The 72,089-nt window shown below is 36.2% G+C and overlaps 3 protein-coding genes and 1 non-coding gene across 4 annotated transcripts in view; 2 read left to right on the top strand and 2 right to left on the bottom strand.

Annotated features, from left to right (window-relative positions):
* Ctu2 (Cytosolic thiouridylase subunit 2) overlaps positions 1-3,854 on the bottom strand; it is a 14,601-nt gene extending 10,747 nt beyond the window's left edge. The window contains exons 1-2 of the mRNA XM_089251112.1: positions 3,657-3,854; positions 264-335 (exon numbers count right to left, since the gene is read on the bottom strand). Of these exons, the coding sequence (XP_089107238.1) occupies positions 264-335; positions 3,657-3,748 (164 nt within the window). The 5' untranslated portion in view covers positions 3,749-3,854. The remainder of the gene's footprint in view (positions 1-263; positions 336-3,656) is intronic.
* A 2,671-nt stretch (positions 3,855-6,525) lies between these two features.
* On the top strand, positions 6,526-12,428 carry Aprt (adenine phosphoribosyltransferase). Its single transcript, XM_089250902.1, has 4 exons — positions 6,526-6,712; positions 8,141-8,378; positions 9,472-9,550; positions 10,979-12,428. Exons 1-4 carry the CDS (start codon positions 6,621-6,623, stop codon positions 11,113-11,115), a joined length of 546 nt encoding a protein of 181 aa, XP_089107028.1. The 5' UTR covers positions 6,526-6,620; the 3' UTR covers positions 11,116-12,428.
* A 3,620-nt stretch (positions 12,429-16,048) lies between these two features.
* Mcr (macroglobulin complement-related) lies at positions 16,049-71,600 on the top strand. The gene is made up of 35 exons (XM_089251365.1): positions 16,049-16,406; positions 44,686-44,815; positions 44,938-45,118; positions 45,213-45,381; positions 45,590-45,712; positions 45,838-45,911; positions 46,958-46,997; positions 47,715-47,799; positions 47,987-48,104; positions 49,385-49,609; positions 49,900-50,130; positions 51,161-51,277; positions 51,935-51,997; positions 52,083-52,271; positions 52,430-52,579; positions 52,685-52,825; positions 54,533-54,581; positions 57,425-57,538; positions 59,226-59,331; positions 60,261-60,378; positions 61,010-61,123; positions 61,288-61,404; positions 61,712-61,840; positions 61,994-62,162; positions 62,379-62,567; positions 62,678-62,756; positions 63,779-63,959; positions 64,357-64,449; positions 64,612-64,798; positions 65,649-65,878; positions 66,799-66,960; positions 67,967-68,160; positions 68,559-68,733; positions 69,508-69,613; positions 70,621-71,600. Exons 2-35 carry the CDS (start codon positions 44,691-44,693, stop codon positions 70,806-70,808), a joined length of 4,731 nt encoding a protein of 1,576 aa, XP_089107491.1. The 5' UTR covers positions 16,049-16,406; positions 44,686-44,690; the 3' UTR covers positions 70,809-71,600.
* LOC149069016 (U6atac minor spliceosomal RNA) lies at positions 55,865-55,989 on the bottom strand. The gene has a single exon (XR_016195162.1). It is a non-coding gene; the product is annotated as a U6atac minor spliceosomal RNA (small nuclear RNA).
* Positions 71,601-72,089: the final 489 nt, after the last annotated feature.

Here is a 72,089-nt window from a genome sequence, read left to right as displayed (position 1 = left end):
CCACTCCCCCCCCCCAAAAAAAAACCATTTTATATATATAAAAATAACATAGTAAATACTAAATAATAGTTTAATTATTAATAGTTATAAATAATTTAACAGTTATTAATAGTTATTCTAAATAATAATTATACTAAATTATAGTTTTTTTACTAAAAACTACTTTTATACACCTCTAATATCGAAATTATACAGCTTCATGTTGAACATCAAATATACAATGTGTCACATAGAAAAAAGTAAATTTGAGTTTTTGAACTTACTTGCAGAATGGATCTTTCTTCTGGAGTAAAATGATGGACTGTTCACCACACTTCTTACATAAATTCAGTGACCTTTGAACGACACAATTTTATTTTTAAGCAGTTAGCAATAAAATAATGTAATATATTATCTATGCATGAAAAAAAAATTAATAAACAAGTAGGGTTACCAGATTTGAAAACTGAGAAAGGAGGACACCTGCATGTGCACCCTTAATAACGTCACTTTTCCCCAATTTTCACAACAGATGGCACCACTGTCCTGACAAGTAAAAACAGCCAGACGACAATAATTTTTTCCTAATTAAAACAGAACCGCTAAAAAATCAAAAAACAGAAAAGGTTCTGGGAATTTTTCGATGGCTACGGATGAGAAAAAACACAAAAACACTCATATCAATGAAGACATAAGCCTATATGTTTCAGAGGGGAAGAAAAATACTTCTCCTCAGAAAAAAAAGAAAGTATTTCCGAAATCAAGAAAAGAACAACAAGAGATGAATTTTCCAAAATGTAGGAGGATGCTCCAAATGACATAAAAAAGGAGGATGCCTGGTAACCATAATCTCAAGACAATGCTGGTTTATGATGCAGAACAAAAATTTAATCTGTAAATGCATCTTGTGCATCATAAGCAGAAAAATATGTAACTCTGATGTCTCGACAAAGTTTAAGGATTCCATAAAAAAAACACTTACTGTAACGGTACTTTGAAAAAATTCATAAAATATTTTCGGTCATCAAGATGTTTATTAAGTAGTCTTCTAAAAAAATTATTTTTCTCATTAATCTCCTACTCAGAAAAACGTAATTTCTATCACCTCCCGCTAAGCCATAAGATATTATGTTGCATCTGTACCGTCTACTACTTCATCGTCCCCCCCGCAGAAACCAAAATATTTCCCATTTTGGGAAACACTGGCCTAACCTTATAACTCATAGAGTTCTTGTTACCTGCTGCGACATTATGTAAACAAGTTTGTTGTGACTCTTTAACACTGTTTAATATACTTTAATTCTTGAAATGAAATTTGACTTCTCATTATAAGCAATATAAGGCTCTAATATAAGCAATATAAGCACATAAAAGACTTCTCGTTGTAAGCAATTCTATTTTTCCTGCTCTGTCAGGTCATAAATTGTTGAAAATTGTCACTTTATCTGTATTTAAACATTGTTTAGATCATCTAGTCCGTGAATGAATAGAACTCCAGCTGTGAAATTGATTTTTTTATATATTATCGTAGATGTTTTTTCATAGAATTTTTTAAATTTAGTCAATCAATTAAAATTTTCTTTGGATACATCACTCCTTACTTTTATGACTATGGTTTTGTTAACATTTTTCTGCTAATAGGAATAAGTTTTTTGGTATGATTTTATTCAGGAATTCGGAAATGACTTTACACTGCAAGTTCCAGGCAATAGCTGGGCCCATCGTTTACTATACATACCCTCGATGATTTTCTCCCTTCCTGTTCGAGGAGCCTGTGTTCACTTATGGCAATCACCATAATCACTTAGTGACCAAGAAAGACAAAAGGTGAATAAAATTGTCATATATATATCCCACACATACAGCCTAAAAAGGTGAAGCCTTTAGGGGAAGCATAAAAATAGGAAGAATAGGGGGAAATGTGACTATCCTGTGTCCAATCTTCGTTAGAATAACAAGAATAATGTTTACAAGAAGCGTGTACAATAATGAGTGTCATCCTTATTCAAAGTTTCGATAAAAGAGAAAGGAAACCTGGCTTTTCCATGAATTTTTCAATGTTGTAGCGGAAGTTTCCAAATTTTCAAAGGCATTGGAACCTGGAGGGCACATGAGCCCTCTTCTCTTTCCTAAGCAATTTTTCGGGTCGCAGAGTCCCTTAGTAGTTCATGAATATTCAATACAATTCCAACCTGCACATGCCTTTGTGGGCCATATATACGGTACGGATGTCTAACAATCATAGAAACCCCCTCTAAAATTATCTGATTTATTGTGGTTTTGGTGGTCCTGAAGTGAGGAGGTCAGCTTATACACAAGTTTATAAGATATATATAAAATAACATGTCTTAAATGACTGACGGATTCATCATTGCCGAGCTGAAAACACTGAAACTACAAACATGAAATTTGATCAGTAGTTTTATTTTATGATTTAGAGACTCACTAAGAAAGGACTTTTAAAAATTCAACCCCTAAAGCCCCGTTCACATGTGCAAATATTGCGATAGCATTGGGAGTGCTAGTACTCGCTTGACGACTTTTTTCTTTCGTAAGGAAAGAAATGTAGAGCAGTCATTGGTGAAAATTCTTGAAGCAGGTTTTAAACCTACTTTTTCCATTTCAAATGTGAACGGGGCTTAAGGGTGTCATAAGGGGGATTCAAAGGTTATATGGGGCAACATTGCCGAGCCCAAACTGCCGAAGCAATCAATATGAAATTTGGTCGGTAGTTTTATTTTATAATGTAGAGCCTCACTCTTTCTCCCTCAAGAGGGGATTTTTCAAAATTAAACCCCTAAAAGAGTCTTAAAAGGGGAAAATTTTTAGATTACCAAATCTACACGAGCAAAGCCGTGGGTAACAACTAGTTATGAAAAGTATAAATCCCCTTGAACACAAAATAATTATTAATGTATCGCTTATAGATCTACCATCGGTAGAACAACTGTTAGAGCAATTTCAGTACCAAATCACAGAAATTGACGCAAATTATGTCACTGTTTTGTGAGTGCTCCACACACCAAATTATATATTATATAATACAATATATATATATAATGCTATTATATAATACAATAAAGTTCATTATAAGAAGCTCATTTGGAAAAGAGATAATTCATTAACAAAAAAATATAGTTATTTTTACATGACTTACTGAACTTCATCATAAAATAAGAGGAATGAATTATTTAAGTACTGGTTAATTATCCGAACATTATCGCCAATTGGCGATGAAAAAACCAGCCAAGCCTTTGATTCGAACAACGCTTCTCAAACTTTCGGCACCCGCGGCTCCCTTGGTTTGTTCGTTCGCCATAGTAAATCTCCGCACATCCACGGCTCCCCAACAAAAGGCTTTCATGGCCTTCCGTTCAATGAAATACATTCAACTTCCGTGTTGTTAGGCCATGGTAGGGCGGAATATTTACGTCCTGTAATTTTCTCGTCTGCTACAGGGATCTACGCGTTATTGAACCTTGAACATTTCCATCAGAGATGTAGGAGAAAAGTTAGGACGTAAATATCCGGCCTATGGCCTAACATCGCAAAAATTGGACATATTTAATTAATCAATGAATTATTATTATTTTTTTAAAATCAATTATATTTGAATAATTATATTATATTTTTTTATTAAAAAGAAAGAGACTAAAGTTGAGATTTCCATCCGATACCTTTGTTGCGGAAGATCACTACTCATAAATTTATCAGACGATGAACAGTCTCCTAAACTGAGCTCCTCAATGTCGTCAGAAACGGAGCACATTGCGCTGTTTTTGCTAAATGACGATCTAAGGAAGTCGTGTGGTAGCAATACAAATTAACTTCCTTTCCTGACTAACTCTACGGAAGTCGTGCCATTGTTTGTAAACAGAGAAGCATATATATAGACGGCTTTGACTATGCATAAATATTTTGTCCAATCATATTATTTTTTTTTTTTTTTTTTTATTTATTTTTTTTTTTAAAAAAAAAAAAAAAAAAATCTCATTGCCTTAGACTTGAAAGCAGCGTATGATTCGGTTCGTCATGATCTTCTAATTAACAAATTAGCACGAATGGGATTCGATAAGAAATTTCTATCGTGGCTTTATGAATACCTCATCAACCGTCTCCATTTTATTCACTGGAGAGGCAGGAAGTCCAGTACGTTTTCTCCTACTACTGGTCTCCTTCAAGGCTCTTCTTTATCGCCTCTTCTGTTCGCTTTATTTACGATTGATTTACCTTCATACTTGCCTCCTAACATTCATCTCTTCTTGTATGCGGACGATATTTTCCTGGCCGCATGTAGTTCGGATGGATCCTCCGCTGAATCTTCTCTTACTCTCGCTGTATCTAAGACTATGCAATGGGCTGAAGACAGTGGTCTCACTATCTCCCTTCCCAAGTCAAAATTTTCAATTTTTACTAGGAAACGTTCCTTTCATGTTCCTACATTTACAATTGGTGGAGTGTCTGTTCCTTTTGATCCCTTCATAAAAATTCTGGGGGTCTTTTTTGATAGATCTCTGACTTGGGCGAAACAACTCAGTACAATTAAAACTAAAGGCACTTTTATTTTAAATATTTGTCGGTCCATCGCATTCCGTTCTCGAAATGTTCCTTGCAGGTATACGAAACCCATTATCTTAAATATGGTGTCTGGTCTTCTATGCTATGGTGCACATGCTTGGTTCAATTCCTCTCGCTCATCTCTTTCTAAAATTAATATTATTTATCACTCTGCTTTGCGTTCGATTTTAGGTCTACCTATATCTACTAGAATTGACAAAATGAGAATGATTTTGGCATTACCGACTCTTACTGAACTCCTTTCATCTCGATGTGGCTCTGCTTGCATTCGGTCAACGGCGTCACCCTCCCAGGGCCCTTCTAATCTGTGGGACTCAGGTTTCAGACGTTTAGCCCCCCCTCTGAGGATGAAAATGGAAAATTTTTCCGAGACTATTGATTTCAATCTTACAAGCACTCTTCAACCTATTTTTGATTTTTACCCTTGGCATCTTCAAAACGTTTCTTTCATCACTGATGACTTGGATTTTCAGAAAAGTTTCCCCCATGGTTCTTTGCAACTTTCGTTCCAGCACTATTTAGACTCCTTGGACCCATCTTCCATCATCATCGCCACGGATGCCTCTAAGAAAAATCAAGTTGTCTGCGGTGCTTTCTGTCCCTTAACTAACGTCGTCAAGACATGGTTTATCAATTCTAGCTCTTCTGTGTTTACCGGGGAAGCTCTTGCAATCATTCTTGGCCTCCGATTTTTTATTCCTGGTTCTCGGCAACCCATTGTCATAATCTCAGACTCCAAATCTGTTATTTCTGCAGCACGAGCGTTCTCATTCCATTCTCCTACAGTCATTTTTCTTCTTTATTACCAGCTTGTTTTCACAAGCTCTCTTTCTAATCACATTTCTATTATCTGGGTCCCTGGTCACTCCGGCATTACTTTTAATGAGATTATTGATAGTCACGTTCGCACTGCGGCTTCTTCTCAGCGTGTAACCCCTTCCAGCCTCTACCCAGAAGATCTGATCTCAATTTTTAAATCCCGATATAAAAAATATTTCACTCAATCACTTAAAAATACACTTCCTGATTTCCGTCCATTTTATGATTGTTGCAAATTGTATTCATCCTTTTTTTCGTCCGGTAAATTTGAAAATATGTTTTACAAGCTCCTCTGTAACAGGGCTCCTCTTTTTGAGTATTTACATCGCATTAATAGGGCGGATAGTCCATTGTGTAGCCATTGTAACAATTTGGAAACTGCTTCTCATTTTCTTTTTTATTGCAGTCATTATGATTCTGTGCGTAATGCTACTTTCCGCAATCTTCATTTTCCGGTCTCTTGTTGGCGAGATTTTGCGTCGACTCCTCCTAATATTATTATTCCTCTCTTTGAACGTTTCGTCACTCGTAGTTCCCGTTTCGTCTAGTTGTTGGTATTCAAGTTTCATCCTATCGATACTCACTATATATATATGTGTGTGTGTATATATATATGTATGTGTATAAATTTTTTAGTATTACTATTCTTTGCTTTGTTTCAATACTTTTATTGTTGTCATTATTTGTGGTATGATTCTTATGCTTTTGTTGTTGTCATCACCTGCGACAATGTATTATTCATGGTTTTTGTTATCATTCAATTTTGACAATTATTATTTTTTTTTATTATTATTGACTGTTAATGTATAATTGATAGGCATAATTTCTTTTTTCTAATTTCCTAGATGTTTTTGTTATGATCCTGGCATCTCTATTCTCAATAATTTTTTTTTTTTTAATTATATATAATGATCAGGGGATGGTCATAGTAGCCGAGAGCCCTGTATAATTATTATTGTATTGTATTGTATATGTTTTTTAAATCCTTAAAAAATTTTTTTTATCAAAAGTAAAAACATTTCATTTGAATTATGGTCAAATAACTCGTATTTATATAATTTATGTATAAATATCTTTATAAAATTGTTTTTTAAGACTTTATTTTGTTTATTTAGTCCAAAAAAAAATTGTTGAAAGTTCTTTCTCCTTGCTATCAATAAGGTGGATCTTGATCTTGATGTTTAGATTGTGACTCCACCAGTTTCAAAGTTACTTATTATCAAAGCATTTATTAATTTCAAATTATGTCTTCGATTACCAAAGACGAGCGATTATCCGCTATCGAGGATAAGATAGCGTCATATCCGGATTTTCCGAAGCCGGGAATAATTTTTAGGTGAGCCATCTATACTTGAATAGTTATACTCATCTTTATAGGTGTTGATAAGTGAAGAGTAGATAAGTTAGTTCCAAATCCAGTGCTGTCTCAACTCGTGGGGGCCCACCCGGGGCATGGTCGGGGGGGGGGGCGTCATGATTATAAGATCTGGTGGTAGGGACAGGTACTTGCAGCTATATGCCCCCCCCCCCACTATAACAACTTTACCCGGGGCCCCTGATCAACACCTCCTAACGATCTATCTCTAGGAGGTGCTGCCCTGATTCCGTGAAGACGGCCCTGTCCAATACTAAATAGGTCCAATTTTTTTTTTATACTCAATCAACCAAATTATGATATAACCTCGTTGAGAAATTTAATAACATAACAATCTATGTGGTTTATAACTGTATAATTTTTTTTTAAATTTTAGATAAAGGGTAGTTTTGCTTTTCTCATGAGTCCATAAAATCTATGCAGCCAAGTCAATGCCCAGAGCTCTGATTAAGCTGATTAGATATTAATGAGCCCCAGAGTTTCAGTAGCTCATGGTAACAGTTGTGGTGGTCGAGTGATCATAGTGACAGACTCGCTGCTTGAGAAGCCCAGTTTGAACCCCACTGTCGCTACAGTAGTGGTCAGGTGAAATTGGTTTTCTGTGCTTCCAAACTTTGAGGCGTGAATGTGAGCCGATCTGCCTGTTAAAAAAATCTTGACACAGAGAGCGACAGGCCTGCAACGATGCAAATCGTCAATCATTCCATTTCACTCATAGTTCAAAAAATAGATGGCAACACTGTAACTAGCAATACACAGAAACAAAACTTCACGTTAGGTTCACAACACAGACACACACATTCCAACATGTACCAATTCGTTAGAAGTTCCGCCGCAGAGGAACATGGACGAGGTGCATGTGTGGTTCAGTAGAAGTAGTGGTAGCTCATGTTATAGGTCTTAAGTTAGTGTGATCAATTCAATATGTTTAAAACCAGGATTCGAGCTGCCGATCGCCATTGCGCCAAACCATTACAAAATGTTTCATTTGGCAATGAAATAAAAGATTGGATTCGCCACATTGTGTGTTTCATTCAGTCTCTTGATGGTCGAATCTGCCATTTGACTCAGTCATTTTGGAACTTCACATTATATGACACATCAATTCGGCTAAGGTTCTCTCATTTGGCTGCACCTTTTTCCATCTGATTAGCCAAATTTCTAAAATTGATAAAAAGTCGGGGGAAATTTTTTTCTCTGGTCCCCTAGATTTTTTTTTTTTTTGCTTCTAGCCCTGATGTTGATAAAACATCAAATGTGGCCTATGCTGTCAACGGTTGAAGGCGCATGCTCCAAACGATATCTTCTACTACATATTATGTGAAACTATGTATGAGACACATGAGAGTAATATTTTTTTATGAATCAATCAATCTTTTTATTTTGCAGAGACTTTTTTCCGGTGCTTGCTGATCCGGAACTTTTCACCGACCTCCTTTGTTTATTTGTGGAGCATCTGCAAAGGAAAAACATCAAGGCTGATGCCATCATAGGACTTGAGTCTAGGGGTTTTTTACTTGGATCAGCACTTGCGATGAAGTTGAAACTTCCTTTTATACCAGTAAGAAAGCCTGGTAAACTCCCCGGAAAAGTGGTGAAAGAATGTTTCCAGTTAGAGTATGGAAGTGTAAGTTACCCCATAATTCTCTTTCAATATTTTTGAAGCAGTGGTGCCAAACTGTTTTGGTTCATGACACACTTCATGGATCAAAGGTGCCAAGAGCCAGAATATAAATCTACTCAAGAGCTGTGGTGTGGTTAGATTTGGTTAAGTAAAAACAATACAGTAATATATTTGCCAATTCTTCCGAATTTTTAGCCTTATTAAAATCTTCCGATCGGAAATCAGATTCTTCTGATTTTTCTTGTATCTTCATGGAAAATCCCCAAAAGCTCTCAAATTGTGCTTTGTTTTAATGGGAAAATCCCTAAAGAAAATACTCTTTCAGTCTTCTTTGCAGTTCCAGACTGACCATATTTTCTCAGGAAAAATATGGGAAATCAGGATTTTTCAGGTACGAAAAAATCGGTAATTTTTGCCAAATAAGCAAGCAAAGTTGGCAATTGTTTCTAAAAACATTGGGATAGCGAAAAATGCATCCTAGGAAAATGGGATTTATAGATGGTCACTCGATGCAATCCCAAAAAAATCTCTGATGTTTTCTTTTTCATTTTCAGCCGCTGTGGTGGTCGAGTGGTTATAGTGCCGGACTCGTGATGCGAGGATCCGGGTTCGAACCCCACAGTGGTGGTCGGCTGAAGTTGGTTTTCTGTGGTTCCCAACTTCAAGGCGCAAATGCGAGCCGATCTCCCCGTTAAAAAGTCTCGCCACAGAGAGCAACAGTCCTACAACGGTAAATCATTCAACCATAACACTTCACTCATAGTTAGTAAAACTGGGGGGCAGATGACAGCACTACACATAACAAGCATTACACAGCAACAAACTATACGTCCGGTTGCACTACACGTACACGCACATTCTCGCATGTACCGATTCGTTGGGTGTTCTGCGAGGGGGGGGGGTGCATGTGTGGTGTAGCAGTAGTAGGTAGGGGCTCGGGGATCCATGATGTTCTTAAGTCAGCCACCTCGTTGGGCAATTTGCCTGTTGTGGCGTTGTATTTGTATTTGTGTGACATGTTTTCTTTGATACGGAATATGCCATCACATGATAAATAAGATTTTCTTTCTATTCAAAGTTTTTCATTTTTTTTCAGGATGCATTGGAAGTACAGGTAGAAGCAATAAGACCTGGAATGAGGATAGTTATAATTGACGACATGGTAGCCACTGGCGGTAAGTATTAATTTAAGTTTTTTTTTCTTTCTAATACTGATATTTGTTTGTGTGCTGTGTTTATCGGTACAGCTGCATCATGATTTAATGAATTTATTTAATTTTTCATTTTGTTCATTGTGAATTATTAAATTATTAAATTGGGAATGAAAGAATGGCATATATGCACGCAGATTCACAGATGATCAAATAACGATCTCTTGTCGCTCTCTGTTATTCATGCAAGGCATAGATAACCGAATATGATGCGGAGATTAAATTTTTGCAAGGAAAATTTCACAGGCCTCTGTGGGGAATCGAGGCACTGCCATTTGGCTGTTTCTGTCAGTTATTATACATAATAACCAGATATATCACATTTACTGTAATATATAAGTAGTGGCTGTATAGAGTCTCTCTTATACATCATCATCTTTTTCTGTGCAATTCCATCTGTGGTATGCCCCCTCTCCTGTTTGGTGAATTTATTGTGTAGAAAAACAATAAGATTTGTGCTGTGCCCCAGAGATGGAGCTTTGCCCTTATCTGGGGGCTATTTAATCATGAGCTCTTAGCTGAGTTAGGAAGTTGTCCATTGCACAATCTTGTTCAGCATTCTCATGTGCTCTAAAGCAGTGTTTCTCAACTGCCGGGCCCTGTCATCAGTCAAACTGGGCAGTGAGTGATTCATCTTTTAATTTTTCCCCATCTATTTCCCATCAGTCATGCTTATAATCGGGCCTTCCACTCGAAAAAAAATACTCCACCAGGTCGCAAGCTTCCAAAGGTTGGGAACCACTGCTTTAAAGCAGTGTTCTTCAATATTTTTTACAGTTGCAGACAGGTTTAAAAAAAATAAAAGAAATAATTTGCAGACTGGCGAAAAATAAATGAGTGGGAGTCTTTTTGACAGCTAAGACAGGAATAAAAATCAATATAGTATTTAATTCAATTTAAAATTATGCAGCTGTTACATAATTTGGGTGAAATGCATCATGGAGTGAGACCAGTAGGAAATTTCCATGGATTTGAACTGGTCTGCAGACCAACAACTTTAGAGCAGTGTTGAAGAAACACAGAGGGCAAATTATTTGTTTTCTATAGCATATCAGTTAGCACACTTGCCCAAATCCCAAGATGGCAGTATGATTCCTTACATAAGACTGTGGAATTTTCCTTTCAAAAATTTCATTTTTGCGTCATATCCAGTTATCTGTGTCTTATACTTATCAGTTTTGTTTCTAATTTGTAATAGACTCATCCTACCAAGTTTCAGAACACATGGATGTTAAGGGGGGGGGGGCAGTTTCAGAAGGAAATTCAGAAAATTTCAAAGCTTCAAACCAAACAATTCAATCAGTCTTTCAAGGCTACTTTATTTAGCATTTCTGTATAATACAAGAAAAAATATACAAAATATTCAATAATTTTTTTCTTTTCTTTTCATAGGCTCATTACAAGCAGCTGTAAAGTTAGTGGAGAAATGTAAGGGTATTGTAGAACAATGTTTAGCTGTGATGGAGATAACATCCCTAGAAGGAACAAAGAAATTAAATGTACCCATTCATTGTTTGATTCAGTATTGATGATGTCTGATTCTGGTCAGATTTGTTTCCGCTTCAATTATTTTTGTGTTCAATATAAAATTTTATGTACGTCCTTTGATGTGAATAATTTATACATGTTGCTCATTCGATGAAAAGAAAAATTAATTCTATTTTTGATTACATCGCTTTACGGGGCATGTCTATTTAAATGTCTCATGAATATATTATTTTTACTTGGACTGAGGAGCAATTTCTATTAATGTGACCATTTCATTGTATCATGCTGTTTGATCTACAGTGTTTATTAATCAGCTCTGAGAAGCCATAAATCAGGGGTTCTTACTCTTTCACGTACCACAGATCCTTTGTGCTAATAAGATAAAGTCCATGGACCCCCCCTGTGCCAATAAAATGAAGGCCAAAGACCTCTTTGCAAAATAATTATTCACAATAGTGACATTAAAACAATGAGTTAATTATTTTTCATCAAAGTTCATGGAACCCCTGAAATCTTTCTTGGTACACTTGGTTGAGAACCTCCTGCTCAAATTATGAAAGCAAACTAAAACTTGATTTTCACATTCAGGCTTATGTAACTGAAAAATAATTTGTATTTTTTGAATGGAATTTTTTTTTATATGAAGAAATTATGAGTACATTTTCCACATTGCATCTTGCTTCAGTAATTTTGCTGAAATTTTATAGTGATGCCTTAATTTTTTATTCGTAACCACACAATGACTTTTCTGGGCTTTTAAGCTATGATTTAAAAGCCAGAACAACGGTTATTAACAAGAAGCATGTGCAGTTGTAGTATTAATCATGAATTAATACTTCTTCCACCTCCTTTGAGATGGCATCTTGATTTAAATGAGATCAGAGGGGACAAACAGTTATAAAACATCCATAGAAAAGTGGATGAAAATTTGTCATTTATCTATCCTCTATCAATAATGAATACTCTCCACTGATGATGGCTGCCCTAGTTTTTTTGTAGGCAAAATGTCTGATTCTACATTTTGACTTTTTCACCATAACTTTACAATCCCGAAGAGTCAGTGTGTATATAGTCACACCCACCCAAACCATAAAATGTGTCATTAATTTTTTTTGTTGTTGTTAACTGTTGAATGCTTAAAATTTTATTCATTTCATGAGACAAGTTTTAGAATTTTTTTGTTTCTCTGAAATCTTGATTAAGCAAAACAGTAACTTTCACTGTTCTATTTCAAATTATGTTTGCATCAAGGAAAGGGATTTTGTCAAGCTGAGGATTTCTGGACCAATCGTTTTCTTTGACTTTTCTGTACTTATTATAATTATGTTAATTAAAATTTTAGTTCCTATTTTCTCTTACAATGTTTGATTTTCTTGTGTGTCTAGCTTCAGGAAAAAATTTGTTAAAAAGTACCTTGAGTGTAGAAAATAAAATAATTGGTGTGGTCTGATTTTTATACTAATGCACCACAGTCGTGATGGCTTCCTTGTCGAAAAAATTTGTTTTCTGTTATTTCTATCTCATAAGAGTTACATTAGTTATGAGATTTTTTATTATGAAATTTTCTTTTTTTCATTCTAAATTTAGCCACACTGATTAAATTTATTCTATGTTTATTTCAGTTATAGCAACCTAAATTATTTGGATAATTTTTCTAATTGGAAGTATGCCTCTAGGGTCAACGGTTCGCCAGTAGTTTGCAGTGCGTGCTGTTAGCTACGCACCCTGTGCATGAAATCGGGCTTCCCAAAAGTGTCAAAAACTCCATATGTCCAAAAAACTCGAAAATCATTCAAACTTCTTAGAATGAGCCTCTGTGTATGAAATGTTTTTCGAAATATAGGGTTAATCGAATATTTTAATGCTTGAAATTAGAGCTTTTATACTCAAAGCATTTATGGAAACGTTGAAATAAAAAGTGATTGACGTTATTATAAAATAATTCAGAAAAATTATTGAGAAAATATTTTTTTGGGAAAAAATCGCGGTAAAACTTGTTGATTCTCATGTTTTTATTTTTTAATCTGAATTTTTGTTCACATTTTTCTATTTTTCACCATACGCAGTGCATCAATGTACTGGAGCTTCTTGAAAGAATTCGTATTTGGACCGAAAAAAAAAAAAAATTATTCGTTTTCTTAATGTAAGCCAGGGGTGGCCAACATAATGGTCAGCTATGTTGTCGCGGGCCGCATCAGTAGGTTTGTTAATCAAGAATTCTGTTGTTGAAACCGATAGCTCGAATAATGATCACATTTAATTATTTTTCACGGCACTTTTTTTTTACCTTGTCGCGGGCCACCTGTTGCGTTGAAAATGCATCGGATTAGAAAAAATATCAATGAAATTGTAATAATTAATTACGTGCGCTCATAATGTGCTGAATATTCCAATATCAAGGGTCAAAATCAAACACAATATGTATTTACAAAATGAGGTGGGGCAGAGCCAACACCCTTATAGATAAGATCTTATCCATAAGGGGGGTGTTGGCAGAGCTGTGTCCGGACGTTGTGTTGGATTGAATGGTCTTTGTAGATCGTTATATTGGATTGAAAATAACATGGGTCGTTATAACTAACATCGGCTGCAACTTCCTCGACGGCCATAGTAATACAAAAAATAATTTCGAGAGCGGTATAAAAGATGAGAGAGAGAATAACTTCTTTTTCAAACCGTGTCACAGTTAAATAATTTTTTCGATAGCTATACAAGAAAAGCTGAATAATTTCTCGACCTAATCAAAGCTCAATAATTTTTTTCTAGGACTATATAACAGCTGAACACCGACAAAATTAATTTCAATTGCTCTGCAAAATTGTTCTGCAGCCGGATAGAAAAACCGAATGTTATCTAAGTAGCCACTGAATAATTACAGATTTAATGAATAAAAAATTCTCTAAATTCATTTTTTCCCGGTTTTGCCTTTCAGCCGGTTTGCAAATTATTTTTCTTCTCAAATTATTCCCATTTTATTTATCTTATACAGGTTGGCAAATTATTATTCCTATTTATTAATATTTTGCCGGTCCGCAAAAATTATTCCCCCAATTTATTTAACTTTTGCTAGTGCGCAAATTATCCCTATTTATTTATTTTTCCCAAGTTCAAATAGTTCTTTTCTTTATTTATTTTTTCCGGACCTCAAATTATTTTTATTATTGATTTTTTTTTTTTACCAATCTGAATTATCTCTCCTATTTATTTATCTTTCGCCAGTCCGTAAATTATTCCGCCAATTTGTGTATCTTTTGCAAGTCCACAAGTTATTCTTCCTATTTATTTATTTTCTGCCGGTTTGAAAATTATTCCTCCTGTTTATTTTTTACTCGCCCGCAAATTATTCCTCTTATTTAATTGATCTTTTCCCAGTGCACAAATTATTCTTCCTATTTATTTATTTTTGCCGGACCGCAAATTATTTTTCTTACATTTATTCATTTTTGTTTTGCTAGTCCGAATACTATATTCCTCCTTTATCTTTTCGCACTCCACAAAATATTTTTCTTGTTCATTCATTTTTACCGGACCACAAACTATTTTTCCTATTTATTTATCCCCTTTGCCGGTCCGAATTATTCATCCTATTTATTGATCTTTTACTAATTATTATAATTATTCTTATATATTTATTTATCTTCTCCCACAGGCCATAAATTATTTTTTATATTCATTTATTTTTGCCAGGCTACATATTATTTTTCTTATTTATTTGTTCACTTTTTGCCGGTCCGATTTATTCTTATATATTTTATCTTCTGCCGGTCCGCGAAATTGTTTCAGTTTTCATCATCCGCAGGTGCGAAAAAGGCCGAAGATCAGTGCCTATCAGTGTTCGCTATATAATGCGCATCAAAATTCAATTTAACTCTTCCGAATTTCGTTCAGGAGTGAAAACCGGTGCCCCGGACCAGAGGAAGGTGCGAATGTCACGCTCTAACCCAGTGTTTCGTAACCTTTCTTGGCCCATGGGTCCCTTTGGACCAAATTCTTTTAGTGCCCCCCCCCCCCGTGTCTCATAGGTGGAGGTAGACATGAAAGGCTGATGCCTACCATAAGCTTAAGTTCAGTGAGCTTTCTTGGGGGGGGGGGGGATCCATGCAGGGCCGTTGCAACCATGGAGGTATTATCCCCATAATACCTCCATGGTTGCAACATGGTTCCCGGGAAAAGTTACTTCCAGCTATATATGGAGCCCCAGAACATCACAACTTGTATATTTGTATGCTTACTCTCGAAGATGACAATACCAGAATTCTCATTATGCAGTCATCTGACAGTGCCGCCTTAACGCATGGGCCCACCTGAGCAATGGCGAGGGGGAAGGGGCTCATAAAAATGAAATCTGGTTAAAATTTTCGAGAGTAAGCATGTAAATTGGCGGACAATCATTTCTGGCTCGGTTGGGGCCTTAGAAAATGTACTTTGCCCTGGAGCCTATATGCTCTTCAGAGGGCCTTGATTTTAGGTAATTTGCTTCAGATTCAGTGGTTATTTTTCTCACTGATAAAAAATTTTTTACAAAAATACCTCTTAAACTTTTGGAGAAGAGGGAAAAATTACTCTTCACAAAATTACAGTCAAATCTCGATAAGTTGAATGTGCAGCGGCCGACAAAAAACTTCTTAGTTCGACTTATCAAAAATTTCGAATTCAGCTGGGGCTGAGTGAACCAAATATAACCAAATTTTAAAGTTTAACGCCGAGTACGAGGTAAAAGCCTCTTTCCACAGCAACTGAAAAGGCAGAGTGAAAACTTCGACTTACATCAGATATTCGAGTTACCGGAGTTCGACTTATCGCGAATTGACTGTATTTTTGTACAACATTGCTGCTTACTCTAGCATTCAAATACTCGACTCGCCGCTTCTAGTTCCATACCTGTACACAAGAGGGCGGTAAAAGCGCAGTAAACATAGTCGGAGATGGGCGCGAAAAAAAAGGTAGAAGAAAAACTTGTTTTCGTCGTCGTCGTCAAACGCACGCTGAGGCTGACTGTGTGTGCGGATCGTTGACTCCGCCCGTATTTTCAACAGCGGAAAAAAAAGGTGTGTCGGCCATCGGAGAGAAGAGAAAAAAAAAGTTTTGATTTTTTTTCGCGTAATGTTTAGCACATGTCGTGATCAGATTTCAATGTGTTTCATGTGACATCTTTCCGTTCCACATTAACATTATCATACTTTTATGAAATAGAGGACACAATCAACACAACACTATTATTGACCTGAAAAAAAAAAGAAGAAAAGTTTGCGTACTCATGCGGTTTTACACAGAAAAGTTCGTTTATCCTGTGGATTAATTTTGCCGGGCCTAGTCGTGCCTCTTGAGAAAGGTGAGTTCATATCTTATAATTCAATATAAATTATCTATCTAGTCATTAAACATAGAACTAATGTTTCTCCAAACGCGAATAGAACACCATCAACATATTCTCAACCTGTTAGCACGCATTGTAAACAAGGGCGGTGGTCCGTTTTTCATTGAGTAATTCCGTTGGAAATGATCATTTGTATTGTGATGTTGTTGTTAATTGTGATCCAATAATATCAGTTATATTAACTTTTGGTTTAAGCTTTGACGTAAAGTATTGGAAATACTTTATTGGTGTATATTGTTTGCTAGGACCGCAACTAGATGCTTGGTCACTTGGGGCAAGTGAGCATTTTGGCGCCTCCTAGAAATGTTGAAGGAGAGGTTTGAGAATAAAATTTACGCCCCCTCTGGTCCAACGCCCGGGGCACGAGACCCGCCTGCTCCCCCCCGGCCCTGTTGGTGACACCAGGACCGTAACCAGATGTTTGGCCAACAGGGGGCCAAGCATGCATTTTAACGCCCCCCTTGTAATGTTGAAGGAGACGTGTAAGGGTGAAATTTGCACTCCCTTCTGTTCCGGCTCCCAGGCACCAGACCCGCCTGCCTCCCCCGATAATGACCCTGGGTGGCGCCAGTGACAAAGTATCAGAGCCTGTTTCTCAGAAGGTCGGGCCCAGGACAAATATGAGTTTTTGGGGACCCTTATATGGAACCTTATATTTGAGGCGAAGGCATACACAGGGAAAAAAGGGCAAGCGTGCTGTGCCTAAAATAAAAATGCAGCCAATTTCGGGGTTCTGATAATTTGTTGGCCCTAGGCACGTGCCTCGTTTGCCCATGCGAGAAACAGGCCGTGCCTACTGTACAAGTAGTAGAATGTTTGGCCGTTAGCGTTATGAAGGAGAATATAGATTTCCACAGTTAATGCTATACATATATTTTTCATAGAAAATCCCGTTTCTGGTATCGCATGCAGTTCAATCTGGAGCTACTGTGTGGTCGTCAGGGCCAAGGTTCAAAACCCACTGACGGCTGGAGTTGGTTCTCAAGGATGGAATGCGAGTCTGTCCCACATTTGGAAAAGTCTCTCCGCAGAGAGGAGACAGACTTTCAACATCATAATCACAAAACATGTAAATTCAGGCATTTAACTCTTTCATTCCATCAAGGAAGACAGATAGCAACACCTGTTAAACACGTAGCACGCATAAAACTCTGATATCGTAAATAAATACATTAGCGTCACATATTTACGCACACAACGCTTTTTTGCACGCACCAATTTGTTAGAAACTCCCCAGAGCAATGTTTAAGGGTCAATTTGGAGATTGTGATGATTTTTTTTAAAATGATCAAGCACGTTATGAGAAATCATTCAAGTATAAGCACATGTACACTCACCAGTTTTTAACTAGTAATTTAACTATTTCTTTTCTAAAAAAAATTACTTTTTTTTAGTGAAAACCCATTAATATCAGATTCCAAAAATACGGGACATGGAAGCAAATCTCAGTGGTGAAGGCAAATATGTAGCCCATGTCAAGCACAAACTTTTCCATTCCTCAAGATGAGGATATAAATCCAGGATTATGAGAATCTCGTAAATGTCATGGTATAACGCCCTTTAAGTAAAGCCTTTTGTTAAAACATGTAGATGACGTGCAATTGAACTAGCAGAGATGAATCTAAAAAACTAGCATGCATTGTTGTTCGCACATGGGAAATGAAGGATAAGAAGAGAGCAGGTTTCCGTTCATCACCCCTCTCACACCTACCCTTTCCCCGCATATAGCTATTATAATTTTTCTATCCTCAAACACAAGGGCGTAGTGGGGGGGGGGGACTTGGGGGTCTGCCCCCCCCCCGAAATGTGAGAAAATGACCAAAAAAAGGGAAAAAGATGGCCAAATCCATTGTTCTGTCACTTTGGTCCCCCCCCCCCCGAACGAAATTTCTGGCTACGCCCCTGCTCAAACAGTAGCGAGAAGAGAAAAAAAAGATGAAAGAAAAAATAATATTTTTTATTTCATAAGTCATAACCAAAGAGGAGTCCCGAAGGAGGGAGAGGGGAAGCTCAAATGTATTTCGAACATTTACACAGCGCCGAGATATCTCGTGGCTGATAGTTAAGTAGATAAATTTAATAAAAAAAAATTAATATCGGTAAATGGTCATTTCGAGACTGCGGGGGTTCAATCCGTGTCTGACAACACAGTAGTTCTATGTGTGTCTTTTATGAGACGAAGGCCCCCCCCCCCTGCCTTTTTTGCACTGATGAAAGAGCATGAAACTTTTCCATGACGAATTTGCTTCTCGTGCCTCATTTATACTTGACCTTCTTAACGCGTTGGGCTGACTCTTGCACGGTTAATATCTTCAGAGATGTGGTGGTGGGGGGGGGGGGGGGGGTTGCTATAATGATAAGATTTTCTGGAATATGTATGTAAATTGGTATGTTGATACTTTTCCAGCCATGTAGCGGGAGAGATTTTCGCCCATGACGCTGTTGAGTTGAATTCCCCATATAATCACTTTGCACGACAACAGGGCTTTATTACAGTACGTGCATATTGGCCACATCATCTAAAAAAAATCTCATTTTTTTTAACGCTGTTCTTTATTATTAGTGTGGACCATAAAATGTAATTTCTCTGAGCTAAATAGTGCTTAAAAGAGGAGCGTATCAAAGAGGCGTTGATTTCTGCATCTTACAACGCAGAGCATTGTGTAATTCGATATATAAACTGTTAGTAATGAGTTATATACAGTATTTTTTATTTTTTTTAGTGGAAGCTTTTCTGTTTTTGAGACACGCAACGTCCTTTTTTAATGAGAAAGGTGTGACGTTGTGTGAAAGGTTTCTGTTCCCGCCTAAACAAGGTGATTTTTCACCTTTTATTAGCAATTTGCAAAGAAGGACTGAGGAGAGAGAGAGCCGAGTATAGTAATTTTACTCACGACACATTAGGGATATTATCTTATAATCTCGCCGCCAAAGTAAAAAGTGTTGCTTTGACTGCTTGTTAGTTAATCGATAAGAATTCCGAAAGAAAAGTAATTATATGCAACATTATATTTACTGCATACGCTTACTTAAGACGCCTTCATATTAAGGAGTGTATTAAGGAGTTCTACGCTTACTAGCCTCGTACGGCCTGTTGAGGTTGGGTTGTAGGGTGAGGGGGTTATCCCAAAGCGATTTCTGCTCTCGTATTTGAGTATTTTACGATGTGGACGCCTACAGGCCCCTTGCAATCGTCCAAATGAACGTGAATCTTTCTGTGGTGTTGTGAACGATTAAATTAATTATTAATTATGTTTTTTACTATCACACAATGAGTGTTATTTTTCGTTAGTTTCGAAAAACTGCTTTTTGAACGCGGCATGTGTGGAATTTAGATGAATACGGTCATCCGTACGGTATCTACCGATTTGATTTAAGGGATTGGCAAACTGGCCAGATGTATTCAGGGCCGCAACAAGAAGATGCTTGGTCAGCCGAAGCAAGCTCGCATTTGACGCCCCCTGTAACGTTGAAGGACAGGTTAAAGGTGAACTTTGCACCTCCTCTGCTCCGGCGCCCGAGTTGCCTGACCCACCTGCTCTTCCCTAGTGTCGGCCCTGAATGCATGCCTATGCATGGTATACCTACATCCAGTGTGAGTCGGGAAATAGGCAGTTAGCACATGATGGATCTTTGGCAGCTGCAGATAAATCGCTCGAAAATCCTTCCGACACGGAAAGCCTCAGATGTCGTGAAAGATTGTGGTAGGGTGTCCGATCAAATCGCTCGGACACCCTACTACCTAACACCCTAGGACTACCTAAACATATGATGTTTAGGGGTCCCAGAACCGAGTGATGTTCTCGGGGACTCGTACCTAACTGAAAGTGCCAGCCAACCAATTATCATACGAAAATCATCACGCGGCCTTCTATGCACTCGGGGCCCCATGTGTTCAGACGGCCCTACGTAAAATTCACCAACCGTATTACTTGTTATTGCTCTGTGGGTGGCCCGGATATGCTTCAAGTGGCTAGTGGGGAAAGGAGGGTTAAAGGAACGTTTCGAAATTCGTTTTAAATGAAAAATACGCAACGAAATAACTCTTATTAAGTTGGTTCATCTGTGTTCACGGGTGTTATAGATAGGAATTGAGGATCTTTCGTGGTAACAGAAGAAACCGTAATTGCATCCAGATATCTTGGTAAATGAGCTCGAGGGAACTTAAAGGGAAGAAGTCACGATTATACCGCATTCAATGCAGTGATCACCTCCAAATGAATCGAAATCTTCATGACCTATGCCATAAAGAAAAAAGGGGACGTTCCTCTTGTTTAATGCCTTCTTTTCTTTCTTGTGTTAATGGACTATATTGATTGAATGTGGAGGAGGAACTTATTATTTGAAGAAGGTGAACTTTGCTTTTTAAAATTATTGTACATCTTTTTTATCACAGAGAATGTGAAAACAATGTTGAATTATTTACAAGTGATACAACTGTAATTTCAAGCAAGTTTAGAGTTGTACAGAAGCATATTTACGAGGGTGGGGGCATTTGTACAACTAAACCGTACATGCACCCATGGGGGGGGGGGGGGAACGTGGGAGCATTCCCCCCCCCAGCGTGAAAGGGGGAGTCGACTGATCTAATATGTACATATGAATTGACATCATCCTCATCGTGCTCCCCCCCCCCCCAGACTTCCAAGTCTATCTCCACCTATGCATGCACCTCGTACACATTCCTACAGAAAGCCTTTAAATCAAGGCGGCAAGTTCAGAGGGACAAAAAATTCGAGAATGAGTCGTCAAGAAAATTAGCGGAATGGAAGAAAAGTGTCAAAACTTGTGTAGCCCACAGGTTAAAACCACAAATCCGCTTCTGCCCAGAGAGCGAGGGACTAGGTCAGTGACTGACAAAACGAGTGACCTAGAGAGTTTGCAAGCATGTGAGTTAACAAAAGAGTTAACATAGTGAGTTAACATAGAGAGCAAGAGACCAGGTCATTGAACGACCTAAAGAGATGTTGCTCACCAAAAGACTGACCCAAAGAGTGTGCAACGATGTGAGTGACCCATGCCCTGAAGTTTGCAAGGATGTGAGTGACCTGTGACCTCAAGTTTGCAAGTATGTGAATGATTTAAAGGGTTTGCAAGTATGTGAATGATTTAAAGGGTTTGCAAACATGTGACTGGCCAAGAGAGCAAGGAATCAGGTCATTCAGTGAGCAAAATTGTGACTTGGAGCATTTAGGAGCATCTGAATTTATACAAAATTTACGCCGGTGTGCAGCATGGAAATAAAAATATATGGCATCACCATGAATTGTTCATTTTGATGCTGCGTACTGGTTTTAAACCAACAACAAATTTTAATTTCGGAATGATAACATAGTTTTGCTTTTATTTGATAGCTGATAGAACGAGCCCCAACTGAACTTTTGTTTTTCAAACGTAGGATAAGTTGGAAAAGATCCGGAAATTTTTCTCCTATCATCATTTCTTTTTCCTCGGGTTTGCAAATCATTTCTCCCATTAATGTCGTTCCGTGAAATTTTTCACTTAATTTCACCGGTCCGCAAGTATGAAAGGAATGAAGAACACTGACCTGGAGAGTGTGTGAGGTAAGCATGGGAGTGACCTTTGAGTGGCTTAGAGAGTGTATGAGCATGCCAGTAATAGAAAAAAAGTGACCTAGAGAGTGTGTGAGCATGGCAGTGACAAGAAGAGTGGCTTAGAAAAGGGATTGACAAATCTCAGGCACCAGGTCGCCGTGGCTAATATGAAATCCCTATTGACGCCTAAAATTTTCTACATTTGATTGCTAAATCAGTGTCTAAGAATGACACGAAATTCTCTGATTTCATAATGATGCGATTTTACATGAAAAGGGGTCATCAATTCTCAGAAAATTAGAAAAACAAATAATTGAGGACTGTTTTTTTCTCTCTTGGGAAAAACTATTGTTGGCTCTTGAGAAATTTATCTGGCGCCCATTTTTTTTTTTCGATTTGTCAAGTCTGACCTGGGGAGTGAGGGACGAACGAATGATCTTGAAACGGCCAATTGATTTTTCTGGCATGACATTCCTTACATGGCTAGAAATACTTGCCTATCAATTTACATACTCACTCTCAAAAATTGTAACCAGACCTCATCATCATGGGGCCCATGCATTATGACAGCACTACCAAGGAAGTGTGCAAGCATGTGAGTTATCAAGAGTTACTTGAGGACAAAAGCGCATTCACAGGGTCGGGGCTAAGCGGGCTATAGCCCCGGGCGACAAATTTGAGGACTGCGTGGTCAAGGAAATGAGACTAGAATGGGAGAAAGACGGCAAAATTTCTTTACAAAGGTTTTTTAACAGTTGGCTGATGCGAAGATATATTTTGGAAAGAAAGAGATACTAAGAGATACTAACCCCCGGCCCGGCAAACATAGTTCGCCATACGGGGTTCCCCGAAGGGAGCATTTATTTTCTCCAAAAAAAAAAAATAATAATAATAATAATCATCAACTTTACATCTTGGCCCAGGGAGCAACCATTAACAACTCGCGAGCATTAACTTCACTTTCCGGGTGAACGCCCTAGACCACTAGACTACAGAAGCAACGAATTCTGAGTTAGGTCCGACCGTCCATGTACGGTCCCGTTCAGTGCACACGACCTCCTGCGCACACGAAGGAAAGATTGAGAAAAATTCGTTGCCTCTGTAGTCTAGGGGTCTAGTCTCTCTGGTTTAGAGCGTTCACCCAGAAAGTGAAAGGACGTGGGTTCGATTCCCCGCAGGAGCAGTTGAATTTTCTCTCTTTCTAAAACATGTTTTTCCATCAGCCAGCTGTTAAAAAACTTTGTACGGATAGCGGAGAGTGACATCATCCTCGGGAAATTTCTTTAGCCCAGGGTTGGACAGATCCCCAGCATCAGGTTGCCATGGTGACTAAAAAAATTGGTATTTGCACCTAAGATTTTCTTTGTATAAGTTACTAAATTGCAGGCTGAGAGCAGCACAAAATGTTTGGAATTTATAGCAGCATATCTGCCAACGTGAAAGAGGGTCACTATGTCCTGAAAAAGTTAAAAGAAGCATTGTTTTGGATCTTTTTCTTCGGGTAAAAATGCTTTAGGCACCTAAAAGTTTTTTGTATCGCCTAGATTTTTTTGCGATTTGTGCAGCCCTGCTTTAGCCCACAGCCGGCATAACCATAAGTCCACCTCTGGAATTGTGACTGAATGTTAAGGATCATTAATTGTTTTTTTTTAAGTAATTGCAGCAATATATACATTCAACCCTCGGCTTACGAACTTAATCTGTTCTTAAGTCCTTCCGTTCGTAAGCCGAAACAATTTTTCTTGCAGGAAGAAATGTAAAATGAATTGATCCGTTCCTGGCACTATGCAAATTTCTATTTTGAATTTTTGCAGCAGCTCCTATGCATAACGTGAAAACAATGAAAATCCTCAAGACAATAAGTAACTGAAAAATAACCTCAGAGTATGAAAAAGACGAAATGAAAAAACGATGCTTGGGCTATGTTTGGTTTCCTTAATATCATCTATATATAATCCCACTGTCGAAGAACTCAAAGTTTCTGCCCTCAACACAATCTGGCCACAATATCCTCCAAGCCAAATTATTCATAGCTCTGTAAGATATTTGCTGCTAAGCTTTCTCAATGACAGCAAATGTAATACGTAATTTACAATATGTAATGCAGAATATATCTAATGTTTTGAGTGGTCATTGAGAGTGTTCGTTTTATGCCAAAAAAAAAAAAAAAAAAATTGAAACATTATTATTGTAAAACACTTCTGAAAAGTTTTCTGATGTAGAGCTTCTTGTGAAATTTGAAATGATGAACTGATCCATGGATCACTGAGTGGATAAATAATAGGAGTCTTATTTGGGGGGGGGGGGGCGAGTGAACATTACTCAGAAAGAATCGAATTCCTAAGCTGATTGTTCTCGAAAAAAAAAAAATAGTCACGTGGCCACACTGTTCTAAAATATTATTCCCTCGAGGTTCGGTTCTATTTATGTGTTCGTAAACCAAATTATTCGCAAACTAAGATTAGTTTGCAAACCGAGGGTTGGCTGAATGCCAGAAATTAATAGTTTTTATAAGCAGTTGAAGGAATTATCTTTTTAAAAGAGGTAGTGGACATGAGGGTTTTCGAAAATCCAGTGAAAGAAATTTTTGTGGAGGATGTGCAAAATAATCCCACAGTGATTTCTTAGCCGCCCAAAGAGAAAACGAATTTCTCTTTATTCTTCTTCTTTCACCTTAATCTGCTTTATGGAGCCATTCAAGTATTACGTAAGCAGATTTTTTAGCCATTTTTGACCCCCCCCCCCCCGTCAGCAAAATTTCGTCAGCAGCTTAGAATAGTTCATGTCTTCAAAAAGGGTAGTTGATGACGTAAGGAACCCTCAAACTCCCCCCCCCCCCCCCGTCATCGAAAGTCAGCAAATCCGAAACCCCCGTCGATGCTGACGTAATACTTGAATGACCCCTATATATACTGTGTATACTACTCTCTATACTTCTACTCTATATATTATATATTATTAATCTACTTATAGCATATTATATAATATTAGATTGAAAAAAATGAGAGAGAGAAGTGTATAATACAGCTTGTCAGCTGACAGCTTCTGTGTAATTTGAAGAGGCGTTTAAAATCAGTTTTTTGTACATTTTTTACTTATCAGCTTAAGACGTGGCATGAAGTATCACCCTTCAATTAACCAATTTAACCGATAACTGCGCTATCAATCATCGATTAACCATCGCGTAAAAAGGCTACTTCTAAGTATTTCGTTCCTCTGTTTATGGCGGAACCTTATTAAAAAAAATAGAAACCCTTCATAAATGTTGTATACCTACATCGTATATCCGAGAATGTTCGCCGCTTATGCGCAAGCATTACATCCGCCTATGCAGGTGAATCGTGGTGAAGAGGCCCTGCTATTGGGGCTCGATCTCACGACTGCTGCTGTTCCAGAGATTTCATCCATTTTCTTGTGGTAGTAATAAAGCATTTTTAATTATTTGTTCAGCACATCTTGCTCATGCTCGGCTTCTGTTCGTTTGAGTGTGCTAAAATTGCTGTTTTTGACGCACAAGCGAGGATGTTCGAGTTGGCAGTAGTTCCCAACCTTTATGCGCCTAAGGGGTGCACGTATCTATAGAGATGTAAAAAATAATGTTCTTTTTTATATATATAACTGTATGAAATCAATATCAGGAACCAGCTAAACGTTCTAGCCTAGGGGCTTTGCTCCAGGATGTGGGCGAGGGAAAGGGCATCCCCCACCCTCATTGGGTAGATAAGTGTTACCAATCGCCGTTTTATTGGGGAATAACCCAGAGAAGCGTTTCTCGACCTTCCCTGGTCCAGGGACCATAACAATTCGATGGGCCACTAACTTGTAGTGATGAATAGTAATAACTTATAGCATGGGTAGTGGGCCGTTGTGGTGGTCGAGTGATCATAGTGACGGACTAGCGAGGTCCGGGGTCCGAACCCCACCGTCGCCACAGTGGTGGTCGCCTGAAGTCGGTTTTTTTTAATACATATATAAACGTGATCCTCACGTATTACCAAAGAATCAGCATGATCCGTCCAGGAAATTCGTTATTGTTAGTAAACATCCATGCCCGAACCCAGACCTGTACAGTGAGAGGCTAGCTCCCTAACCCCTCGACTGCCAGGCGGCGGTTTTCTGTGGTTCTCAAGTTCAAGGCGTGAATGCGAGCCGTTCTCCCCTTTAAAAAATCTCGCCACAGAGAGCAACAGACCTACAAACAGTGAAAATGTAATTCAATCATAACACATCACTCACTTCACTTCTGAAATATAGATGGCATCACTGAAAAAATCAAACACAACACTACATACGCACTCAGACTGTTAGGTACACACACAGTTACACTTCCGGCACAACTCACTAGGTAGTAAATCACCCATAAATGGTGATAGACCTGAGTTGTGTTCGGTATGAAAGAAAGAAAGCATGAGTATATAGTGTGTCCCACATTATGCCAGCCGGTATCCCGTTTGAAAAAAGAGAAGGTCGGCTGCTCCCTGCAAGTGGATTTGCACGATTCATCTAGGAATCCCCTGCGAATCAAGTTCGCGTCAAGAGCCCCTGGCCGTTGGTGGATTTGAATTACCCTTCCCGGAAGCCCTTGTGACCTATGTTTGGGTCCCGACCCACAGGTTAAAAATCCAGTTTCTAACCGTTATAACTATGGTTAAACTATGGTAAAAAACTATGGTTAAAATAACTATGGTTAACTAACGCTAATGTATTAACAAGCATAATGTTTGCTAAAGAGAAATAACGCATTATAACAAGCATTATACATAAAACAAACTTCACGTTAGGTTCACATTAGGAACGCACACTTTCCAACCAATTCATTAGAGGCTCCATAGGAGAAACATGGACGAGGGCATATGCGGTTAGTAGTAGAAAGTTAAAAACCCCTGGCTTTGTTTTAGGAAGTGTTATTTACATTGTGCGTGATGCACACTTTGAGTTGAACCACTTACTGGTATTCTACTTTGTTTGGTTAATTCGGTGACACACATGATCGTTGTTGTGACTAAAACCTTCACTTATTTCTTTTCTTTGAAACAAATCTTTTTTATAATTGAAACATGAAAATCATGTTTTACGGTGTATGTTTTTGACGTTTTCGTGACAGGCTATTGGTTTTCTTTGCATCCGTTTAGGCATAATTTACGACATTAAAAACAATGAAGAAATGAGAGGAGAGGGGGGTAGAAAGAATCCGAGAAGAGAGTTACGAGCGTGTAGCCCAATCGTGAACCGTGACCTAAGCTTGGTTAACGATCTTGTCCAAACCGATTCTGTTGAACAAGCAAAACGTAAGAACAAGTGTTAGTAAAAACGTCCAGTAAATTTACCGGGAGACGCTAATGTCTTGTTACTCATATCTCTTATTTTGGGGAATTGTTAGCAATGCTGTTGAGGCTGAGAAATCCACTCTACAGTACAGTACAGTACCGCAGGGCCGGACGAATCGAAAAATCATTTTCGTGCTAGCCAAATTTCCTCGGAGCCAACAATGGGTTTTGCTCAATAAAACAATCCTAAATAATGTTGTTTTTTACTTTTCCGGGACTTGGTTACGTCTGTCAATAAAAAAAAGGAGCTATATTTTTATTTGTATAATGTAGTGAATTCAGGATTTTGTGCCATTCTTAAACTGTAATTAACATCACTCATAGTTTGAAAAATCGATGTGGCAGCACTTTAACAAGCATTACACATAAATAAACTACACGTTAGGTTCACAACACATGCATGAGCATTTTCCAGCATGACCCAGGTCTTCTTCGACCACCAGCTTATGTCTCTTCGGTGATATTGAGACAGAGCGGGGTGAGGGGGTGGCTAAGCCCTGGCTACGAGGAGGACTGTAATTAAGTAATCGCATACTGTACTGTACGAGATATTTTGGGCGCGAATACTGATTTTCTAGTCGCCATGGTGACCTGGTGCCTTGTATTTGTCAATCCCTGCGGTTAGTCTTCAACATAGAAAAATTGATGGTAGATGGCAGCACTACACATAACAAGCGTTACGTAGCAACAAACTTCGCGTTAGGTTCACAAGACGCACAGACACTTTCCAACATGCACTAATTCGTTAGAAATTCCTCAGAGGAATGTGGACGAGGTGCACGTATGGTTTAGTAGAAGTAGTATAATCTTCAAGTCTTATTGGGAAGAGAGCATTACACCAAGCCTGAACAAGTATCTTCGAGAAAATACAGAAACTAAATTCCCAAATACGAGAAAGTAAGGGACATTTGCAACCATCTCTAGAAAAACCAAGAACAAAAGTTCCAATTATCGTACGTATAATTGGCACTTTGAATTTGTAAGTACTGAAACATTGCCAATACTAGGAAATGATAGTTTACTGCCACTCACGAAAAAAATTAAAAAGGAGAGGCAAGTATACAGTGAACATGACAAATATATGTGAGGTGTATGGCATAATTGCATAATTATCATTATAGGCCTATAATTTATATGTTATGAAAATTATTTTTCATCCGTGATTTTGGAAAATATAATAAATTCGAGCAAGCAACGTTTTGGACATGACGGATATGCGAGATGAATATTCTTACTTTTATAGTCGTAATTGTCGTAATATAATTTTTATAAGTTTGGTAAATGATTTTAATTCTTGATTTCAGTGAAGAATTATGATTCAAGTTGGCTTCGTTGAAAAAACGGGCAATTTTTATGAAAAAGTATAAGGGATGGCCAAAGTTACAGGAAAACACGGGAATGTGTCCGGAAACACGAGTCGTATGGTCACCCACCCCCCCCTTCCCAAAGGTGGGCTAACAGGGCTGCAGCCCGGGGATCCAGGACGAGATTCTTCTTATTTTTTTTTTCACACTATGAATTCGCTATAGTGCGGACATCTTCAACTTGCTCTCGAGCACCACGAATCTTCCTAAAACATCCAGAGTGCTCAATGCTCATGTCCAATTTCGTGTTCGCGAACACTTGTTCAACGTTAAAATTAAACACCTTGTACAAATTGCATTCAAGGATTGAAATCAATCCTAATTTCATGCATTCGTACGTCAAACTTGCCGTAAGGGTTGTTCTCTTGATGATGGATACAGGCAGTGCTCGCGATTAGAAAAAGTATTGAAGACCTCTGCTATAGTGGATATACCATGAAGAATCTGATCAAGTGGCCCGCCAACCATCCTAGCCTAGGGGTCCTGTTGCAGTATGTGGGGGCCATGGGCCACCTTAATTATACCTGCATGTCAACAATCATAATTTTGAAAGATGAAAATACGATCATTCAACAATAAAAACACACGAAAATAAATTTTGTCTGGTTAAGGGAAAATTTTCTCTCTTGTGACTCCCGCATTCATTTTCCCATTATTATTATTATTCATCGCTATCATTATTCAAATGAGCCGCTCTCTCTTCTACACGTACTCGCATCTATTCCAGTTCGTTGCGGAATTATGAAATCTCATCACATTCATACAGTTCCTTCGTGATCGGAATTCTACCATTTTTTGCTTTATTTATTCTGTGTGGTTTTAGTCTACGTTTCCTCTTTTGTTTCCTTTTTGCTATTATCCTCCCTCTCCAAAGCCGTGTAATAAAGTTGAGACGGACATCACGGTGACATTGTGGGTATTTTTAGTTTGGTTCTCGATAGAGCATCATTTAATTTTCATTTTTAGAAGCACAAACATAAAAAGTGGAATCGAATTGACGGTGTTCGGAAAAGAAAATGTTGCTACAAATTTGGTTATTTCTTCGAATGCTTATAGGGTTCTCAGCGACCGGAAAGTCAGGGAAAGGAAAAATTGTCTGGGAAGCAGAGAAAATGAAAAATATTTGGTAAAAGCCAAGGACATATGTAAATATTTGGTAAAAGTCAGGAGGAAAAAAAATCTGTGAAGGGAGAAAACATATCTGGGGACTGAAAGAATATGTGCAAGGTTTCGCTTTTGAATTTTATTAATTCTTTAGGGAGGTTTAGTCAGGTAGATTTCTGATTTTTGGTCTGGTAAAATCAATGAAATTTTTTGATCTAACGTTTTGGCTCCGGATCGGTGAAGTCAGGGAAATTTTTGAGTTCTGGTCAGGGGAAAACGATTAAGTAAATTCCGTTAGGAACAATGACTTATGTACCGCTATTCATTTTTCTTTAGTCCTTCCTAACTAGTACATTATGTACAAATTACGTGTATTATTGACTCTGCGGCAATCTTTTCTAGATCTTCCAAAAAAAAACTGCTTTTCCTCCAAACATTATTCTAAAAAAATTTCCATTATGCGGAATTATTTTGTCATGTGTCCCTTTAACCCTTTCGCTTACAATCTATTGGCAAGAAATTCGGATGATCTCTATTTGATGAATCGGCGATAAATATGGTAACCTTGTCGTAACCTAACCGCACGTTAGAAAAAGAAAAAGAAGGATGAGAGAAAAGTACAAGAAAAGGAAGTGGGGGAAAAACAAATGAAAGGGTAACTATAATAGATAAGAAGATAAGACAGTGGGTACGGCGTAGATTTTTCTTTTCACCCTCACCCTATACCTGTTCTCTTTCACTCTTATAAGAATATAGTACAAGGATACACACCGTCGCCGCAGTGGTGGTCGGCTGAATTTGGTTTTCTGCTGTTCCCAACTTCGAGGCGCGAATGCGAGCCGATCTCCCCGTTAAAAAGTCTCACCGCAGAGAGCAACAGCCCTACAATAGTACAATTATTCATTCCTTACACTTCACTCACTATGAGTTGAGAAAAACCTCATAGTTTAAAAAATCCATTGTAGATGGCAGCACCACGCATAAAAAGCATTACACAGAAGCAAACTTCACGGAAGGCTCGCTATACGTGCACACACATTCCAACATGTACCAATTGAATTCGTTAGACTTTCCGCTGAGGAATATAGACGAGGTGCATGTCTGGTTTAGTAGTAGTACTAGTAGAACAGTGATACATGATACATAATATACGCGGGGCAAATCACTATAGAGCCCCGTTCACATGTGCAATAAAACATCCCGGAAAGTTCCCGGTAACGGGGATTTTCGCTACAAACCATTCACACATGACGTTTATTTCATGCTGGTAATCTCACTCTTCTTTCCGGAAGTCGCCACTGGTTACGTAGGTTGAACGGAAGTGATTGATTCAAGATGGCTGAGGATGGAGCTTATAGTAGTTTTCGGGGGGCAAAGGATTATGGGAGAGAAGGTCGGTGTCGACCTCCAATCCACCCCAAGAAAGATGGGTTTTTTTTTGATGAGCTTCTCTCCCACCTTTTTCTTCCCCTACGAGGGGAAAAAAGTTGCCATGCCGGTAATTATCACCGAAGCGACCCCTAATCTTGCACATGTGAACGGGACTTATGAATATATAAATAAACGGAGGTAAATAAAGCAATTTTAGGGAACAACATAGGGTTACAACAAAGCTTCGCGATAATACAGGGAGATAGATAAGAAAACACAGAGAATTTGTTTTATTCAGAGAGAATTTGTTTTATTCAGAGAGAATTTGTTTTATTCAGAGAGAATAAAATATTTATAAAATAAAATATTTATAACAGATTGAACTTGTTTGAATTCATTCCACTCGCGTTTGAATGCAATATTACGTCCTTGATCGTAAAGTGGTTAAGTTTCATTTTCATACCGAATTAATAGATTAGATAAGTTGAACCAAAATAAATAAATGAAAAGCTCTTGATTCGCCTTTAGTTTGAAATATGCAGGTTGTGTTGCTCCACGAGAAAATGTTACTTACATGACAGGTGCCATGATGCTTTTTGTCCACTCAACCGTGCATATAGTCCTTCGGCATAAACAAGAAAAGAGAAGTTTATCTCGTTGCTTTCTCCACCTACACACACAATGACTTTAATGCTGTATATATATATATCACAACCCGACAAAGCAGAAGATATCTTAACGACCGATTCTTCAAGGACAGCTTTTTTAAGGTGTAGGTGAATGGCACTTTTTTTTCTCGTTTGGATTGAACTAATCGACATTCCTCACACGCCAGATGTCACTCTTGCTTTTTCCCGTCTCAGTCGCAAGAAATATAAGACCACGATGAATAAGCTCTTAGACGTGATTCTAATTTCAATGTAATTTTTTTTTGAGGTAATATAATTCCAAATTATCTTTCATCAAGGTGGACATAGCAGTTGATTTTAACCTGTAGTACGCGACAGGTCATGCGAAAGACACTCTGCAATGGCGGGAAAAAAAACGAGTTAAAATAATGGAAAGTGCGAAACGATATAATTTCAGTGCAATTTACGAGGAAGTAATGCAACACGGTATGCAAGGGGACCCGGGTTCGATTCCCGGAGGAGGCAAATCACTTTTCTTTCCAAATATCAGTTTCGGCATAACATCCAGAAAATTCAATTTTTCAGTATATTTCACTCATAGTTTGAAAAATAGTCGGTAGTACTGAAAAAAAAAAAAAAAATTCACAGTCACCTATAGTTTGTTTCAGGTTAACTTTGCAGTGGAGAGAAAGGTAGAGAGTGTATTCCTTCGCCGCAAAATATAGTTCCCATACATCGGAGGTTTCTGATGATCATTTATATAGAATATTTCAAATTTTTTTATGATTTTGAAAAAGATACTGAAAAAATACCGTTTTGAACCAATGTATATTCGTTTAAAATTTTTAAATTAGAAAAATATTGGTTACCATTATCAAAAATCCATGGCGAGCTCAAGAACATTTTGGCGCGATTTCCAAGAAATTTTCCCCGCCAATATTACTATCGTGCTTTTTTTTTTTGATTGCTCAGAGAGAGAGAGAGAGAGAGTTATATATATATATATATATTATATCGTCATTTTGTTGAATTTTTTCCGATACAATTTTTCATTCAGTTTTGCATGTAGTTATAGACCTACACACCCAGACGAATATTCAATTAGTTTCTTTTTCTCCCGAAAATAACCTCCAACGAATTCAAATATTCACTCATAGATTACAGCAAGTGTCCCTCTTTCACGACAGCGCCGATACCGTTGTGAGAGGCTCTCTTTATGGGGGTAGGTTACGGTTCCAGACCCCCCCCCCCTCCCTTTTTTTTATATCTATTTCTTGCCGTGTTCGTAGGATAGGGGTGGTTTCTGAATTCCAATAGCCGATAGCGGAGGGTGTTGACATAAGTAATGTCTATTTTTCACCCACACCAACATCCTCCCCCACAGCAGAGGCTGTTCTTCCAGATGACCCTTCAGTGTCTCTCCAGATAAATATAAATAAGCAAGAGAGAGAGAGACCCACAATGGTTTAGGCTTGCAGTGTATTTTTTCCTTCTGTTACAGTTGTATCTTTCTTTTCACCAGAGATAGACACGCTAAAACGTTCTCCGTTCTTTTTGGCAATAATGCATAAAGCACGTTATTGAAAAAGAAGAGGAATTTTGGATTGCAGGTGGCCTGATGGAACACATGTTGGAGCAACAACAATTAATAAGTAATAGAGAATCAGATAGTTCTACAACGTCAAGTGAGGATTCCATAGAATGGGAATCCGTGAAAAATGACTAAAACTGTAGTGATAATAAGTGGATAATAATAGGAACAATATACATTCAGACTATTAGGTACACGTGCACACTTCCGGCACGTCTCATTCGGTAGTAAGTTGCATTGCCGCGATAGACCGCAGTCGTGTTCGGTTTCAAAGAAAAAAATCTTTCAGTGAAAGACAGTTTAGAATCTTCAATGAACTGTAGGTTGTGGTACAATAAGCTAGCGTGTGCGTAAAATTCTAATTAATAATTAAGTCGAGAAAGAAATTTAATTAATTTTTTATCAATTTGATATTAACCCCTTTAAGATCATGGGCGTAATATTACGTCCAAACACGAGTGGAATAAATTCAAACTTTCCTCTCTCTTCACCATCGTGGAGCTTTATAGTAACCCTACCATCTACGGAGAAGTTGCTCTTTTTCTTTTCCTCCTTTCTTTCTATACTCCTTAATTAATGATTTCTTTTTTTTCAACACGTGTAATGTATCTTTCTACTATATACATGTAAGAGCGAAAGGGAGCACGTACGGTGAGGGTGAAAACAGGACTCTAAAAAAAAACTCTTATCTATTAGGTATTATACTTTTTTTTTATTTCACCATTTTCCTTTTTCTAACGTGCGATTAGATTAGGACTAAGTTACCAGATTTATCACTGATTCCTCAAATATAGTTAATTCAAATTTGTTGCCAAAAGCTTGTACGTTAAGTGGTTAATAGCGATCATTCCACGCAGTGGTATCCGAAAATATAATTTTGAAGAGTAATTTCACTCCTCTCCAAAATTTTAAGGGGTATTTTTTTATTATAATTGAGAAATATAACTTTACTACAACAAATTACTCAAAATTTGAAGAAGTATTTTCACTTCTCAACGAAATTTGGAAGAGTAAAATTGAATTTTTATGCGTGAATAAAGCATCTAGAAGCGAATACTTATTCCACGTGTGTTTCAAGCATTAGTTTTGTTTAATTACGGTCCATCTTAGTTACGACCTATACCCTTATTTTTTCTTTTCTATTCTGTATTGGGATGATTCAATGGCGGATTAGTAGTATTACTGCGTCGCCAACAGTGCTCATGATACTCATTAACATTGCGTAATGTGCGGGTATTAAATATAATGACATGAAATCGGATGAACACACACAAAACCGCTGGCGTGACCAGAAAAGAACCGTATGAAATGGATGCGGAGCTTCGAGCCAATGCTTTTATACAGGAAGCATTTCCGGTGTCTTTTTTTACTCCGGAGCCACGTTTTTTGCTGCCGAGCTCGTGTTTAATCCCATTGTTTTCGTGATTTCATGAATTTTTTATCAGTTTTTTCTAACCATCCATAATGTCTGCATTATCCATATCGGTTAATTCGGGGATGATTTCGAAAAACACAGATTTTTTTTCCCCCTGTGCGTTGGAGAGTGAATATTTTTGGTATGTGTTCCTACTTATTCTGGATCATGTCAGTCTGAGTAGACTTTTACGTGTATAGCAGGGATGGACAAATCGCAAAAAATATAGGCGTCAGAACAATTTTTTAGGCGCTAAAAATTTTTTTACCTTAAGAAAAAAGAAAAGTCTAAAATAATGTTTCTTTTGATTTCGGGGCATATTGACCCTCTTTCATTTTGGCAGATATGTTGCTATGAATTCCAAACATTTTGTGCTGCTCTCAGTCTGAAATTTAGTAACTGCACAAAAAACATTTTGGACGCCAGGGCGACCTGGCGCCTGGAATATATCCAGCCCTTGTGTTGGATATATAAGTTAGCCTATTCGGAGAATTGCAATCAATAGTTAGCTCCGTTTTACTGTAGGGCGCGGTAACCCAGGTCGATAAGATACTCGCCTAAAGTACCAAAGGATTTTTAGAGATGTCGCGAGTTCGTCCTTTTTCGAAACTTTACTCCTGATACTCTGGGGTACAACAGAAACGGTGACATGATCATAGAAAAATTTTACTGCCGCAGGAGTTCCACACCGAGGGGTTGGCACAGCAGCCTCTCGATCAATATAAAAAAAAGCTGCCGTTTGGAATCGGCAATAACTTGGAGGTCCCGTTGTCTAATTAGCCCTCGTGTGCAGAAAATGACCGTGGTGCGACAAAAATTATCAATTGAAGTATTAGTGCCCCATAAATTTAGACGGATTTTAAAAATCATTACCCCCACCAATAAAATTGACATGACGTGTTTCGGTTTGCGCAGTCAGAGTTGCCAGTCGGATTTTTTCTGATACGAGAGAAAAAAAAAAAGTTGAATTCTCGCCGATGAGTGGCGCTGCATAGTCTTGTTTCCTGATAATGAGAAAATGTAAGCCCTTTTGTTAGAAGACGATGGGAATCAACAACTAGCTTATGAATAAATTCTTTTTAGATAATTGTGAATGCGACTTGCGTGTGAATGCCACGGCTTTTTTGCTTTATTATGTCTGTTTGAAAGACTACGATGTTTGATCTTATAGAAAAAGCACATTTGGTGAAGTTTCTGCAATCTAGATGTTTTTCATGTATTTTGTTAACGTGTTGCCACAAATAGAGCCACCTATAGGCGCGAATTTTAAATATTTTTTCTTGCGTAACCCGGCACGTCAGTTCGGGGATTTTTTTTAAACTCGTCCAACTTTTTGGGACATTCTGTATTTACAAAGACAGTACTATGCAAAAGATAGTTATGCGTGTATGGCAGGGCTTGACAGATCCCAGGTGCCAGGTCGCCATGGTGACTAAAAAATTTGAATTGGTGCCCAAAATTTTCTGTATATGGGATTGCTAAACTTGAATCCGCACAACACAAAATTTTGCACATTCATCAGAGCTTATCTATCAACATGAAAGAGGGATGCTATGGAAAAGTTGAAAGAATTGTTTGGCTCCTAAAACTTTTTTCTGGCGCCTAGATTTTCCTACGATTTGTCAAGCCCTGGTATGTGATATATCTCTCTGCCTGTGTGATAGTTGAAATATGGAAGACAGATGGAAAACACCAGTTTAGAAAACGAACGTAACACACATATAACTCTCACAACATAAATACGCCAAGATCACATATACACCTAGAGCACGTTACGACATGCACCGATTCGAATAAATTCCCCCATAGGAATGCTTATGAATTGCATTTTTGCGCGCACCGTGTACATAATGCCCCAATGAGATAAATATTCTTTTCTGAGAAGCTCAGTGACACGGACTTTCAAGTTATTTCCGAGGAGGAAACCAGTTGTATAAACACAATGGTCCTTGTTCTCTTTGTTTTTTGTACCTGCCTCTATATCTGTGCTTCATTTTCAAGAGATTTTCGTATTCGCGTAAAATGCATCTTACTCGGTGCGCCAAAAACGGGAAAAAATCTTTCGCTAGTTTGTGGGCACCTGAACTAACATTCACCCTAATGATAGATCCCTTACAGAGCCACTTCAGTGATCTCTACATGTTTCACGGATCCTTCAAGTGCTCAGGATATGTGTCCGGGCCGCTTAAGTGCTCCGGAACTGTGCAACACATTACTCAAGTGATCCGTAATTATGCCGCGGATCACTTAAGTATCTCTAATGTGCCACGTATCGCGGGTTACTTAAATGATCTTTGAATATGCCACGGACCTACTTCAATAATCTGAAAATGTGCCACGTGCCACTTAAATGCCCTGGAATTGTGCTTGTCATTTAAGCTATCTGTAAATGTGCCGCTTAGTTTCCGCTTAGTGCTGATAACCTTCAGGGCCACATTTGGTCCGCGGGCCAAGGGCTTACCATATATAGCTTAAAGAGTAGGTCGCAATGAATTTTTTAGAGAAATTTTGAGTTCTTATCCTTTAAATAACATTGAAATTAACAGAAATCGATTATAACAACGTATAAAGGTATTTTCTTTCGAAATTTTAATTTTCCTAAAATGTTTTTTACATTAAATTTTTTTTTTTTCATCTGGAGGACGGGGAGGTGCACGAGCACCCTATTCCCCCCCCCCTCCCGCGTACCTTCTGATACCACCAATATGCGTTATGAGGTAGGGGACAGTGCTGACGAAATTTTGCTGACAAGGGGGGAAGGGGGTCAAAAATGGCTAAAGAATTGCTTACGTAATACTTGAACGGCCCCTTATTATCCTGATCCTTGGTCGGTAACAGGGATCTTGAAATTATATGAGCCAAATCATTTTACAATGCGTGCGTCTAGCGCTAATAGAAATTTTTTTTACACTTTCTAATCAGACTGTTTTTTAGGCTTATTGTAATAACCCAGTACGCCAGTTGTTCTCAAACTTTTGTCACTCGCGGCTCCCTCGCCCTAATCGTGGTTCGCCTGCGGCTTCCCCTTCCCGCAGAATGGTGTGATAGATTATACAGTAGATTCTCGTTAATCCAGATGGATCAGACGGGTATATCGGATTAACGAAATCGCACGGATTACTGGAAGTTTATCAAAAAAGTCCATTTAAAAGTAATATAAACTTCTGTGCAAAGATATGTTTTCCTCTTCTATGCTACAAAAATAAATAAATAAATAAACCGCTTAAAAACGGACGGCCCCGGATAAGCGCACGACCGGATTATCGAGAGCAGGTTTTTTTTACAACGTTTCTCCCTTGAGGATATAATGAGGCTGTTCTATATGGAACTCAATCAAATTTTATTAATATTTATCAAAAAAAAAGTGTGCTCTCTCCTACTGCCGTCTCAACAGAATCATAGCTCAAGGCAAAATGAAAGAGGGCTTAGTCACCACCTCTTAATCAGGGGCGCACGCAGGATCGACCTTTGGGAAGGAGCACAAAGGGTTTAGGGGGTACAAAAACTGCCTTCTCGAGAAACTCCCTTACCACCCTTCAAAAAGCTTGAAAATTAACAGAAATTGCTAAAATAACTTATAAAAGGTATTTTCTTTAGATGCTTAAATTTTTCAAAACCAAAATATTGAAATTTTTTAATTTTTTTTGGTGGTCTTAGGGGGGGCATGGGTCCCCCCCCCCCAACTGCTTCGTAGGTCTCTCTGCTCTTAATATACATATTATTTATTGCCATAAATCGTTGTGCCAGATCTTATCATTGAACCCCTATTCAATTGAGGTGCATGTACGGTTAAGTAGTAGTAGTAGTAGTACACAAATCAGATTTTTATCTAGAACTATATTGTGTGTGTATATATGAAAATATGAGAGAACAGTGGATCATATTTCTTTTAGTCTCCTCCATGCATTGCTTGAGAGCAAACAAGTACACAAACACGCTATTCAGCTCTGAAAATCGGAAATGTTCTTGTCTTTTTTTTATTTCCGGTTCTTTGCTATTTTAAACTAATTCCAAAATCAGATTTTGCACCGACTCTTTTCGCCCCGTTTGCATTGAATTATCGCTATTCATTTCCCTTCCACATTCAGATTCATTGAACTCTTTTCATGAAGATGATTGTGGTCCATCGTCACGCAATGCTTTGACCGAAGGTCAGCAAAAGAATCGCTTGCCTTTTTTTTTTCCTTTTAAAATTTTTTTGGTTGTTTTGAGTTTCACGCATTATGCTAAACGTGCCATTCGCCTACATTACACTCGTGGTTGTATAGTTCTTATTTTCAAGTTAGGGGCCGTTCAAGTATTACGTCAGCAAATTTTTAGCCATTTTTGACTCCCCCTTGTCAGCAAAATTTCGTCAGCACTGCATCCTACCTCCGAACGCATATTGGCGGGATCAGAAACATACGCGGGAGGGGGGGGGGCATAGGGTACTCATGCGCCGCTCCCCCCAGACGAAAAAAAAAAATTATTTTTTTTAATGCAAAAAATATTTTTTAATTTAACTTTCGAAAGGAATTACCTTTATATGTTATTATAATAAATTTCTCTTCATTTCAATAATATTTGAAGGGTAAGAACTCAAAATTTCTCTTTAAGAAATTCATTATGTGTGTGTGTGTGTGACCCACCTTTTATGCCATATATGGCAAACCTTTGACCCGCAGACCAAATGTGGCCCTGAAGGTTATCTGATGTGGCTTGCTCCCCTAAACCTAATTTTGTAAAAATGAACTAAGCGGCACATTTATAAATCACTTAAATGACCCGTGGCACAATTCCTCAGCATTTAAGTGTACCGTGGCAAATTTTCAGATCACTGAAGTAGGCCTTAAAGATCACTTTCACATTCGAAGATCACTTAAGTAATCCGCGACACAGTTCCAGATGTACCACCTTTTGATTCTTAATAAGAATCCGCTTCTTAACTGTGGATTTGATCTTTAGTTAAGAATCGAGAGAGAATTTTGCTACCACATTCTTAACTAAGAATCGTTTTTGTTCCATAGTTAAGAATCGAGTTAAGAATCAAGGCTACCCATTTCTTATCTTGATTCTTAGTAAACAATTTTTTTCTTCTACGCGAGATAACTTAAATTCTTTCTTTAATAGAAGTTTTTTTATTTCCAAATAAGGAATTCGTCAGACTTTTTAAGTTATCGAAAAGTTATCTGAAGGTTGTGTGGGAAAGTTCAAAACAGTGTTAGAGTCTATATACTGTAAAAATATCGGATTATTTCAATAAAGTTTGATAAATTTTGCTACATTTACCAGTGATTATGCATAATTCTCAAATTTTCAATCCATAAATATCATGATCCATGAGTCGTAAATACAATTTTTTTCATATTATGGGAACTTGTAGATTTGAAATTTTTTATTAGTTTAAAACTTGAGAGGAAATTGAATTTATCCCACAAAATATGTGAGATAAAGCTCCAATCGGCGGAAATATAATTGTACATGAATTAAAAATCATTATTAACCTGCTGATGCGTGTTTTTTTTTCACATGCTTTGGTGTACGTGAAAAAGCCAACATTACAGAAGCGATGACCATTTTTAATATTGGTGTATTATCTGATCACTATTATTGTTATTTGACCACGAAGCAGCTATGCAATACATATACATCACCACGTTCAATTTACCATGACAATTAATTTAAAGAAACGAAGCATATTATAAAAATTATTGTGTCTTGTAATGTTAGCTTCACTTACATACATAATGTAAACACAACGATGACTCATTTATCGCATTAACCATGGTTTGACGATTATGCATAATGACCTACAAATGTGATAGATTCACGGTATATGAGCAAAATTTATCAAACTTACCGAAATGGCCGGTGATTATTTGTATAATAACAGCTCTTTATCACTTTCACCATATAACATATATAGCATAGCCCCTCTTCATGAAGGGTGGCAGGGATCCATCCCAGTGAACGTGGGATGAATCTTTGATTCGAATCATATCGGATGATTAAGTATGGATATGTTTGTTTTTTACTGCAACGTGTTAAAAAAATATTATGTATTTATCATTTCTTCAAAACCGTATTCACATTTGCTGAAATAATCTCCGACACATTTTCAGGCTCCGGCTAGCGTCGCTCTAAAATTTCTTTTCCCTCTCCATCTTGTCAACAAGTTGTTAATTTTTAGCTGGGCGCTGATTGGCCAATGGCGAAATTCCCCAAAAGGGAAATTTATCGGCCTGACCATCATCACGTGACCTTAAGAATAACTTTTAACAATCACACCGTGGTTGCATTCGGAGCTCGATTCTTAATATGATTCTTACGAACCGATTCTTACGTATGGATGATTGGTTATTAAGAATTAGAACACTTAAAAGATCCGTGGCACATTTATGTCACTCAAGACCCTTGAGTGACATGTGGCACAGTTTTAGAGCACGTAAGCGGCCCCCAGTATGGTTCTACATCACTCAAGTTACCCGCGGAACATTCCAAGATTGCTTATGTAAGTGATACGTGGCACAGTTCCAGAGCACTTAAACGGCCCGGACACATTTCCAGAGCTGTTAAGCACCCGGACATATTTCCAGAGCACTTAAGCGGCCCGGACACATTTCCAGAGCACTTGAAGGATCCGTGAAACATTTAGTGATCACTTAAGTGGCTCTGCAGGGGACTTATCAATAGGTAGAATGCACGGTTCAGGTGCCCAATAGCTATCGAAAGGTTTTTTTTCCGTTTTTGGCGCACCGAATAAGATGCCATTAAAAATATTTCATATTTTCATAAAGGGTGGTTGATTCCGGAACCCCCCCCCCCCGATGCTGACGTAATACTTGAATGACCTCTTGCCGTTTTCTGATTGAGTCCCTTTTTTTTTATTGCTGCCTATATTCTCTTCAGCATATCTGCTCAATCATGGTCCGCGGGTTAAATGTGGCCCTCCGAGTCATTAATGTGGCCCGTGATTTGAACTAGCAAACACAAGTTGAAGTAATAATTTCGTAAAAATGAACTAAGCTGCGCATTCACAGATAATTGAATCACCCGCGACACATTTACAGATATTTGAGTGACCCGCAACACAGTTCCACAGCACTAAAATGACCCGCGACAAAGTTTCAGAGCACTTAAGTGACCCGCTACAGATTTAAAGATCACTTGAGTGGCCCGCGACGCAATTCAAGAGCACTCAAGCGGCCAATGGTACCGTTCAAATCACTCAAGTGGCACATATTTCCCATTTCCGTGGAGTCACTCGAGCTGCGAGCAGATATTCCTGCTAAAAAGTCTCGCCACACAGAGAGCAACGATACAATCAGTCAATCATTACACTTCACTCATAGTCGAAAAAACTGATGACAGATGGCGGCACTACACATAACAAGCATTGCCCAGAAACACACTTCATGTCAGGTTCAAAGCACGTGCACGCACATTCCAATATGTACCAATTCGTTAGAAATTCCGAAGAGGAATGTGGACGAGATGCATGTGTGGTTTAGTAGGGGGTCACTCAAGTGACCCGCCACATATTTACAGATCGCTTGAGCGACCCGCGACACTTTACCGAACCAATGGCACCGTGCTTTGCTAAAGGTTGAGCACCCGTGCTCTTCAGGTTCTTGGACTACGAGCTGGACCAGCGCCATCTATAGCTAGATATGCGGCTCCCCTGGACGCGAGAAGATATATAAATAGAGCAAGATAAATACACAAGAAAATATATAAATAGAGCTTGAAATATTTTCCTAGTGGGGGTAGGAGGGAATAAAAAAACTTTTAAAGTAGCTTGAGTGGTACTTCTGGAGAACAAATTCCTTGGAGAATCATTGGTGCAATTAGGGCACGGTAGCCCAGTTCGATAACACACTCGCCTAAAGTACCAAAGGATGTTTAGAGGTGTCGCGAGTTCGATACCCGGCTCATCCTTGTCAGAGAACTTTCCTGTCACAGGAGTACAAAAAAAAAACGACGACATGGCCGCAGAAAAAATTCCTACCGCAGGGAGTCCCCCATCGAGAGGTTAGCGCACCAATCTCTCTATGAGTGACAAAACAAGCCTGCCGTTCGGAATCATTAATAAATTGTAGGTCCCGGTCTAATTAGCCATAGTGTGCAGAAAAATGACCGTGTTGCGACAAAAATGATTTATAAAAAAAGATCAATTGGTGCAATTATTTTTTTACAGACTCTTCCATAATAAACTGAGTAGGAGAGTGTAGTGTTAAAAGACATGTTGTATATTACTATGTAGTATAATAGTAGATTAATTTAGTGCTAGAGGTCTGTGCTCCCCTTCAAAAGCCAGGGTTCCCCCCCCCCCCGGCTTTTGAAAATACACTAAAAATGGTGTATATAGATATATACATTGAGTACATGTGCTTTGCCCCCCCCCCTACCCCCCTGGAAAAAGTTTAAATGACGGCCCTGGGGCTCTGTAGTCGTTGTTCCCTGCTTGACCAGGACTTAGGCCAGTGGTTCTCAAACTTTTGTAATCAGTGGCTCCCTTGCTTGATTCATAATTATCTGTGGCTTCCCTGAATAGTTGAGTAGATATTTCCACTTATAAAGGAGCCACTTCAAAGCATAAATAGGCACACAATTCAGTATCTCTAGCTCACAGCGACCGACGCCTGAGACAAAGGTTAGCAAAGTAATAGAAGTATGTACTTATGTAAAGGAGGACCTGTTTCTTGCATGAGAAAACAGGGAGCGTGCAGAGTTGGAGGCGCTGTGGGTGTTTGATCACGTAATCTGCGACATAGGTTCGAGAATCGCAAGAATTTATTTGAAAAAAAAAAATCAAAATTTCCTGTATTAACTCGGACGAGCACCTACAGCTGAGATCTTCAACCTTTTTCCAGTAATGAGCACTGACTGTACTGTTCCCATCATCAAAAAAAGTGCACCCTTACGGCAAGGTTGGCATACAAATGAATGAAATCAGGATGATTTCAATCCTTAAATGCAATTTGTGCAAGGTGGTTTGATTGGAACGTTGATCAAGCACTCGTGGGCATGAAATTGGATATGAGTACTCTGGGTACTGCAGGGATTAGAGATTGAAGATGCCTGACCTACAGGTTCGAAACACTTCCGATACTTCTGGCGCATACCAGGGCCTCTGAAAATTGGATCCCTTCTGCATTTTAGGCAAATGCTATATGTCTTCTTTCCTTGTGTTTGCCTCTGCCTCAAAGAAGACTACTTATAAGGGGGCCCGAAAAATTCATATTTATCCAGGGCTCGAACTTATAAGGAATAGGCCCAAGGTATCTTAGAGGAGGCGATGGAATGGTCCAGAAGTGATAGTAGAAACTATAGATTTAGTACAAGATCCTATTAGTTGGAATGAGTTGAGGGCGATGAGAAAAAGAAATTTTGAAGAAGGGAGTGATGGAACTAAAAGTTTAGGAAACTATGTTCTATACCTTCTCTAAGATTCACGTAAAAAGATCACATGCAAAAAGATCAAGATTCTTCACATGTAAGAAGATTGCATGGTATTAGAGTCACTGGGATAGATCGACTTATATATATTTTTTGCCTCTTTAATGTACTATAATGCTGATGTGAAGAGGGCCCCCTTCAGATGTCCTAGCCGGGGGAGGTCAGTCAAAAGCCTTGTTTTTTGGGGGGGGGGCGTGCTGCCTTTACATGAGTATGGTGTTAATAAGGTGTGTTACACTAATATTCCCTGCGTAAGTTGGTCTGGCTTTAATCACAAGGAAAACATATGCTGTTGACTATGCTCCATCATTAAAATATTAAGGTCTCTAAATTACAGTTGTATTTTCAACTTTTCCCCCCCAAGTAAATTCTGGAATTAGTGCTGTATCAATAAGTATACCTTGCTTGTTGAAGTGATAATTATTTTGTTTTTTTTGTCAGATTCAATGATGTGTCTGTTCAGATGGCTTTTGGTTGTTGGAGTTGCTAGTCTCGTCTCATGCCAACATGACTTGGATCTTTTTCCCTTTTTCCCGAATGGTATGCGCAATGCCCACTTCAAAGCTGGTCCGTGAGTACAATATTTTTTTTTTCTGTCCTCCATCTCTAAAACTTTTTTTATATAGCTTGCACAAAAATGATAGGTTTTAATTCAGACTCATTGATTTTTTTCCCCCCATGATTGCTTTCTAGAACCTATTTTGTGATGGCATCTAAGATGGTAAGACCTGGGCAGGTCTATCGTGTTGCAGCTACTATCTTCAGATCTGCTTTTCCCATCACTGTGAGAGCTTCTATTCAGCGTGATGGAGTTGAGATTACTACTGCATCTCAGCAACTCAGGGAGAATGTACCAGATCTGCTTTTGCTGAAAGTAAAGTGAAAAGTGCAGTTATCACTATCAGAATATGTTTCAACATGTATTCAACTTTATGTTGGTTATGTTAATTTGCCATATTAATATTTAGGTGCCTGCTACTTCTGTTCCTGGTGTTTATAAGCTCAGAGTAGAAGGAAATGTGAATGGAGTCCTTGGTGGTACAGCATTCACGAACGAGACTTTCCTGACATTTTCTCAGCGCTCCATGTCATTGTTCATCCAGACTGACAGACCGGTGTATCAGCAGGGGCAGATAGGTATCACAATTTATTCTGTCAAGAATCAACATTGACACTAATCTTATAACCATTATTTAAACCTCATTAAAGGTACAGATTTGAAAATGAGCTTTTGCAAGTTTTAAGGTCAAGAGGCATATACATACAAATTAAATAGCCTCTGTGCCTGCATATTTATCAAATTTTCATTTCAAATTTTCTATTTCTCAATATTTTTCATCCACAGTGCGATTCAGAGCTCTTCCCGTAACTACAGATCTTAAAGCCTTTTCCGATTCAGTGGATGTTTATATGTTGGATCCCAACAGGACTATTGTGCGGAGATGGCTGTCACGGCAAACAAATCTAGGTGAATATCTGAAATAATTCTGAAAATTCCTTTCCTTCGGTTTTACTTGAATTATAACCATTAAACATTCAGAAAGTCTGATAAAACTCTCTCTCTCTCTATTTTCATGTATTAATGATTAAAAGGTGCTGTGAGCTTGGTGTATCCACTCTCACACCAACCAGTGTATGGTAACTGGACCATTCAAGTGATTGCCCAGGTAAGTTCAATTTTAGTTTTTTTTAATTTTAGTTTCAATCTTAGTTCTCTTTCTTTGGTACTTATTTCATAATAGCATTCAAAGTAATATACAGGGTGGACACAAATCAATTGGACAATTTCGTAACTGAATAGTTGGTCAAATATTAATTTTAAGATACCAGTGCAATGGCAGATGAGTAGTAATGTATCTCAAGTCTAAAGATGGATGACGATTTACAGTGAGCTTTATATAGATGCTACAGTGAGGTAACTTTTCATTTGAGTGACAAAGTGAATAGACATAATACTGTATCAGATTTCAGGCATCATTAAATCCTCATACTGTACTGCCTAGACCAGTGCAGTAAGTATACCAACCTTCAACTGTTAACACATGATGGGCACATTTGACATTTTTTAGGCTTTGCATGCCACCAAGTTCTACTATACATTTTTTAAAATAGGGCTTGGCTGGCCACAAGTGGCCTGCAGGCCCTGCATTGAAGACTCTCCTGGTCTAGACAGTATGAGAATATCAGGATCCCCAAATCCTGATATTATGTGTACTACCTTTACCACTTAAATGAAGAGTTGCCTCATCACTGAAAATCATCGCCTACCTACACACTTGAGATACATTGTTACACATATGCCATTGAACTGGTGGTACCTTACAGTTAATGTTTCACAAATTCTTCAGTAACAAGATTTTCCAGTTAATTTGCATTAATTAATTGATTGATCTTTCAGAATGGATCACTTTTTTAAGACGGGTATTCACAGACATGGTTTAAACTATAGTCACAATTTTTGGATAGGAGATTGATGCAGATTGGTTAAAAACATGAATTTAATTAATCCGTGTGAATCTCCTATCCAGGACATAAGTCTAATATGCTAGCAAGAATGTTAACTGCAAAAAAATACATGATTTTATTTCTCAAATATAATTTAATGGTTTTAGGATAATCATGATAAATGTAAATATGTTCATTTATATGTTTCCTATTGAAATATAATTCTGTATAATGCTTTATAAATTTTTTTTTTAATTTTGAACTATAGGGTCAAGTGGAGGAACATACATTTTATGTTGAAGAATACTGTGAGTATTACACTTACCCTCTTTGCTATTGTGTATGGTAGAAATTTGATATATTTGTCTTTTATTTAGTCTGATGTTGATTTTCTTTATTGCAATAAATTTTAAATTAAAATATAATAAGTTTTAGAGAATTTGTATTAATTGTATATTTATTACAGGGAATCATGGTACTTTTAATTTACTGCTTAATTTCTCATACAAATTATTTCAAATGTTACAGAATGACATCAAAATTTATAAATTTATTGATGCAATCAGCACAAAATGCTATAATTTGAAACACTCTGCATTGAAGTTCCATATCTTTTTCACATTGCTTGTATATGAATTGAAGACTAAAAGTGATAAATATTATAAGTGCTAAAAGCAAAAATACTGGGAAATTGCAAAAAGTTTTTGCTCATAACTATATGTTCACACTAGCGACCTCTTTACACATTCTTTTGAACTACTTAGAGGACTATCAGGCACTTTTCTCACTTACTACAATAGAAAGCATTGCTCATTTGACACTTTATCATGAAAAATGGTGTTTGAATTATTTTTTTTTTGGCACTTATATTGTTTACCACTTTTAGCCTCTAATTCATAAAAGATGTTAGTAAATTATAATATGTTATCAAGTAATAGTTATATTAGGTTATGAAAATGATTAAATTCAATAAAAATTATTTTAAGTATTTGCTATAATTTGGTTTGAATCTTTTTCTTCTAAAGATCAAACACGTTTTGAGGTCAATATCACCATGCCAACTTTCTTCATGGATACAGATCAATATATAACTGGCACAGTGGAAGCTAAGTTAGTTTTTTTTTCTTGATTTACCCTAGTCTGTTTGGTTTTATGATTTCTCTTGGTTATTAAATTGGCTTATCCTTTCAGAAAATTGATATCATTACGGCAGAAGCAGATCATATATATTTAATGGTTCAATTATGAGTCATTTTAATGAAATCTTTTCCATTGAAAATTATGCATTCTATTTCAGTTACACGAGTGGTGTCCCAGTAATTGGCAATATGACTATCGTTGCAACAATCCGTCCATTCAAACCTCATTACAGGGTTGATGACAGAGCTCCTTCAATTGAGAAACATTACAAATATGTATGTTAATAAATTTATATATTTTTAATTTGTATAGCTGTATGTCATTTTCATTTTTTATTAATATTGTAGAACCTTGATTATTTGGGAAGCAGACTATGTTTTTTTTCAAAATTTAAATTGTGATTATTTCGGATTAATAACATAGTTTATTTGTAAACAAGTAAAATGTGTAAATACATCTTTAATTCAAATTATTTTGTGGTAGTTGTTATTTTGAAGCTTTTCCCCTTTATTATCCTGGTTTAACTGTGCTTTTTGGTTATCCATGGTTCTCTTCCACACCATTGAATTAGATGACCAGGGTTCTATTGTTTGTACATGGTATCATGTTCTTTTTTAAATTTAAATATGAATGGCAATAGCTAAGCCATTTTTTTCTAATGGTTACAGAAATTCTAACAGGAATGCATTTTGGTATGTTCTTACTATCTGCAAAATTAATGTATAGGTTACGCACATAATTTTCCTTGCAAAACAAAAAGCACATCCACTGATTTAGTTTGAAATACATAAATATTTTTTCTTCTACCATCTTATATATGAATGTGAAACTATGTTTTCATGTATGCAGTTTGTTTGTTCTTTATACAAATGTACAATTTTAGACCGATCATTGCCAAATTTTTCATATATACCAGACAGGACTGGGATTGAACCACAGTCTCCTTTAAAAGTTCATCAGAGCAGAGCAATTGCACAAAACAGGCAAAAAACAGCAGGGCAACAATGGTTCCTGGGCCCCAAAAGTTACCATGGTTTCCTAACAATGCGTTTCAGACATGCACATGCATTTACAATGGTTTGTCTCTTCTTTGATGCTGCCAGTATTATGCATAACAGTTTATTACACTTTTTCAATCCTTCCAGTAATTGAAGAAAACCGGGCATTATAGCTAGTTTGAAATAATCAGAGAAACAAACTTAAATGTTAATGAACAATTTATTTTCTGTAACTTTTACTCAGACTGATCTGTGTGTGCCATTAGAAGTATTAGAAGCAATTTTTTACATTGCTTTTCTGTTATCCAATGTCAAATGTTTTTGTCTTAAACTGTTTTCATTTTTGAGTATTTCAATAGTATGACTAGCATAAAATTCTGCAATCACTATTTTTCTTTCAGGGAATATTATAATTCGTAGGGATTTCTACAATTTGATGTGCATAACATGATATTTTTTAAATGACTATAAAAAATAAATTATATAATATATTTAATAACAAAAGAAATATTATTCTTTTTTTTTTGTACCTCTTTTTTTCCCTAACCATATCATAGTTTGATGGAACTGTTGATTTCACCTTCCCTATGCATGAGCTTGAGAATCTCATATCTAAGTTGGAAAAATCTGTTGTGACGATAGAAGCTTATGTTGGTGAGCGATACTTGAATCTCATTGAAAAGGGCTTTGCTCAAGCTATGATTTACAGTTCACACGTAAAAGTTGACTTTCTTGGTTCTAGTCCACAAGTTTTCAAGCCAGGGATGCCATTCAAAGCATATGTAAGGACCTTTTTCAATAACTTAAATCCAACATTGATAAGCAAATATTCAAAATTAGTCAAATTATCAATTTGAACTTTTATATCCGTTTTGTATGCTAAGAATTACTTCTGCTATTTTACTTCTATTTAATTAATTACAAAATCATTTAGTACAAATGATCATTTTAACAGTGGCTGATCAGATATTTATTCAAAGCAGCTGAATAAATTTTACTTAAGAGAAGTCTCAGATAAGGTTTTTTTTCCCCTTTAAATTGACTTTTTTTAAAAATGAGCTTATTTTTACAGGTTGCTGTATTTTTCCAAGACGGTTCATCACTACCAGCTAGTCGTTTACTAAACCAACAGATGAAAATCACCCCAATTTTAGAATTTTACAATGGTGGCTCAAGGCGGTTAAATGTTCGTTACGAGAAAATGTCAGCAATCCACCCAGGTGTGTGGGAAGTTTCCATTGATCCAGAAGAAGAAAGGATCAGCAAAGAAGACTTGAATAACATAAAGCTGATGAGCATTGAGGTATTTAATTCTGAGAAACATGTATTATTGTACTTTTAACAATTTTTCAAAGTGAAGGTTTTTGAAAGTTCAAGCATTTACCCGTCTTTACTTCAAAATGTGTAACATAGATGGCAGCACCAGCAAGAACAAAACAAACGCAAGAAGAAATATTTTTTCTTCCTTAATGTAAAATATTTTCAAATATTTCACACTATTTCTTGATAATTATGTTTTACTTTACTAAATGTTATTTTGGCTACTTTGTGGGTCTATGGAAGTTTCACACAAAGGAACAACAATGAATTTCTTTAACAAATAATAAATTAATCAGACTGTGGAATATCTATGCCCACAGCAACACAGGTTTAAACCTCCATATTATTAATGAAACTGCATCAGAATATCTATAGTCACCAGTGTTTCATTATGTTTCATCACTAAATAATACCAAAGAAAAACTCACCAAAGAGAATTGGGAAAGTTTTTGCACCCAGTACCATATTACTTGCATTTTTCTGAGATTCCCTATAACCCTTTCAGACCTGAGAATTCAAGATTTCCAAGATGTTTTTGCATTTTCGATACTCAAAAAATAAATTCAAAACATAAATGTGAAATTTGTTTTCCCTAATTTTTCTTCTTTTTTTGTGAAGAAATAATTTACTTCCTTCAAATTTTTTCAGCCAAGATGATGCAGGTTCTATTCATATTCACATACAATTTTTTCCAGAATTTTATTGCTAAATTTTATGTAGCCTAATAAATCACACTTTTCCCGGAGGTACTTTCTTCTGAAAGCCATCTTAAAAACCCCTCCTGAAAGTTCAATTTTAAGTGCTGCCCTCTGATGAAAGCCCCCAAAGTTCATATTCACCATATTTCTAATTCAAAACTTACACAATGCTTTAAGTCAGGGCTTAACTCCCTGAGGTTAAAAAAAATTTCTACAGTGAGAAAAAGTAACCACCTGATTGATTTCAGTTTAATTGAAGAAAATTTTATTTATTTTATTATTTATTTAATGAGATACCAATTTTTCCTTATTCAGGCGTACTATCGAGATTTGTACACTGCAGAAGAGGCAAGAGCTTCACTCAAGGTTTACTCAGCATATTCCATGAACAACAAGAACATACAAGTTTCAACCAGCACAAAATCTCCAAAAGTAAGATTTTTCTCAATGACTTCTATTTGCACATACTTTTCTTCATGTGAATGTAATAAGACACACACACCAGGTGGAGAATTTTTGGAATGTTTTACTAAATAACAGCTTTCATTGCCAGAATTTATTTATGGTAGCTTAAAGCTACGGTCTTCTTATTAAGTGTTGCCAGAGGCAGATTAATGACTTTACCACCTGTGTTCTATTCAAATTTTGGCCCCCTTCTCTTATTTCAATTACACATACTAAAATTTTCTGCTCCTCTGAACTTGCCACTTCCCTATAGCCACTTAGCCTCTCTGTGAATATGCCTCTGAGTGTAGCCTGCTTTGGTGTGTATTGTATTTCTTCAATAATGATATGCATGTACAAAGTTGCAACTACGGAGGAACAGGAGAGTGATGTGTGTGTGTGTGTGGGGGGGGGGGGGTAAATTACATCCCTAAACCCCTTCTTCAACATTACAAACGGGTGCTGAAATGTGTGCTTGTCCCAGTTGACCAAGCATTTAGTCCCGGCCTTGGGTGTGGATGTAAGTATCATCAAGAATAATAATTTTACCTGTGAGGTGTATATATTGCAGAAGATTCCTTTTTTTCCTTGAGAGTTGTTGCACTGTCTTTTTAAAATATTAATTTTTTTCTTTTTACATTTCAGGTTGGTGAATACATCATTTTCCATGTGAAGGCAGATTATTACATTGAATCATTCCATTATGTCGTAAGTATTTGTCAAATTTTATAGGAGACTGTATACACTTTTTGTTTGCGACTGGTATGACATATTGTTTTGTTCATGCTTTCAGATATTATCGAAAGGTATAATCCTCCATTCAAATCAAGAAATTATGACTTCGACCATCAAGACATTTGACGTTGCACTTTCTCCAGAAATGGCTCCAACATCTACAGTGGTGATATACACTGTGAGCAAGGAAGGGGAGGTCATAGTTGATAGTCTCACATTCCCTGTGGATGGCATATCAAGAAATAATGTAATTTTTTTTTAATGAAAAATATTTAATCATTTTTTAGCAGAAATTTATATTTAAAATTATAATTTAAAGTCAATTGTTTTCAATATTTAAGATCTGCTGTTACAAATCTGGTCGTTATGATTACCATAATTTTATTTTTTTTTTTTCTTTTCAAGTTCACCGTCAGCTTAAACAACAGGAAAGATAAGTCTGGTGATACAATCGAGGTAGTAGTTGTTGGGAGGCCATCATCATATGTTGGTCTGTCTGCAATTGATAAAGCTCTTTACAACATGAAGAGCGGGAGTGAATTCAACCATGCTGAGGTATAATAATTATGTTTTACATTTTTCCTCTCCCTCATTCATGCCGTGATGATTATAAAAAAAACTTAATATTGATTTTAATTAATGATGATGTTGCTTTTTTAGGTAATCAGAAAAATGATACTATTTGATGAAGGTACAAACAGCACGTTGACACATTTATGGCGTTCAAAAGAAGGAAATTTGGAAAATATTGTGCATTATCCAGCATCATCTTATGGCATTGATACATTAACAACACTTCAGGTTACATTTTATTTCATTTATTTTTATATCAGCATTGGAATTGAAAAATACAAGAATTTACTGGTCCCCAGACTAGACTATATTTGGTGCTCTGCTTTCAAATATGAAAACAGTTTTTCTCTATCAGCTCTAGTTTTTGAGATTCAGAATAGCTGAATTACGCAATATTTTAACATTGAGTAGCAGTTACTTTTTTACATGAATTCATTTTCCTGAACTTTTTTCTTCCTCCTTCTCTATAGTGCTATTAGCTGATTGTATGAAGCTGTATTTATTGGTAAATCTAGTGTTCACATCTAACATAACTATTGTTTATAGTTGGGAGGGTGTCCATACATAGCAGTCAGCTTGTTACTTTTCTTTTTTATACTTTATTTTATTTTCAATTCAGATTTTGTTGCTCCGTGTGTCCAAGTTGAAAACGTGTCGTCCGGCTTTCATAAAGCATGGTCGTGGGACAATCCAGATGTAAATAAAGTTTTGTGATTTTTTTTTAATCAGTTCCAGGATTCTCATTTCACAAAACTTATAAAATTCTTTGTTTTGATGGCTGATGAAAGGAAAGAATGGACATCCAGTCTAAGAAGCTGTAATAATCATCCTGATGTACTTTGCTATATACACGGTTAGTTCACCGTAAAAGAGAATGGAAAAACCACTTCTGATTTTGTTAAAAGAGCTTACCTTGGGTGGGTACTTTGGTGTTAGGCTCAGTGACCAAGATAAAGTTTGGACTCCACAATTGTGTGTAAAACTTGTGCAGAACATCTGACAGTTTACAAATGGGAAGCGAAGGGGTCTAAAAGGGTCAATACCCATTGTTCACTCAACCAAAATGAAAGAGGAATACAATACTATCACTTTGGTTATGGGGAAGATAAAGTTTTACAAAACTTAATGGCAAATCGAATACTCATATGATGGTAGACTACTGTTGGACTCTGCAAAGGGACTGTGTAAACAAGGTTCGCTCAAGAATTTCGAACAAAAAATGCTTTCGAAGGGGAAAAGTATAACTTTTCCTTTTGTTTTTATCTGATTCTTTTCATTTTGGATGTTTAATTAAGCTATTAAGATTTACAGGAGTGTTGCTGTGTCTTTTCAATCAATTGAAATGATAAAAATTAATTAAGCAATTTTTTTCTTCAATTTAACGCCTATACCCTTAGCCTAATTTAATATGTTTACGTGAATAACGCTATTTTCATACCTCACAAACAAGAGCTGATGAGCAAAAACTAATGTCACATTCGTTTTCAGCACATGAAATACACATAAAGTCAGTTAATAATACCGCGACACCAAAATCAGTGTTACGCAGTGTAATAATTTTCTTAAATACATTATCATTGAGAAGAGTGATACACCAACAAGGGGGTGTAAAAAGCCATAAAAAATCTACTGTGGATTGGTGATTCTCCCATAGGAGAGATTCTTCCGCGATCAATGTATCGCTGTGTGTGTGGGGGGGACGTAAGGTTTCTCGTTACTGATCCTGCGGACCACCGCAATTTTTTTCTCTGCGGTTCGATTGTTTAATCAATGGTTTTGGAGCAGTGTACCACCAATGATTTTGAACGAGATGGATAAATTTTAAAAAATCCTGTTATCTAATATGTCTTGGTTTTTAATTTTTTTTGTTTGTATGTCATCACAATTTTTATTTTACATAATATTAAGGTATATGTGATTTTTTTCTATTTTCAGTACGCTGGCCTCATTGTATTTACAGATGCTAATGTCACAAAAAGACCAGGTATTTGAGGTTTATTGTTTATATTTTAGAAAAATAATCTTTTTTTTTACTTTTTCTTCCCCCTGATAATAATTTTGAATTCTTAAATTTTATTAGATTGATATTGAAAAATATATTCCACAGGAAAATGAAATCCTATCATAAATTTATTTGGTTCATTGTATAAAATCGTTTGGTTCAATGTAAAATATTGTTGTCCTAAAACAGTAATCTCCGCTTATACAACCTCTCTTTTACATGTTTCTCTCAGTTATGAAACAATTTTCTACTTTCATGGCCAAAGATATTGGAAAATAATGTTATTTTTTCTTTGTCTATATGACTTTCATTTATAGGATCTTTTTCATTTACGCAACTCCAAAATTTCTTTTTTTTTTCTCCAAAAAGCTTAGCCTGAAAAGATTATCAATGAAGAAACTATTGTGTGTTAAAATTTGTGCCAAAAAGAGTACATGTATTTTTTTTTTTTTTCTTAGGCTATATTGCTCTTTACAGCTTATTTGCTATCAGCATGGTTCCCTTTGGAGCTCCCGGGAGTTCTTTTACATTTTGTACACCACAGTGTGACTGGAGTATCTATCATCGTTTTCTCCAGTGGGACTTAACTGTATTAATGAGCCATAATAAAAATTTTAGTGCAATGGTTTAAGGAGCCTTGGACATCCTCCAGTGGCCCTGTAAACTGTGAATTACGGGTAGAGAAAGCCAATTAATTGTCACAGACATTGGGAATTGAAAACTTTTCTGCATCATATGGATGGATTGACAAATGCAGAGCCACAACTAGGGGGAAGCAGGCGGGTTTGGTGCCCCAGGCGCTGAACCAGAAGGAGCGTCGAATTCACCCTTTAACTGCTTCCTCTACATGCAGAGGGGCGACAAAGTATCTAGTTGTGGCCTTGTACAAATGTAATGTTATTAATTCGTATCATGAGACGTGGACATGCAAGCATTGAAGAAGACAATGTGGAACAATATATGGAAATGTCTTCATTTGCCTAATTTAATTAAAAACAATGAGCTAAAAGACATTTTTGCTATTTTTCACATTGTGATGACATAGGACGTTCTTATAGAATGATGCCGAACTAAACTCCAGCTTTCAAGGATGAACTGTGTTGTCACAGTGCAAGAAAAAGTAAAGATAGATTAACTGTTTTGGAGTGCTGTAATGCTGCAGTAACAATGACGGACTTGCATCATGGGAACCTGACAGACCAGACACGGCCCACTCTCTGTCCCTCCCGGGATATAAGCCTTTTACCCGTGTGGGTTGGGTCGTGCTATAAATTTGGTTAAGTGTTCGCGAAGTAAGCAACTGTGGCTTAACCGTATTTGTGTTGTAGGTCCAGAGGCCATTCCGTCCTTGTCAAGGGGAGTGCTAACCTTCTCTCATTTCATACAACACAATCATGGGAACCCGGGTTCAAATGCTACCATCGTTACACTGGTGGTCGGCTGAATTTGTTTTTCTGTGGCTCCTAATTTTGAGGCACAAATGCGAGCCAATCTCCCCATTAGAAAGTCTCGCCATGAGATCAACAATCCTGCAACAATACAATTATTCAGTCATTACACTTCACTCATAGTTAGAAAAATCGATGGTAAATCGAAGGACTACAAGAAGCATTGCACAGAAAACTTCATATTAGGTTCACAACACATTTCAGCGTATACCAATTAGAAGTTCTGCAGAGGAATGTGGATGAGGTGCATATATGGTTTAGTAGTAGTATTGCAACGCTGATGGTTCTGAAAAATTCCCCTCTTGTCCTCAGTAAATTAAGTATTCCCAGATGCTTCTCAAATGTGAAAATGTTACCTATGTGTATTAATAGCTTAATGCATTTGTGTTGATCAATTTTCATATTAATATTTTTTTAAGTGCATTTAAAAAAAAAATCCCACTTATACACCTCTATCTTTCTTATGCATCTTTTTTTCTCATTTCCTTGCACCAGCGCATAAGTGCGTGGTCACTGTAGTTTATGACATATGTAGTTTGATGCACATTTTATAACTTTGAATATGTTCTGTACAGTGTGACTATGCATTAAAAAAGTGCATAAGTGGGTGTGTTCTGAGCTGCTACACCTTAGTTATTCATCAGAAAGTTATGAAACTTTAGAAAACATCCTAATGAAAGGATAGAAATAATTTTTAAAGTCATTTTAAAAATCTCTGCGTAGTTTTTAGTACAGAATTTCAGCGTGTGTGAAAGAGTTTTAAGAGCAAAGCAGGGTTATTGTAAGCTCAATGTCACACTCTTTCAATGAAGAAATGGGAATAGAAATAGTTCTGCGTTTGGTGTTTGAATGCACCCTGCAATGAAGCTTGAGCAGTTTGGTCGCAAAATTTAAAAAAATTACCAAGCACACAAATTGCATAGAAGCGACCTCAAGTGAGGATTTTTTCTGCTCCCAATTTCATTCCCATTCCTTCATCAAGATGTTTCTGAATTTCATGACTTTCTGATAGATAGTTAATGATGGAGACATCTTAGAACACAACAACACCCCTGTGGGATATTGTTAGATAATATAATCTTCCAATCATGTGATGAGACTTGACTATGTTATGCCCCATCATGTCAGATGATTTTATTCAATTCCTTTATGTAAAGCTCTTGATAGATAGATGTCTTACTTTTAGGTAAAAAGATTCTGCATCTTGGCAATAGCTCATCAGCGACAGCTTTTTCGATTGGCTTGTCCTAGAAAATAATAAAATTTTCTGACGTAACATGACATACCATAGCCAAGCCTCATCTCATGGTGGGAAGACTATACCTTATGTGACACATTACTTTTAATCAGCAGATTGAAAAACTGTATTGTTTTCAGATTTCTGTAATGCCACTCTTGGATATTTAACTTGCTTGGAGGGTGGTTGCTATCGAATCGAGAAGCAATGTGATGGTTTCAAGGACTGCATTGATGGAGTAGATGAAAGTGGCTGTGAGTAATGTTTATCGATAAATTATATGATATTTTTGCATCACTGCACCTCTCCTTTAGTAAACTCATAGGATCCTACATTATGGCTGTAGTTATTACCTCCTACCTAAATGTAGAAATGTTATTTAAAAGATCTCAGTTAACTAGGGGGGGGGGGTGAGCTACATGGGTTCATAGTTTTATGAAATATGTTTGCTCTTTAAATTGATTCATTTATTTATTCAAGAGTTCCTGTATTTGGCCATTCAAGTATTACATTCACAGAATTTTGGTAATTTTTCACCCTCCCCCCTTGTCAGCAAAGTTGAGTGAGCACTATCACTGTCTCCCCCTCCTACTGTATATTGGGATCAGAGGTGTATGCTGGGGGACGAGCATATGCGGCTTGTTTCTAAACCTGAAACAATCTAAACCTTCTTCCTCTGAAATGATCAAAAAAATATTTTTTATGTGAAACATATTTTTGTGAAATACCTTTATATATGTTGTTATAATGAATTTCTGTTAACTTCAATGCATTTTAATGCTAATACCTCAAAATTTCTCTTTAAGAAATATATTTTGCCTCCTTCAATACTTTTGTGCCCCCTCAAAAGGCTGATCCTGCATATGCCCCTGATTTGTATTGCTCTTCGAGAATATACATAGTAAGTCTGATCACCACCCTTGGACACTTCTGCTGAAAACTTTGCTATGTATGCAAGGGGACCATTTTTCACATGATTACAGACTGTACACTGTATTTTTAGCTTGCGTTTTTCAGTTTTGAGCATTAACTAATGAAAATGTATAGATGGTGAAGATGCTATTAAGAATATTTCATATTTTCATAAAGGGTGATTGGGGACACAATCATCAATCAAACCCTCTTCCCCCTCCCCCATCATCAAAAGTCAGCAAATCCATCCCCCTTCCCCCTCACTGCTGGTGTAATACTTGAATGGCCCTTTATGTTTTACTCGGAGAAAAGTCTTCTTATTTTTTAAAAATGTCTATTTACTTGACTACTGTTCACTTAGTTACTGCATTATTTTATTCAATTGCTTTGGTATTTTTCTTACATTCACGATTTTAAATGTATAATGAAGAAATGTAGAAAAAAACTACATACAGTACATGATATAGATAGAAAGTTAGTTTTTGTACTGCATAACAAGTACAAGCTACCTTTCAAATGACTTCTTTTCTTGAAACAATGACATTAAATTTGGAATCAAAAGATAATGCAAGTTTTACATGTAAAATATACACAAACCAATAGTTTTTGGAAAACAAAGTATGCGATTGCTATTTATAATTATAAATTCTGAATAAGCATTGTTTTAAGTCTATGAATTCAGTTTTTTTTAATAAATATAAATGAATGTCTATCATTTTGCTCAACTGCTACCATTACTGTATTTCCATGCTGCATTTGGATTGCCATTGTAGTTCTTTGCAGACAAAATAATCGGAAGAGTGAGTATTAAGTTTTTCTAAGTAGATGAACTTTTCACCATAGGTGAATAGAGCTTTCAACTCTCAATCTTGAGTTCTAATAAAAGACCAACTCTCCTAGAGCATATTAATAAAAAAATTACTCTTTAAATCATCGTTGATTTTTTATGTAGCATTTAGTTTATAGCACTGTTTACTATTTATATTCATGTCATATGGGTTTTTTTCTGATTTTCTTTCCACTTTCCAGGTGTTGATGATTCGGATCAAAAATTGAGAGAGTTCAAGTTCCATCGTATCAATCGCATACAGAGATTATATGATAATTCATGGCTTTGGCATGATATAAACATTGGGTAAATGTCAAATTTAAAAGTTTCTCTATCATGTTTTATTGATGTGACATTCAACAATGAAACTGTTAGTGCACGTCAAGGATGTTCAACCTCTAGGAGAGTGTGGGCCACTTCATTAGTTTTGAAAATATATCGTGGTCCACTTACTTAAGTGATCTGTGTCATGGGCAGAGACGTCAAAAAAATTTTCAAACTTGTGAGTTCTTGTCTTGAGTTTAGTGTAGGAAATTTTGATTTCTGAATCAATTCTGGGAGTATGTGAACCATTCTACAAATTTCTTTGGGTGCTTGAGCACCCTCGGCTCTGAGCCACTGGTCGCAAGCCACTTGAATAAGTGATCTGAAACAGTGTTGCAGGCCACTTAAGTGATCTAGAACAATGTAGCAGGTCCCTTAAGTGACGTGTTAATATACTGTGCATCACTTAAATGTGCTACTTCATTTTTATAAAATTAGGTTCGGGGTTGTAGGCCACATCAGGTGACTCATTTGGCCCGTAGGCCATGGGTTTAGCATGTATAGTGTAATTTATGCGTCCAATTAAGATGTAGATTTGTTTTCTAAAACAAATTTTTGATATTGCTCTTTTGTAAGGGTTTCCAATTCATTATTTGAAACTAGGGGAAGCATTTGTTACACTGCAGTTCATTATAATACACATTTGGATATTTTGTATTTTTTTATTAGAACATACGTTAAAAATTTAATTAGCATCAGAACCTAGATAACGTTGTCAGTTATGTCATGCTTTCAGTATGTCACACTTTTTTTTAATATAATGAGTGATTATTGTGGTTATAAGTGGGTTGTAAGAGCTACTTAATTTACCCTTCATTTGCAAAATAGCAAATAATTTTCTAATTCTATTGACAAGAAATATGATTTCTTATTCAGTTTTGCGATTTCAATCTCACATTTTGTTTTTCTAGCCCATTAGGATACTACATTTTCAATGTCCCAGTTCCTGAAATTCCTACCACGTGGGTAGTCTCAGCTTTTGGAATGAATCATGTTGATGGATTTGGCATACAAGATAGAGGAATAACAGTAAGTGAAATAATCTATGTACTTTTTTAAGGTAAAGTTTGCAAATACAAGGTCACAACAGGCAAAATGCTCAATGAGGACTATATATACATGATAAAATATAATACAATGCCCATAAGAAATTTTTATGGCTGTCTTATTCTAAGTATGGATAGTTTCTGAATTTACCCCAGCGTGTTTATCATATTTCTTTTTAAATGTGTCAATTGTGTTACAATTTACTACCTCCGGGGGTAAGCTATTCCATTTATTAACAACCCTATTAGAGAAAAATTCCCTGCAACACCATAACCTCGCATTGTCCCTCACCGATCAATACTGGTGTACCCTTGTAAAAGCAGTCAATTGACGGCGCACTAATAATTCATGATCCATTCCGCTGAAAATTTTGAACACTTTGATCATATCCCCCCCCCCCCGCGAATAATGGAAGATTTTTTTTTTTTGTTACCAGTTCTGCCCACACATACTGATAGATGAAAATAAATTCATTTTTATTATCTTCCCTCTTACAGAAACCACAAAGATCACATTTCTGTGAAATGTATAGCGCCATATTTCTCAAGAGAATACTGTGATTCTACTTAAATTTGATGAATTGATTGGCAATTTTCATATGTTTTTCTTGCAGTTCTCCAGTGCAAGACCATTCTACATGAATGTAGAGATGCCTACCAAAAGTATGCAAGGCGAACAAATTGGAATTAGAGTTAGTTTATTCAACTATATGCTCTATGAGATAGAGGTGGGTCAATGATTCCTTTTATTAGCTTCAGACATTTTATTTGATGCTTATATTGTGCAGAAACAATATAGACATTTATCATCTATACATAGTTGTAGTGTTCTATTACTATAATGTTTATATATATTCCTGAAAGTATAAATTTTTCATTCAATTTGTTTTAGGCGTTGGTAGTAGTTGCTGACTCTCCTGACTACAAATTTGTACATGTAGAGCCATTCGGCAAGGTTTCATCTTACAATCCACGAACATCGTTTGGCGAACATCAGCATTTAGTATTTGTAAGTTGTTTATTCAATAATTTTTTTTTTCTTCAGTAAATGACATTAATTTACAGTGTTTTGTGTGGTGTTATATTCTTAACGAGGAAACAAGTATACCACACAGTTCAAATAAGCGGTATAATATTATCAAAACAGAAGCATTTATATATATAATATGTCAGTGAGTGCAGTCACATAATATGTCAATACTATGAATCAGTCTATGTTTATAGTGATTAATGTTTACAAAATAGCTGGACACTTTGTGAACTGCCGAACTCTGGACATAACATGTTTATATCAATTATGGTTTTTTACACTTTAGATTAAACCAGGGAAAACTGCAGTGGTATACATGCCGATTGTTCCAACTCGAATGGGTGACATAAATGTTACTATTACTGCCAAATCTCAAGTAGCCAAAGACACTGTTACCAAAATGTTGCATATTGAGGTATGTGACTTTACACTGCCATATTCTTTATCCAATACATTAGATTTTAAGTTTGACAAACAATACTCATATAGTTTGCATATAGTTATAGTAAATGCTGAAAATAATAATCATATGCTTATCTTATTAATTTTCTTGTGGTGTCTTTTACAGGCTGATGGAATTCCTCAGTATCGTCACTCGACAGTCCAACTTGATCTCAGTCAGGGAGCTTATCTTATTAAATATATGGACACAAATATTACTGAAACCCCCATTGTCCCTTACAGAATAGAGCGTTTATATATGTTTGGTTCAAACCAAGCACATATCTCTGTCGTTGGTGAGTGAAATGGAACAGTTCAGGGATCTATAAGTTTTCATTATTTTCATTCCGGGGAATCCTGGTTATATAAATAAATTTACAGGTTGAAATATTTTTGATATGAATAAAGAACATATACTCAATATGTAATATTCTTTCCATGCTACATTTTCATTAATATTCATATGTATTACTTATTATACCTCATCAAATATTTTGTTCTCAATTTTGCAGGTGATGTAACTGGTCCAGCCTTTGCGACGATGCCCGTAAATGCTAGCAGTTTGTTGCGGAAGCCGTATTGGTGTGGAGAACAGAACATGTTCAATTTTGCAGCAAACTTGTACACTTTGCTTTATCTACGTCTTACAGGGCAACGAGAGCCTGCTATTGAAAAGCAGGCATTCAAGCACCTAAATATTGGTATGTGCTTTATTGGGATAATATTTGCACCCATACATTTAATGGTAATGGGGGGATACTGATTGGTGCATTCTGATTCATATAACATTTATGTTTCCAATTTCTTTTAGGTTATCAGCGACAACTGAGTTACCAGCGTGATGATGGAGCTTTTGTTCCTTTCAGATGGAATTCAAAACCTAGTGTTTGGTATGTACTTTTGGTGTGTGTTTACAATAGCAAACAAGTTTTTCCATGGATAAATATTACACTATGTTCAAAGTTTTCAAATGGAATTTCGCAAATGTTGATCCTCTAAAAATATAAAAATCAAGACATACACATATGATTCAATAAAAAATGTGTATTCACTCAGTTATTGAAAGTTTTTGTTGAATTAACATAAGTTGTGAAATAAATATTTCCACATGTTTTTAACCTGCTATAAGCGGTTTTTAAAATTTTCCAGATCCGCATTATAACTGCCACTTTTGAAATTGCAAACCTTCACAAACTGCCACTTATTTTCAAGATTTTTTTTTTCGGATTGCGATCTGATAACTACTTTCCCCACCAACAAGAAAATTTACTCCACCCATCATTTTTATTTCCCTCAGTATGATACAAATGTGTATGTCATGACATATACAGCTTTATAGGAAGAGAAGTCATATTTTACACACTGAGCATATATTTCTTTACAGTTCTGGGAGAAGGGGGGGGGGGAGGAACACACACAGTCAAAGAGACTGTGTTCTTACTCCTTTTATATAACCTTGAACAAGAACTGACTCCGCCCACTGGCAGTTGATTGATTTGTGGGGGGGAGAAATGGAAAACGTTTTACTGTAAAAACAACTTCAAGGCGTTTTTTAGAAGCAGAGATATTTTGGGGTGGCTGAAATAAAGCAGATCAAGTTTGATGACATGTCTCGGGATTTCCACTGAAAAGGTTAAGATAAATAATGCTTTGAGATAAAACATTTGAATTACTACAACAAATTTGACAAATTTCAACCATGAAAATTTGGCATTTGCAATTTTAAATACCAAGGGTTCAATTATTTTTTTAAAATTCAAGTAAAAAGAAATGAGAAATTCATTTCAATTCATTGTTTCTGAATAATTATGTAAAATTAAATTTTGTTTCGCCCCTTAGGGTTTTTTTTTTCTTATTAAAATTTCATTTTTATGGATATTTCCCAACATCTTAATTATATTCTTAATTTCAGGCTGACAGCATTTTGTGCCCGAGTTTTTCACAAGGCGACCTTTCAAGAATGGGAAGCATATCTATACATTGATCCGGATGTGATAAGCAAATCATTAGACTGGCTTTTGAATCATCAAACCCCAGAGGGTGCTTTTTACGAAACTTCACCTTTTCCCTTAGACAGGAAGATGAATTTAACCGTGAGTTTCTTTGATGCAATTGGAACATTTTGATCTGAATAAAATACTTGATGGAAGTTATTTTGTTCTATTTTAACTTCTCTTGTTCATTCGGTTCAAATCGACTGCATTAGATTGTCAACCTGAAAATTTTGCTCAGTGGACTTATGACTTCATTCAAAAGGCTAGTACTGTTTGGTAGAGGAAAAAATATTGAAAATATATGTTTTTGTGTTATTCAAATGTGCTATTAATACATATTACAGTCAATGTTTCTGATATGCCATTGGCGAGTTGAAGTACTTTACCCATGTAAGAATTTTCTTTAATTGAGACATTTATTTTGTAGTATAACTGTCATTAACATTTTAATTTTTATGTACATATGTTTTATGAATGTCTAAAATTCAAATTGCAGAGTTCAAACCGATTAGATGTTGTCCGATACAGCAATATATCCTTGACTGCACATGTTCTTATAACATTGGCTGAAGTCAAAGATGTTAGTGGCGTGAGTATTTTTGAGATTTTTCTTTTTCAATATCTACGTTACATTTCATTAAATTTTAAAATTTATCATGGTAACTATCTGTGACTTTTTTAATAAGTAAATGTTTCATTTTTTTTATAAGTTGTTCAACATTCTAAAAAAAAATTACCAAAACTATTGTAGGATGTTGGATCAAGAATCTCTACCGCTAGAAAACAAGCTGAGCGGTATTTAGGAAACAGGCTCAGTAGGATAAGACACACAGATGATCCATATGAGCTTGCAATTGTCACATATGCGTTGACTGTAGCTAACAGTCCCAGTGCAAATGAAGCTATGAATTATTTGGATGAACATATGCGAGAAGAAAGTGAGTGAAATTTCTATTATGTTGATTTACTTTTGAGGCTTGTTTTTACAAACTTGAACTAACTTGAAAAATTAGTTTGTAAAATCGAAAGTTCATAAATAGGAAAGATGTTCAAAGAAATGACACAAGATTAGGGATTAGAAGAATAGTTTGTAAAAATGTGTTGGTCAAATCAAGTGGTGACTGTATAGTTCGAAATTTCTGATAAATCTTTATTTTATGAGAGATTTGTCTACTTTTTACTATTTGTGTTGCCACAGGGCTCCATTCTCAACAGCTCTTTTTTAGACATCTTTTCCGACATTATCCTCATGATACAAAGCTTTATGTAACAATTTATTTACTGATTCTTCTCAGCTATTGGCACTTAAATTCTCTTTGGAGAATTTTACAGACATATTGTTGCACTTTAGATGTTGTTATAATAATTATAAGATGTTGTTATCTTTTTGATGATGTTATTGTTGCTCTATAAGATGCTTATTGAGATAGTTCATTGTTAGGGGCTATAGTTATAACTGCAACTGCAGGTGGGTCTGGTGCCCAGGGTACAGGACCAGAAGGATTGCAAATTTCAACTTTTAACCTCTCATTCAACATTACAGGAAGGGGAGGGCGGCGTCTAAACTTGCCTTGGCAGACCAAGCATCTAGTTGCAGCCCCGGCTATAATCTTTGACTGACTATTATATATATATATATATATATTTTATCAAAATGTGTTGAAGAATTCTTCTTGTGTTAAGGAAATTATTGTTTCAGGAAAATATTTTTTTGTGGAAAAAATATTTAAATGTTTTTATACATTTTTAGTTAAAATTTTGTTTTCTGATTTTGTATTTCTTGTACAGGTGGCATGAGGTACTGGGGTAGAAAAAGAGTTCGTGGACCAACAACAAAAATAGAGAATACTAGGCCATATCTCATTCCAAGGTTGCCTCATGAATATGATGCTTCCAATATTGAAGCAACAGCATATGGTCTCTTAGTGCATGTTGCCAGACAAGCTCTGATTCAAAGAGAGATCGTTGAGTGGTTGAACACACAGCGTTTGACAGATGGTGGATGGGCATCTACTCAGGTATATCAGGCTGATTTTCTTAAATTAATGTCTTTACTATAATGTCACAGAAGCATGCTAAATTTACGACAAAATAATCAATACAATACTTCTCTTGATGAATTTAAAAAAAAAAAAATCCTTTTGGCGAAATGGAGAAATTTACAATCTTGTGTCAAAGAAATAATGAAAAAAAGTTACAAAAAATCAAATTATCCGATAAAAATCTAATTATAATTCATGATGCAAGATTGTGGATGATGAATATCTCGTCAAATGAGTGGGGCTTATTTACAAAACTATTATTTTCTCTGTATTTTCCGTCTGTATCACATTTAACTGTATTTGATCGCATTTATTGTACATGAAATTTTCAAAATGTTTTAAGATTTTTAGATTTATTTGGATATGTTTTGCAAATCTAAAATATAAGAAATTTTTTGTTAATGTCAAATTGGAACATGTTTTACAAAATTTTCCATATCACCTCAATACTCTACACGTGACTAAAGGAAGTCATATTGAACATTTTTCAAAGGAAAAAAGCTTGGATGTTCTTTCTTTATAGTTTTGTATTACTTATCATCCTGCCCCGCTAATTTGAAGAAATGCAGTCAAAATCGCTTATAACAAACATGGTTGTAACAACACCTCCGCTTTAACACCAATAATTGGTGGTCCGAAAAACAAAACATTTATTAAATATGTGTGACGTTCCACTTAGTAAAAGATTATGTTTTTCAAAGAAAAAGTGGATACACCCAGTTTCTTGTTATATACATTCAGAACATACATTCCAACATGTACCAATTCATTATAAATTCTACATATACGGTGAAGTAGTAGTATATTCATCCCTATCATTCATAATATAATAATGCTGTATTCATGCTCTATAATAAAAGACAGTTATATTTATGTGCTTTTGATTTAATTTTCAGGATACTATTGTTGCAATGCAAGGTCTTATTGAATATGCTATTCAGTCAAGAATAAGAGACGTCACAGATGTAACTGTTACAGTAGAGGTGCCATCCATTCCAGGATTTGTCAAACAAATTCATATTGGAGAGGATAACTTGTCTAAACAGCATAGATTTGATGCAAGTTTTATTTTTATATTTAGAATAGAATCGATTTTTACAACACATTCAAACTCTTAAAATTTGACAAGAATTAGACTTAAACTATGCTGGACTGTAGAATTTTCTGTAAAGTAGAATTCACACTAGATCAATTCTTCAGTACAGTGCAGATTTAACCTTTTTTTTATCCCTTTAATGGCACAAAAAATTGCATCTGTTTTTCAGTTTCATTATTTCTTCAGCGTTAAAGAAAAATAATTTCAGAAACATATTTATTGAGGAATCTCTTAGCAATTATATTTTTAGTATATTTTTAAGAAGTTACATCATTTGTTTTATTGAAAAATTAATTTCTATGATATCCCCCCTCCCTGAATTGCTCATAGATGGTTGAACAGTTAATGAAATATATTATTATTATATTTCTTAAGACTGACAACAGCAGTCATTTTGACTATTTTCGATCTTCTTGCTCGAGTTTCACAATGAACCAGAGAACTATTATTTGAACCAGACAATATATTTTTAGTTATATCCAGAACACAGGTTTCTAACTAGTGTTGACAGCTTTTTTTGTTGTTCCACATGATCAAATGCTACAGAACCTTTAAAAATCCCAGAATCTGGGGAGCTTTCAAAGAAGAAAACTTGTACGGGAGTTTTTTCCCGTACAAGAAGAGTTCTTGTACAGGAAAAGCCAAAAATTCCTTCAGTTTCAGTAGGTTTTTGTCTGAAAATAAATGAACTATGTCTTCTGTTTCCACGTCAGACAGTTTTTGTCTTAAAGAGATTTCTCATAATTGATAAAGCATTAATTAGCCACAAGACTATTTCTCTGTTCCGTTCAAGACAGGTTTCCGTCTCATACAGAGTCTGTCTTAGACAGGTTTCACTGTATAACGAAACAGTGGTCCTTCTAGTGTTAAGCTGAATCTAATAAAAAATACGATCTTAGATAACCAATTTTAACATTTTGGCTATAATTTATTTATTTATTGTTTTGCTGATTTTATTGATCTTGCAGGTACCCAATGCATGGGGAGTAGTTATAGTTAAAGCTCAAGGATCTGGTGTGGCACTGGTTCAGCTCTCTGTTCAGTATAATGTAGACTGGCCTCACTTGCAAACACCACCACCTGTTGAAGCTTTCGCCTTGCAAGTGAAAGGATATTATTATGGCAGAAACAGCTCTCATATTCAAATTACAACATGTCAAAGGTGAGCATTCTTAAAATTATGTCTCAAATTACATAATTCATGTGATTAAAAATCACATCAGTGGCCTCTTTACAGATGTGCCAATTAAGACTCTAAATTATTAAAGATTTATATTTATACCCGTATTCCATACAAGATTTTCAATGTATAAATTAAGCTGGAGGATTGCATAAATGCTTGAGCCCTCTTTGAAATCATAGCAGTTGCCTCAGCAGAAACCATTTTATTTTAAATTTAAATTTTCTGCATTTTGACAAAAAAATTTTCTTTTATAATCAATGACATTTTCATTGATTTAAAAAAAGGAGAACTATTTGTATTTGCAATACAAATACTGAATAGAAATCTGGATCTGATGTTAAGACTTCAAGATTTCAGAAATTTCTATCTTCTTTCAGATGGACTTATTTGGAAGAGAGTTCTCAGAGTGGTATGGCAGTTGTAGAAGTTGACATCCCGACTGGGTATGTGATTCAGCAGCAAGATCTTGATTCATATGTTAAAAAGGGAAGAGTAAGGAATCTCAGAGAAGCTCGTTTTGCAGAGAGAAAAGTTTCATTTTACTTCACTGCGGTCAGTTTATATTTTTGTTTCGTCTATTATCATGTCATTAGTATGTTTTGTTTATTATTACAGTGGAGCTCTTATAGTGACTGTCCTTCTATGATGATTGCTACCATAAGTCCTAAATGTTTTCATGTAATGACACTATAATATATGTTTTTCTTCCGATGCAACAACCACCTGATACAATGTCTATTTTGACAACACAGTGTCATTATAATCAGCTAACACAGTAGTATTATGCATCAGTTCACCATTATTTTTTATAATTCAACATTTAGAAATATAAACTACCACTTAACCATACATGCACCTCGTAAACATTCCTCTACAGAATTTCTAATGAATTGGTATATGCCGGAATGTGTGTGTACACATTGTGAACCTAATGTGAAGTTTGTTTCTGTGTAATGCTTGTTATGTGTAGTACTGCCATCAATTTTTCTAAATATGAGTGAAGTGTAATGATTGATTAATTTCACAGTTCTAGGCCTATTGCTCTCTATAGCGAGACTTTGTAACTGGGAGATTTTGCTCGCATTCGCGCCTCGAAGTTGGGAACCACAGAATACTAACTTCAGCCGACCACAGAAATATAAACTGAAATACAGTTGAGCTTCCATTAAACAAAATCACTTTGTTTTATGAAATGAAAAATTAATTTTCAATGTATAGCGATAATTATTTATGTTTTGCATGTTTATTATCATCTTTAACATAAAAGATTCATTCAAGTTTTTTTTAGATGATTTTTAAATATATATATTTTTTGTTATCTTGCAGCTTGACTCACATCCAACATGTGTTTCATTCGTCATTCAAAGGTGGTACCCAGTTGCAAACATCAGCCGTTGGTTGCCTGTCAGAGTCTATGATTATTATGCTCCTGGTATGAATAGTTCCTTTGTTAATATATTTTCAAATTAAATAAATATGTACAAATTACACATATCTTCTTAAATTATTATTTTTCATTTCGCTGCATTCAAGTTGCCTTTTTGAAATACAATTGCGACTAAGACAAAAAATATCTGTGTTGAAAGTATGCTGAATATTAACTTTCTGAGTATGGACTCCTGTTAAATTTTGAGGTGTCTCAGATGGTTGGTAAATTTAAAAAATGAGAGACACAATAAAAATTCAAGGAAACAAATATTGTTTGGATAATATGCTGAGGTGAACTTAGAAGAGTCATCTTGTCTCTACCGGGACTGAAACCCAGGCCTCTCTTGCATACTGGGCAAGGATGCTACCATCTACACCACTGGAGACATGACCTTCCTTATTTCGCGCAATGTGCCATAAGATGCTAAACTAGAGCCATTAGTAGCCTCTCTTAACTACAGGAAATGGCCTCCAGGTATGATGGTAGAGATAGATAGAGAAAATAAAAATTGTTCATTGGCATGCAAATTTCAAACAGAACAATATGCAGCATATTCAGTGCTCATTACTAGGAAAAAAACCAGACAAAAAAAAAAAAAATAATAATATCAATGACATAATATTATAACATTATTGATTTTTTCCCCCACTTTCGGTCACTATTTGGTCACTTTTTCAAACATTTTGGTCACTATTTTCACTAATTTTGAGGCCATGATCCGTGCTGACCCCTGTTTTACTGCTCATATTGTAACCATATATATATATTTTACATCATTTGTTGTGCTATGTCCTGTATTGGTAGCATATTCAATTACTATAGCATTCTTTATATATGTAGATAATTTTTTCCATGAACAAATTAGAGAGATCAAAAAATCAGGTGCTCTCTCCTTTTCTTCTTGATAAATTATTTAGTATAGGCTGTACTAATGCTAAGGTTTATACATATCTCAACATCAGTACATTTTCTTTTGTTATAATTTTATTTCCCCCCCCCCTCTATTGCAGAACGCTTCAATGAATCGATGTTTGATGTGTACAACCTCTTTGTGTTGAGCATATGCCAAGTATGCGGTTCATATCAGTGTCCGTATTGTCCGATTTTCAGTTTTGCACCTCACGTTGCTGCCAATTATATCATCGTTGTATCGTCTATCATGTGTTTGTGGATGTCGTTGCGTAGTCTGCTGGGATGATAAGATGAACAAATTAGTTTAAGTGTTATTTCAACATGCAGAGCATGTATCAAATACAGCTGATGGTGCATTGCTTCTGACATACCTCAGGTATAAGGATGATGTTGTCATAAGACTGAAGAACCCATTGTCACACACTCAGTTCATCTTTTTTACATTTCTTTTTTTTAAGTCAAAGAGATGCAAGTCTGTGATAAACTGTAATCTAATTAATGAAGAAATGTGACATTTTTTATATTGTTCATACAAATAGATGTATATTTCCAATAATATTATTCTTACTAGTTTTTTGTGCTAAATTTTTTTTTTTTGAAGGACTGCCTTATAAATAAATATGTTACTTTCAAAATCAGCCAGTGTGTGAATTGGCCAACCCAGTTGACCTGGCTAATGTCAGAATTTCTGGCTTTCACCGGCTTCTATATATCAATCCAAAAGATATCAATTTCCAGTTCCTATGATCGTTAGGGTTGCCATAGCTAACCATAATTATGAATGGCCATAATTATCATACAAAAAAGACAATGACCTTGAATCATAGGAATCAATATATAGAGATATATAGGGGCTGGCCACAGCCAGAAATTCGGACATTCAACTGGGCCAGCCAGTTCATGGAGATTTCGAGCTTTGGCAGTAGCATATACATACAATCATTATTTGTTGTACCAGCTCAACCTTTGAACCAAAAAGACTGCAATTTACTCTGGTTCTTGTATTTTGAAATTTTTCTGTATAAGCTTATGCTTAATACTGCTTCAACTACATCATAGAATGTTTCAGTCTTAATTCAAAAAAAATCAAAATACTGTATATAATTACTATTTTTTTAACATGAACTATTTTATAATGAGTTACAAAAAATTAAATTTATTATCTGTCAGTCTACAACAGGTTTTTCAGTATAGCTTTGTTATGACAAAGTCATCATGTTGAAAATGATTGTTATCAAATGCATGTTCTCACATGTTTTATATATATTCAAACTCACACACCAATCAGTCAAAACATTAAAACTACCTGTACGTCATGCAGATGAAATTGTCTGCAATAAAATTAAAGGGAAATGATAGATAAATGTATTATGCAAGTTGTAATTTTCATTTTTGTATCATGGGCAAAGGTAAGGATTTGCAGAATTTCAATAAAGTTCAGATTATGATGGCCAGATAGAAGCATTTTAGAGAAATTGCGAGACTTGTTGCCCCATGATGTGTAGTAGTTAGAATAGATAAATAGATGGAACTGCTCACAATCCCACTGGACTGATGTAATTAGTAA

Source organism: Pholcus phalangioides, unplaced genomic scaffold, assembly GCF_987345545.1.
Source record: "Pholcus phalangioides strain wild (caught in Gottingen) unplaced genomic scaffold, Ppha-v1.0 ptg000024l_1, whole genome shotgun sequence".
In the NCBI taxonomy this organism is placed as follows: Eukaryota; Metazoa; Arthropoda; class Arachnida; order Araneae; family Pholcidae; genus Pholcus; species Pholcus phalangioides.
The sequence above is the reverse complement of the archived record's forward strand: the minus strand, read 5'-3'. Positions and strand labels throughout refer to the sequence as shown.

Coding starts and splice junctions, on each gene's coding strand:
- Aprt (XM_089250902.1), top strand. CDS start 6,621: ATGTCTTCGATTACCAAAGACGAGCGATTATCCGCTATCGAGGATAAG. Junction 8,379..9,471: donor TCCAGTTAGAGTATGGAAGT/GTAAGTTACCCC, acceptor ATTTTTTTTCAG/GATGCATTGGAAGTACAGGT. Junction 9,551..10,978: donor CGACATGGTAGCCACTGGCG/GTAAGTATTAAT, acceptor TTCTTTTCATAG/GCTCATTACAAGCAGCTGTA.
- Mcr (XM_089251365.1), top strand. CDS start 44,691: ATGATGTGTCTGTTCAGATGGCTTTTGGTTGTTGGAGTTGCTAGTCTC. Junction 59,332..60,260: donor TGGCATGATATAAACATTGG/GTAAATGTCAAA, acceptor TTGTTTTTCTAG/CCCATTAGGATACTACATTT. Junction 62,163..62,378: donor AGCACATATCTCTGTCGTTG/GTGAGTGAAATG, acceptor TCAATTTTGCAG/GTGATGTAACTGGTCCAGCC.